This window comes from Cydia pomonella, chromosome 18 (genome assembly GCF_033807575.1).
Source record: "Cydia pomonella isolate Wapato2018A chromosome 18, ilCydPomo1, whole genome shotgun sequence".
NCBI classification, from domain to species: domain Eukaryota; kingdom Metazoa; phylum Arthropoda; class Insecta; order Lepidoptera; family Tortricidae; genus Cydia; species Cydia pomonella.
In genome coordinates, this window is record NC_084720.1 from 13,931,631 (window position 1) to 14,003,719 (window position 72,089).

At 36.0% G+C, this 72,089-nt stretch overlaps 1 protein-coding gene across 1 annotated transcript; it reads left to right on the forward strand.

Annotated features, from left to right (window-relative positions):
* Nucleotides 1-1,733: 1,733 nt before the first annotated feature.
* LOC133527902 (parathyroid hormone 2 receptor) lies at nt 1,734-57,684 on the forward strand. The gene is made up of 16 exons (XM_061865096.1): nt 1,734-1,918; nt 2,915-3,104; nt 3,579-4,028; nt 4,086-4,233; nt 16,337-16,585; nt 20,154-20,331; nt 23,003-23,096; nt 25,509-25,611; nt 27,758-27,838; nt 31,125-31,204; nt 33,714-33,839; nt 35,488-35,676; nt 39,654-39,712; nt 40,165-40,272; nt 45,938-46,040; nt 49,936-57,684. Exons 1-16 carry the CDS (start codon nt 1,734-1,736, stop codon nt 49,981-49,983), a joined length of 2,391 nt encoding a protein of 796 aa, XP_061721080.1. The 3' UTR covers nt 49,984-57,684.
* The last annotated feature ends 14,405 nt before the right edge of the window (nt 57,685-72,089 follow it).

Below are 72,089 nucleotides of genomic sequence, written 5' to 3' on the forward strand. Positions count from 1 at the left end.
CTCGCGCACCGAGGGTTCCGTACAAATTTTGAATCATCTCGTGTAACTATAAAGGCTTTTGATTAGAAGTACCTATATTAAGTATAATTGTGTATCTAATTTGCGCGATGTAATGCACGTATGTTGGTTTTTCGACGATAATTCTCTATCATGTGAACCGATTTCAAAAATTGTTCTTTTATTTGAAAAAAGGTGTCGTTAATGTAGTCTCATAGAAATTTCAAGTGTAATAAACACACGTAAAGTTAGTTAAAATGTAAACTAAATTCGGAAATGTTTTTTGTTTATTAAAAAAAGTTATCAAGCTAGAGGCCTGATTATATTTTTCCTGTATAATATATAGTAATGTTAATATTATGTAAAAAAAAACTCCGGTAAACTTCGGAGATAAGAACTGGGGGGTGGAGGGGGGAATGGTATTATTTTCACATTTTATTTTCCTTCGTAAATATTCGCACCATAAGGGTTCCTTTGGTGTCTTTTTGCTACGGAACCCTAAAAACATCCCGTACAAGCAAAACGCTTGGAAAACTACATATTTTTCTTAAATAAAACCTCCTGTTCTTTTAAAATTGGTTAAAATTAAAAATGCAGTCTTTATCAGCCGCATCATAAAAATAATCTATTGACACGTCATTTTTAAATATTTATCTTTCAAAATCGTCACTTAAAGGCCAACCAAAATGAGGAAACAACTCAAAATTTTCATCTAATTCCTTTGCCATTCTCGTGGATAAAAAACAACTGTCTCATCAGTTTTATAAGTATCAAGAGAGCCTTTTCCAGCTGGTGTGAAGAAAATATACATAAACTGCTTAAATTCCCGTACGTTACCGTACTGATAATAAAGCGCGAACAAGTAATTTCCATTTTTTCACCGAGACTGGAACGGTAATTTCCTTTGGCGAATGGCGGAAATGAGTCGATTTGATGGTGCACTCCGGCGACTGTGCCTCGCGAATTAATTTGTGTGTTGGGATTCTAATGGCGTCTTTTTCTTTTGTTTTGTTCGAGCAAAGTCAAACTGGAGGTTGTGATTTTAGTACTTTACCGTTAAATGGGGTGACTTTAGGAAATTTTGGGTTTACATTGATAGTTTTAAAATGGCATTTAAATTTGCATGTTTCTTTAAATATAATATGGCTTTAAAAAAAAAATTCTTTTCAAACTCACCCCAGGTACCCGTATATTATGTTATTTATGTTCGAGTCGTATGTTCTACCGCAGCGTTAAACGAGGATCCGCTGTGCACTTTTTGTGATGGGGAAAAATCTTAAACTCGCGTCAGGTCACGTAACCGTCAGATTGAGAATTTGTAAGACGGAGACGTGACTTCATGGTGACGTGCAAATTCAATGTCATCGAAGCCTGGTTACTTTTGAAAAATCGTATTTCATTCAAGTGTGACATTTTATTTTCTTCATATTGGTTGTTATCAAAATAAATAACATAGTAGCGACATCTATAATGATTTGTACCAGTGTTTCATTACTGTATCTATATACTGTACTGTATCTGTGGTTTAAAAATAAAATCAGTCCGTTCTAAATCGTTACAATGGTCGTTTCTTTTAACAGGTTATGGTCCAGCATATGGCCTTTAGACTACTAAATCGCGAAAATATAAGTAATTTAAGTGTGAAAGTAATTGCAGTTATATTTCGCAGTAGGATTAGTTAGTTAGTCGGGCAGTTTTGAACTCTGTTTATAAAACCGGACGGTGACTGTGCAAAAATGGCGGCGAACTATATAGTTAACGTGCCGAAACTTAAAGGAAGAGAGAACTACGACGAATGGGTATTTGCGGCAGAAAATTTCTTAGTTCTGGAAGGAATGATGAAGTGCATCAAGCCAGAAAGAGATACGAACGGTACAGAAGTAGCTGTTTCGGCCGCAGATGATGCTAAGACAAAGGCAAAGTTAATTCTTACCATTGATTCGTCATTGTATGTTCATATTAAGACCGTGACTACTACAAAAGCACTGTGGGAAAAGCTCAAATCGCTTTTTGATGATTCCGGCTTCACGCGGAGGATTAGTCTCCTAAGAAATTTAATTTCCATTCGATTGGATAATTGCAGTTCCATGACATCCTACGTTACTCAAATCATCGAGACGGGGCAAAAATTATGTGGAACAGGATTTGCAATAAATGACGAGTGGATTGGCTCGTTGCTCTTGGCTGGATTACCAGAGAAGTTCTCACCCATGATTATGGCTATAGAACATTCAGGCATTCAAGTGACAGCGGACGCCATTAAAAGCAAACTTCTCGATATGGAAACCGGAACTTGTGTCGATGGTAGTGAAGGAGATAGTGCATTTGCCGCGTCTAAAAACTGGCATCACAAAAATCGACAAATGGCTGCCGCGAAGAAAGATGGCGCGAAGGGCGCTAAGTCAACAAAAGCAAATGTCAAATGTTATCGGTGTCACGAAGTGGGTCATTATCGTACGCAGTGTACATATAACTCTAAATTGAATAAAAACGTGGATCGTAAACAGACTAACGCATTCTCAGCTGTGTTTTTAACTGGAAGTTTTAGTAGGAACGACTACTATGTTGATTCTGGAGCCAGTGTTCATTTGACACCAAACCGAGATTGGATTACACGTAATTTTCATGAAACTAGCGAAGAAATAGTTGTTGCTAACCAAGAAATCGTTTCGGTAACGTGTTCTGGCGATATTCAGATCGTAACCTCAGTGAAGGACTATGAATACGAGATAAACATCGAAGGTGTACTTTGTGTACCAAATTTGACAACTAACCTTCTCTCTGTTAGTAAATTGATTGAAAAGGGAAACAAAGTGGAGTTTACAAAGACAGGTTGTCTTATTTTCAACAGAACTGGTGACTTGGTAGCTACTGCAGCGTTGACAAATGGTGTTTATAAGTTAAATATTGTTTCTAGACGACTAGCCGCGGCGGTGACTACGTCGGGCGAGGTTTGGCATCGGAGAATGGGTCATGTTCACAGTGATTGCTTAATGAAGACGAAGAATGCAGTAGAAGGCATGGATTTAAACGAAAAAGTTGATATCACCAAATCATCTTGCAAGACATGCTGCGAGGGCAAACAGTGCCGGCTGCCCTTCAAGCATGTAGGCACTAGAAGCAGTGACTTGTTAGATCGAGTACATACTGACCTGTGTGGTCCCATGGAGGCAGTTTCACTAGGAGGCTCAGTATATTTTCAGTTATTTGTAGATGATTTTAGCCGGATGACATTTATATACTTCTTAAAGCATAAGAATGAAGCTTTGAAGTGCTTTAAAGAATTTAAAGCTATGGCAGAAAATCAAACAAATAGAAAGGTGAAGATTGTTCGTAGTGACAATGGAAAAGAATTTTGTAACTCAAGTTTTGAAGCTTACTTGAAGGAAATGGGTATAATCCATCAAAAAAGTAACCCATATACTCCTGAACAAAACTCGTTGTGCGAACGCCAGAATAGGTCTGTGGTTGAAAAAGCAAGATGTATGCTTTATGATGCTGAGCTTGACAAAAAGTTTTGGGCTGAAGCCTGCCATACCGCAGTCTATCTCCATAATCGCACTGTGTCTTCGGTGTTGGAGGGTAAGACACCATATGAACTGTGGACTGGGATGAAGCCAGATCTAAGCAACATAAGAATATTTGGTTCTCCAGTCATGGTTCATATAGAGAAACAAAAGAGGACCAAATGGGATAAGAAGTCACGTGAGTGTATATTACTTGGATATCCTGATAATATAAAGGGATATAGAATATATGATCCAAAAACAAAGAAAATCTCTACAAGCAGAGATATTATAGTGATGGAAAAGCCCTCAGAATCATATAGTATTATGGAGGTTGAAAATAAAGATAAAGAAGAAGCAAAGGACCAGGAGCTGCAAGATTCAGTGGGGGAAGAAAACACAGAATCGACACTGACAGAAGAGTCAGCATCGGATACATCTAGTGAGTATGTTCCCAGTGAGTATGAAGACACAATTGATACTACTAAAGTCATTGCGGATACTGCGAAGGTGATATCCAGACCAGTGAGACAGTGTCGTGCACCTGAAAGATATGGATTTGATGGTGTGTTTTTTACCCAGAATAATATTATGGACAGCACAATGGAACTGACATTGGAAGAAGCCTTGAAAGGGTCTGAGAGGGACCAATGGTTACAGGCAGTCAGGGAAGAACTTAAGTGCTTTGAAGAAAATTGTGCGTGGGAAGTAGTTGATGTTCCTAAAAGTGGTACCATAGTGCAGTGCAAGTGGGTATTAAAGAAAAAAATTGGACCAGACAATCAAGTGCGCTATCGTGCTAGATTAGTGGCAAAAGGGTTTACACAACGGCCCGGTGTGGACTATGTGGAAACTTTCTCGCCGGTCGTGAGACATAGTACCCTAAGGTTACTTTTTGCTTTGTCTGTAAAGCTTAAATTAGATATAACTCATCTGGATGTAACCACTGCATTCTTGAATGGTGAGCTTAATGAAAATATTTTCATGCAAAAACCTCAGGGTTTTCACTGTGAAGACAGTAGTAAGGTTCTTAAATTGAAAAAGGCAATATATGGCCTCAAACAAGCGTCAAGAATGTGGTATCAAAAGGTAGATGAGTGTCTTACTAAAAATGGATATGTAAAGTCAAAATATGAACCATGTTTGTATATAAAAAATAAAACTACAATAGTCGCACTCTATGTGGACGACTTCTTTGTGTTCTCAAGTGATGAAAAAGAAACTTGTAATTTAAAAGCAATTTTAGAATCTCAATTTAAAATTAAGGACTTAGGTCAAGTAAGACAGTGTCTTGGAATGTCAGTTTGCTATGATAAAGAGAAAAGTGTTCTTACTTTAAGTCAGAGTGAATATATTCAGCAATTGTTATTAAAATTCAATTTAAGTGATTGTCACACTGTAGATACTCCAATGGAGAGTGGATTAAAATTAACTAAATGTGAGAAAAGTAATAAAAACTTGCCTTATCAGCAATTAATAGGCTGCTTAATGTATTTAGCTATACTTACTCGCCCTGATATAGCATACTCAGTGGTATATCTTAGCCAGTTCAACAATTGTTATGATAAAGAGCATTGGAATCATTGTAAACGTATACTTAGGTATCTTAAGAAAACCAAAGATTATTGTCTAACATATAGAGGCACAGGCAATAAAGAAATTGTGGGATATGTTGATGCTGACTGGGGCAGTGATGCAACAGACAGAAAATCATATACGGGGTATTGCTTCACTTTGTCAGAGGGTGTAATTTCTTGGGGTAGTAAAAAACAAAAAAATGTAAGTCTTTCTTCTACGGAAGCTGAATATGTTGGAATATCGGAGAGTTGTAAAGAGGCAATTTACTTGAGAAATTTATATCAAGAGATCACAGGGGATGTGTATTGTATTGATATTTTTAATGATAACCAAAGTGCCCATAAACTCTTGCACAACCCAGTTTTCCATAATAGAACAAAACATATTGATATTAAATATCATTTTTGCCGGGAATGTGATAATAATAATATAGTTAAGGTTAAGTATATGTCAACAATAAATATGGTAGCTGATTTGTTAACAAAGGCATTAAACTCTAGTAAACATCATAATTTTTTGAAATTGATGGGTATGCAACCCCGGTGTATAGTTATGCAGTAGTATGTAGTTGGCATTGTGTGTAATGTACTTTATTTTGATATAGTGGGGGTATTGGTTGTTATCAAAATAAATAACATAGTAGCGACATCTATAATGATTTGTACCAGTGTTTCATTACTGTATCTATATACTGTACTGTATCTGTGGTTTAAAAATAAAATCAGTCCGTTCTAAATCGTTACAATGGTCGTTTCTTTTAACACTTCATAATCAAAGTGCTGTCATAACGGTTAAAGAGGCTTAATCTTTGTTAATTGTGTTGTATTGTATCTTTGTGTTGTTGGGTGTGCATGATTGTAGATACTCAAATGTTTCCTTACCAAAAAGTTAAATAACAGAAAAGAAGCGTGATTATTTTACATGATGGTGAACGATTCATTAACATTTACTGATTGTGTAGGCTGCAGTCCTATACTACTATCTCCCCGTGGACAACTGGACAGTATAATACTACAAAAAAGTTGACCTACTCAAATAATAAGAAAGTAGGTATTCATTGACCGAGCGTTAGCGAAAGTCTCTGTTTCAGCTGGGGTCTCAACTCAACCGACTCTGGTGAAATTTTGTGAGCAGGTTTGATGATTAATTTTTTTTGGTGAATAAATTTTTAGAAATTTTCCAAAATGGCTGAGCCATACATTTATTCAGTTTTAAGTTATGCTCGCGAGGTTTACAACTTACAGATGGCCTTAGGATTTATTCATGTCTTTCAATTAATTCTGATGAAGAAACAGTTGAAATACTTTGAGATGTGCTCCGGTCGTTAGGAGTATGTACTTACTCGTAATTGTTCGATGTTAACATTTTGAACTAATGCCCGGGACACACATACGAACTTTGGTCTTCCAAGTTCTGCCGGCCAAGTTAATATAGCACTAGTATGTTAGTTAACTTCAAGTTTAACCAGCTTCATTTAATTAACATGTTAGTAAATAATTCATTAAACATTCTAGCTTGAAAACCACTTTCTGATCTGAGGGTTCTTCGGTTGGCCGTTAAAAGGTTTAGGATCCTAGATAAATATAATAAATTGGCATAAAGCGCTGGTGGCCTTGCGGTAAGAGCCGGCGACTTGCAATCCGGAGGTCGCGGATTCAAACCCCGGTTCGTACTAATAAGTTTTTCTGAATTTATGTACAAAATATCTTTTCAGTAAAGGAAAACATTGTGAGGAAACTGGACAAATCCAAATAAGGCCTAGGCCCTCTGCGTTGGAAGGTCAGAATTGACAGTCGCTTTCGTAAAAACTAGTGCCTACGTCAATTCTTGGGATAATTTTCCAAGCAAACCCCATGCTCCCATGAGCCGTGGTGAAATGCCGGGCGAATGCGATAAAGATGATGATTAGCATAAAAAAGATAAGAAAAATACCTACTTTTTGCTGGTAATATTTTTCAAATCTCTGAAAATGCCCGACTCTTATAAATTAAAAAGTAAGGAAAGGGTTTAGTAGTAAATTATATTCACGAAGCGGCACAGGATTAAGCCGCTTTTACTGACCCATTCAAAAAATCCTCTTTGTATTGTATACTTTGGACAAAAATAGAAGGTATGGCAGGAAAATAACATCCTCCTCCGGAGTCGAGGGTTGTCGAGTTCGAATTGTGCCGCTCAAAAATAATAAACCATGCACGCATCATTGTTATTGCAAAGCCTGCACTAGCTACGATTTCTACTGGGTATGAAATATTCATAGCTCACCAACGATCTATTTGTCATGACAACGCTCGCGGCGAGCATTTCCATATTTATTCGGATACATAATTTTATTGACAAACATGGTAACGGGCCCGCATGTGGTAAATCGCTCTGGATAAAGACAACACGGTAATCAAGATAACTTGATAATTGTATTCTGAACGGTCTGTTTTCCAAATATTAATTGCTATTAATTACTTATACTTCGAGCGATATTGAACTTACTGTTTTAATACAAAATTAATTAATACCTAGGTACTAAGCAAAGTAAGGAAATTGAATATTCAAATAACCACTGAATATAAATAAACGTCCTAGTAAGTGATTAAAAAAAAGTCTTGTCTGGTGTATGCTTTCGAGCGGGTCTTACTCAAGCATATGCTAGAATAAGAATGTATACTGTAAAAGGGACCCAAAATTCCTCATGATTTTAAAAAACGATGTCAAACGTATTTAAAACATTTGCGTCGTTTTTACAGTACTGTTTTTTTATTTAACTTAAAACCAATTTTAAAAGTTGATTAGAAGAACTTTTAATAGTAACTTCGTGATACCGAGAAACCTTTATCTCGACTTTCCCCTATTACAAACTTGCACATTATGCGATTGTTCGCTCGGCCCGACTCCCCAACTTTGTCATTTGCTCACTTGTGTTAATATTTACCTGTGTTCATTAATGACACGACATGTCCTTACTCCGTGAGAGTAATTTATCTTTATTGCAATGCCTTAAGGTTCATATTGGTCATTTGCCATGTAGTGCGTAAATCTTAATGGTTCAGTGTGTTAAACTGTTCTTTTTTTATTATCATGTTGAAGAATTGATTAATTAAGCGCTTAAGTTAGCTAACTGTTGAGTCTCTGTCATTTAGGGTACAATTTATTAATTCATCACTAATTTCACTGCAATAATCTTAACATCCGCTAATATCACTAGGTACGAGTATCGTTACCCCACCTACCTTTTTATTGCGTTTGTTTATTTTAAGCGTATGTGTTTGTTTGTTATCTTTCTCTATTTTTAGCTCTTTGCAATAGCTACCTGTTGACTTTTATATGAGCTGAGCTCTACATTTGCCGCTAAACCAACGTTGTCTGGAAGAAATCGCTAGTTAGTGATAAGACCGCCTGGTTTTAACTATTTATATTTTATGTTTTAATTTATTCTCAGTGCCACATGTAATAGTACATTACGATACAAGTGCGAAAAATAGGAAATTCGAAACGAGTGGCGATAACTTAAAAGACGATCGAAGGGAGTGTTTTAAATCGACACGAGTTGCGAATTACCTATTCGCACATGTATCGTATAACGTTTTATAGTACATATGGCCCTTTAAATATTCGACATAGTAACGTAATATGCTAATTTTCGCACTAGTGCGGTAAAGTAGCACCATATGTACTGTAAAATATATTTTTATTGGAGCATAACTACTTACTAATGTGCATTGGGGTAACATCGAAAGCGCGGTAATGTAAAAAAAAAATACAATTTGTTTTCAAACAGATTACAACATAATCTACTTCCTATAGATTGTTAGCTAATAAGTATGACGTTTTATTCCTAATTGCATAATTATTATAATTACTCATTTAATATAATATATGCATATAATGTGTATCTAATTTTACTTATGGCAGTGCTTTTATAACATTAGATTAAGCTTATGGGGTTAAAAATTTCTAATATCTACTAAACAGACGCACTTTCTATTGTAGCAATACCATATACCGTAAACTAGATGCCATGATAAGCGTTGTAGTAACTTAGGTGTTGCTAAAGTATGGAGTCTTGCTGGTTTAGGAGATAATATTCAGACTTTAAAAATTACCCCACTTACGAAATTACCCCGATGCACCTTATCTTACCGATGCTAAAACTTAGCATATTGCTGAATCTTAACAAATTCTTCCTCTTGAGTAAACACTATATTAATAAATATAATCTAAACATTAAACAGCAATACTCAATACCCATCTTTGATAATATCGTGAAATCCAGCAGAAATCCAACATTATTAATTTCAACTTCACACGTGTTTATTGAACTAAATCCAAAATGATGAAACGCTTAGCTATATTTTCCACCCACCCAACCACCCAAATCGACCGAACCAACCAAATAAAAGCAACCAAGTCCTGAGCCGTCATTAAAATGATAGGATTTTGCTTCCAGCCGTTTTCCTTTTTCGAATAAAATACTCGTTAAAGGCACAGAGGTGAGACTAGACGCAAAGGCAGTATTCTAGAAAGTAATATGGCCCGGCCGACTACGCTTAGTAGTTAGGAACTGCAGGACAGCAAATTGAAATTCAACATTTGGTAGTTTATTCTTAGACGACCAGTCTGGCCTAGTGGTTAGTGACCCTGCCTACGAAGCCGATGGTCCCGGGTTCAAATCCTGGTAAGGGCATTTATTCGTGTGATAAGCATGGATATTTGTTCCTGAGTCATGGGTGTTTTTTATGTATTTAAGTATTTATAAATATTTATATATTATATATATCGTTGTCTAAGTACCCTCAACACAAGCCTTATGGAGCTTACTGTGGGACTTGGTCAATTTGTGTAGTAATGTCCTAGAATATTTATTTATTATTTTTATTATTCTAAATTAACTTTGTAGGGTAAGGCTAAGTTCACATGGCGTTAATTTATACGGGATGTTATCGAATACTGTGGTGACAGTGACAATAAAATTTGTATGGCATCTTTCAAAACCGTTCACACGGCATCTAGTATGGGGCAAAGCCGTCTAGGAATGGACGGACGGGAAAAATTAAATTAATTTCTAAAAAATTAAATTCTTTCTAAATGTTGAAATTTTTATTTTTTACTACCTAATTCTACCGTTAATAAAAATTCAGTTCAAATACTATGTTCAGGTATTTATTTGGATATACTTTGTGTAATTCTTGTTGATGACTGATTTGACATTTAGAGACAGTATACATCTCTAATAAAGTATTTATTATTTCATAGATTCGATATTTGTAATTGTTTTTTTTTTTTTTTAATTTATTGTTTGTAAAAATGGACATGTAAAAGTGCCCCTGTAGCCTATTTGCTGAATAAATGTTTGATATTTGATATTTGGTAACTAATGCAAATTTTATGGTCTTTTGCCAAAAGTAAATTAAACTCGATTATTCATTAAGTACATATTTTACGACCGGTATGTATTTTTAAGGTTTCGAGCATTTGTGTGTAGTATATTGCACATTTTCGTCGTTTTTAGGGTTCCGTTGCCAAATGGCAAAATAGTGGGGTTTTTAGGTGCACTCAATGTATGGGAACCAATATTTTTCTCATTAAAGCATGAGACTTGGCACACTTGTTACTAAGGTGGACCAGAGTCGAAAACGCTCGGGAGGCAGCGGGAGACACCCCTCTAGTGGGGAGGGGGAGGGGGTGAAGTTTTCCTACACCGCGGGCACTGTTGGTCGTCATAACTACTAAACTACAGCTACTAGGGCAAGTGTGGTATCATTTTCGGATAAATAAAAGATGGCCAATCATTTTCTAAAACAAAAAAAATACCTTTACATAGAAAAAAATTGAAATACGGCCCAAAATCTAAAATCTTTTGAGTAAAAAAAATCTTTCAAGGCAATAAATTTTTAATGATTACCGATATCGGATTAAAAAAATTATATTTAAAAAGCGCATTAATACAGATTCCAAAAATGTAAGTTACATTGAAAATATTTAAGAAAAAGTTCGTTTAAAAAAATAATAACACCTCGCGGCAGAGTCGTAAAAACTTGTGAGGAATGTTGTATTTACATAATTTGTTTATTGTAAAATGTGAAGCACTGCCTATGTAATGCAATCCTTTAATTCTATACACAATTGTTAAGATTGTTAGTTTTGCGTATGAATACATATATTTAGTACCTACTTAAACAATAAATACGTAGGTACTCAATTAAATAGGTAAGTACCTAAGTACCTAGTTAGGTACTAACTTTATTTTGAAATTACATGAAACTGCAACACTAAAAGAAACGTTGAGCTGTGCAAAATTACGTATAGATAATAGGTACCCATAATATTTTTATCATTCGATTTACTATATGAGCGCGCTGCGGGGAAGTGTCAGGGCCACAAAAAGCGAAAGTCCTCCCCCTGTTCCATGCCTTCACAGGTTGTGATACTGTGTCCTATTTTAACGGGAAAGGAAAAAAAAGTGCAATAGATGCATGGAACGCATTTCCCAATGCCACAGAAGGGTTTCTGGCAGCATATGAGGGGAGTACTAGCGAGGCGTTTACAGTAATCGAAAAGTTTGTCGTCATTTTATATGACAGGTAATAAGCACTTTTTAAAACTAGCAATACAATAAAATAGTCTAGTAACTAATTTTTTTGTTTTGTTTTAGAGCCAGTTTATTTACAACCGTAAACGAAGCCCGAAAGCACCTATTCTCGAAAAAAGACCGCCAATTGGAGAATATACCTCCGACGAAAGCTGCTCTATACCAGCATTTCCTGCGGGCAGTGTTCCAAGCAGTCCATGTATGGGGTCAGATGTCACCGAATCAAAATCTTCCCTGTCCATCTAACTGGGGATGGAGAAAAGTCAGTGAAAGCTGGCAACCTACATGGACAGACTTGCCCGTAGCTGCAGATGCATGCCTGGAAATGATCCGGTGCAGATGCAAAAAGAGGTGCGGCGGCTCGAGGTGCCGGTGCTTTCAGCGGCAACTTAAGTGCACGGAGCTTTGCGATTGTGGGGGACAATGTAAATAATAAACATTTTTAAGTAAAATTCTATACTGTTTGTTTAATTTCTTTATAGATTTTGGGTCACTTGAAATCGTGCCCAGCTGAGCCATAAGTTTAAATATGCTTATACACACGATAAAAAATGTCTTCTATCAAATAATTATTAAAATTGAGCTATATACTATATTTAGAGAGCGTCGGTGGCGTAATGCTTAAGACCGCTACCTCCTGTGCGGGAGGTCGTGGTTCGAATCCTGGCCGCATACCAATGTGTTTTCGAATCTCGATTTCATATGTACGTTTATTCGACGCTCTTACGGTGAAGGAAAACATCGTGAGGAAACCTGCACACGGCTGCGAGGAAACTCGAAGCTTGTGTGTGAAGTCGACCAACCCGCACTGGGCTCGCGTGATCGACTAAGGCCCGATCACCCTAATGCAGGGTAGGCTCGAGCCCCTCGGTGGGGACATATATGAGCTGATATGATGATATACTATATCTAATGAAAACTCCATCCTTATTAGTTACAGCTTACAGGACACTAGCAACCTATAAAACTCGTTTTTGGTGTTCATAATTGGCTAAGAATTTTTTACGACTCTGCCGCGCGGTGTTCTATACTTTTTTAAATAATTTTTTTCTTAAATATTTGCAATGTTACTTTTTTTTTTGAATCTGTATTAATGCGCCTTTTTAAATATATTTTTTTTAATCCGATATCGGTAATCATTAAAAATTTATTGACCTTGAAAGATTTTTTTTACTCAAAAGATTTTAGATTTTGGGCCGTATTTCAATTTTTTTCTATGTAAATGTGTTTTTTTTGTTTTAGAAAATGATTGACCATCTTTTATTTATCCGAAAATGATACCACACTTGCCCTAGTAGCTATAGTTTAGTAGTTATAACGACCAACAGTGCGCGCGGCGTAGGAAAACTTCACCCCCTCCCCCTCCCCCCTAGAGGGGTGTCTCCCGCTGCCTCCCGGGCGTTTTCGACTCTGGTCCACCTTAGTAACAAGTGTGCCAAGTCTCATGCTTTAATGAAAAAAATATTGGTATTGTCCTATAACGACCCCACTAAAAAACGGAACCCTTATAGATTCGTCATGTCCGTCTGTCTTTCCGATTATGTCACCGCCACTTTTTTCCGAAACTATCAGAGCTATACTGTTCAAACTTGGTAAGTAGATGTATTCTATGAACCGTATTAGGATTTTTACGCAAAAATAGAAAAAAAAACAATGAATTTTGGGGGTTCCCCATACTTAGAACTGAAACTCAAAAAATCTTTTTTCTACAAAACCATACGTGTGGGGTATCTATGTGGTATATCTAAAATGATATTGAGGTTTCTAATATCATTTTTTTCTAAGCTGAATAGTTTGCGCGAGAGACACTTCCAAATTGGTAAAATGTGTCCCCCCCCTGTAACTTCCAAAATAACAAAATGAAAAATCTAAAAAAAATATATGATATACATTGCCATGCAAACTTCCACCGAAAATTGGTTTGAACGAGATCTATTAAGTAGTTTTTTTTAATACGTCATAAATGGTACGGAACACTTCATGGGCGAGTCCGACTCGCACTTGGCCGCTTTTTTCGTCGTTTTTAAATTTTTTGCTATTTTACTTTGTTACATATTGCAATTTAATGGATGACTGTCATTGGCCTTCTTTTATGTAAGCATTTATATGTTTAGTTATATTTACGGCTGTTGTTATCCTGAATACCAATAAAATAAAAATAAAAATAAATAAATTAACGCTGTGTTAACCTAGCCTTATAGATGTAGTACTATGTATGTAGGTACTTACTACATAGGTCACTTAGGTCTTGTATTTTCTCAATAGTTTTTTCAGACATGAAACGGTATAAAGACACTCATTTCAAATGCTTTCATGTTTATTCCCGACATTATGGTCTACGTGGCTTGTCTTTACGGTGTCCCAAGACTATAGGACATCATGGGAATGTACCTTAAATATCGTAGATAGGATATTTTGCTGAAAGAAGACTTTATGTTATTTTTAAAAGTCAGTAATTCTGCATATAACGATTTTCTAAGAATTACTTGCTCCGTCTGGGAATCGAACCATCTTAATAATTTTCTTGAAATTTGACTCAAACATTTTCCGATACTATGCTACTTAAGAAGAATTATTATTTTTTGTCCATTCATTCGATTGGCATCATAAAAATAGGGGTGATTTTTTTCACATTAAAGTCGTTTTGATTCCCAGGTGAAGCGAGTAATTCTTAGAAAACCTTTAAAAGCAGAATTACTGACTTTTAAAAATAACATAAAGTCTTCTTTCAGCAAAATATCCTATCTACGATATTTAAGGTACTTTCCCTTGATGTCCCGTAGTCTCGGGACGTCCTGTATACTCGTAGCGCTGTAAGGCGCCATATAATGTTGTATATAGAGTGCCCTCCACACTAGCTTTCAAATTCGAAGCATGAATTCGATTTGGACTTATACAATCAATGAACCTTTGATAACCACTAAAATCAGGACGATTTTGCCTCCAGACGTGATTTCATAGCTCTCACTGTAAAGTTTATATTTACATGAGTTTTAAGTTCAAAGGCGTAAGCTCCGGCTTTCCGTTTCATCGGGCGCAGCGGGTTCTACAAGTTTCGTATAATTTATGCGATTCAGAGATATTCGATTGATGTCTGTTGGCTGGAGTCCTTTATTGGTGTCGAAGATGACAGAATTTGCCAAAAGAAAGAATTTTAGAATATAATAGGGCCGGCTAACACTAAATAAATCCAGTCCCACGATGAACTGAATAAGGCTTGCATTACGCTTATTCGGTAAATAATGGATAAAATAATAAAAGTTGTCGGACCGGGTACACATATACTATGGTATTTTTTCTACTCGTCGACTGTAATGGTTGAATTACGATTTCTTATACCAAACTATAATTGCGTTATTTTTCATGTATGGACTCTTAACACAACTATAAGATTCATTTCGATACACTGTAGTCAAGTATAAAAAAAAATTGACCAATCATGTGCCGCCGCGCTCTCAAAGAAGAGGCTAAACGGGCGCAGGGCGCGAGGTTGCGCGGAGTCTCGCGTTTATATATATTATACTACATTTTTGACACACTTACAAATTTTCATTAATTATTTAGGTTTTATAATAAAAACGAGTATTATTTTAGATGACTCGTAGAAAAAGTATTGTAGGTATATAAATGTAATCAAGCTTTTCAATCTCGTACCTTACTTAGGCAACTCAGCAAGCATCGTTCTCTATTATGTCACGACTGTATACTCTTTCTTATTTTAGTTTCAAGTACTATAAAATGTATCCCACCTGCAAGCGTGCAGCGTAAAAAATAGCTTTTGATTCTCTTAACTTTGCGATGTACACAAGAAATAAGCTTACTAGAAAAGAAAAACATATGACGGATAAATTCATTCATAACTCATCGAACTATAGGCACATAAAATATTTCACTATTTCAAAAACTGTGTAATCGTTTTTTGCGCAAGTGTTAGGCTTTATCATTTCATAAGTACTGTCACGAATTTTAATTGTTATGCCATTTAGGTTTCAAACTAATTTGAATACTCAATAGTTACTATAACATGCCCAATGTAAACAATAAATGAGTCATCATCATAAGTATTTATGTATGTAAACAATTTTTAATAACAACTGGAATATATGTACCTAATATAGTCGCTTGACCATGTCCAATCAAGATTGTAAATGAAAATAATGTTATTGAATCACACAAAAGCACATACATAGTTTTACATGCCCTTTCAACATAATGCTCAAACGTAAACGAGTGTCGACCCATTTTTCCAACTCAAACAAATATGAAGTACACTGCGTCACCTTCGCCGGCAGCGTTCCTCCTCTTATCTAAGTCTTAACGTATCTAAAGCAAATTAAACTGTAACCAACCCATCACAAGTTCCAGCGACCTTAATTTACAATCTTACTTTTCTTTTCAGGTCCAAGGAGAAAGTTTAAATTGAACGGAGGCAATTTATGAAAAAGGCAGAGTTCCTTGTACGAATCGCAAATACTCCCATAGACTGCCGATGTTTGCTCTCGCTGTCTTATCATTTGATAAGTTAAAACACAAGCCGCAGGCAAACAACCTTATCATGCCCGTCTCTCTGGGGACTCTGCGGCCCGTTTCAGCACACAACACTTGAAACCCAAGTTTAGATTAATTACGCTGCAACGCGATGGAAACGTGTGAGTGCAAGTGAAAAGACTGTGAATATTGTGTAAAGTAGTTTTAAAATTCGCCAAGCTGGAGGATCTAAGCACAATCGAGGTGCAGGAGACACTGGGGGAGGCTAATCTCAGTGCGAGGACGTTAGAGTGTTTGGTGAAGAACGATGGGTTAGGGGGGAACTACTGCCCGGCTTACTACGACGGGCTGCTGTGCTGGGACCCCACGCCGTGGAACACGAGGGCCATTCAGAAGTGCTTTAGCGAGCTAAATGGAGTCCAATATGACGATACGCGTGAGTAGTTTTTTATTTATTATTATAAGTCATACGCGATTTATATTAAGAATATTAATAGTAAGTACATTGTGTATCAAGGGGAGTAAGTCAAACTTTGCAAACTAAGTATTTAAATGCACGACAGCCGCAGACTGGAGTGCATTAAAGACTCGAGTTTGCTATGTTCTTACCCCCGGAGTTACGCACAATGTTTTTCATCACACTTATGAAGAAAAAAACTAAATTTTAAGGGAAATAATTTTTAAACACGGTGACATTTCAAACATTTGTCCGCCATATTGTCATTATTTGACAGGTTAGGCCTATCCTAGTTAGTTAGGATTATTTGACCTTTCCGGTATTTAGCCACGATTGAAAATTCTGTAAAAATATTTGAAACGGCTATTAAATTAATCATATTCAAAATATTTTTTAAGATAAACAAATAAAATACATTATAAACGTCCGTATTTGACACGTAAACCTCATTTATATCTACTTAGTACGTATGAATTAGTGACACAATTAAAAAATTTATAGCTCTTTTCCACAATCCATAACTCCCGGGAACAATTTACATGCTTTCTAATAGAGAAAAACCACTTGATTCAAATAAAATGACAACAGTCAAAGCATAAAAGCGTTGCTATAGTAAACAACCAGTAAAAACGTATACGTCTATGATACATGTAGTTTACATATGTTCCAACACTTTCGTCCTTCAGCAAGTGTGATAAAAAACATTGTGTGTAACTCCGGGAGTTAGAATTTTGCAAACTCGAGTCTTTAATTCCATTCCTCCATTCCTTCGGGTCAATAATTACCAAATCCAAAATTTCACTTACCCCCCTCGTTGCACAATGTACTATTACACTGGTCTTAGCAACATACTGCTTCATATTTCTATTTACGGTTGATACGCTTTTCCGCTTGAAGCGTTATTGGCGTGGCGCTGTCGGAATCTTCGTCATCTCTTTTTTTCATCAGCTTTCAGCAAAATCATACAGCTTTACCTAAATAATGATATTACGAAAAATCTCGTAATAAATTTCACTTTTATAAAAGAATTTCTAAGGCCGTTTAAGCTTCAGATTTGGCTGCGTTAAAGTTGAAAACAATGAATTATTTATGTCATTCGCCGCCGCCACCTGACAACAGACAATAACCTTTTGTCCTCACGTAATACTGTTTCTGTGAAACAAATTTTAAACCAGAAAATATATATTAAAATGAATAAGCACTTAAAAACTGGTATTAAGTATTTACTTACTCTTCGTAACTAATATTGATGACAAATTATAATTACATATTCGTTAATTAATTAAGTGGCCGCCCACACATCAAAACTTTCCAAGACAAAACCAATTTGATTTATCAAAATAAAGATTCAAAGAATGGAGTGAGATGCCTGATTATAGGTATAGGGCGGCTGAAACGTATATATTTACGCTATACTCAAGTACTTAGTACTGGAAGAAATGGGGTTGATTCCTCTTAGTAAAAATAATAAAATTGAGCGAAACAAAAGTAATGTAAGTCTTTCCAACTGAAAAACGTTTATTGAAGTATTAGTACCTAGCCTACATTTAGGAATGAGGGCAGAAGAAGGACCTTTGGCGCCTAACAATCTTTGATAAAGGTAAATTAGGGCTTTTCAATCAAATAGTCAACGTTAAAATTAGGTATACTTAACCTTCCGTAGCTATGCATAACTTAGGATCGTGCATACAATCGTTTAAATAAATATGTTTGTTTTGTTACTTACTTGTTTAGCAAAACGTATATCCACTACAATAGTAGTTTTGATAAGATACTACAATGAAACGAATTTTCATACCGTTTGACAACTTTAGCGACGTATTGTATAGGTAGTGTTTTTGTAACGTACATGTTCAGTTTTACGATTTTATCATGAGTCATGACGACGTCGCCACCGTAGTGTAATACCACAAAATAAAAAATAAACAGATCCGTTCTCGCCGTTCTTGAAAATACATACCAAAACTTGCCCGACTCACTAGGGTTGCTTCTGTATTAATTTCGAATTTTAAAAAGTAGATCATGTAAGTTTACAGACATACATACATCGATTCGTTTATACATACATCTTATCATGTTTACATTCCTTAGAGATTGCATTTTGACGTACATGGCAGTAGGTACCTACGTAGCGGCGGGGACGTCAAGTGAGCAACGCGCGCACAGCCCGACTGAACTCTGCCCGAGAGTGCCCGAGAACGCCTGTAAATGTATGCATGCCTTTGGCTTGAAAGTCGCACGTCTCACGCTAGGTCACGAACTTTTCTTCTTAAATCATATTTTATTTCATATTGACATATCAATTAATTTCTGAAGCAACTTTTATTCCTTGGCATCTAATTTTTTTAGAAATATTGCTTAATAAATAATAAGCGACTATACATACCTAATAAGAAGATAGTAACTCTTTTGATTACCTTTTCAAACTTATAATGTTTAAACAGGCAATTAACTAAATTAAAACTAAAAAAAGAGAAGAAAATTAAAGTAATAATCAATATACGTATTTGTCATTTTTATCATCAAAGAATTACCTATTAAAAAGATAAAAACTTTTAAAGTAGTTAATATATCACTTTTTCTTACATGCCGATTACGCGCAACAAAATTTTCACAATAAAAAAATTGTTAGAAATATATTATTGAGAGCTTTTGGGAATACGTGATCCCACCGAAAACATTTTCACGTAAAATGTTGCCATGACGAAACCATTATGGCTCACTTTATCAAAGTTATCAGATCTTATGAAGAGCCAAGCTTCTAACTCTACACGCCCTAACTTTACAAACTCTACACCTTAGTCAATACACGAGTATGTGGCTTGGCCGTTTCGTTAATACAACACCTATTGTATAATAGAAAAGTAATGAACAGTGAATAAATTTTTCACTTTACGCCCATGTGACGGTAGCGAAACGTCCAAGCCAGAACGAGTTATGTGTTTCTTACACAATAAATAAATGTTATCATTATCTGAGGATGCCTTTTAACAGAACAAATAAACTTTAAATGTAGCTTTTCTTATATCTCTAAAATAGGCCTCCTCTGGTCAAGGGTCCTGCACACGGAGTGCTAACTGCAGTTGCAGCTGCGTGGGTAACCAAATATAGCAAGAGAGACTTGTAGCCGTATTCATAAAAAGTTAGAGCCGTGATCATTGACCAAGTCCTGTCGTAGAGCGGATGCCAAAATACACGATTCGTAAACACTAATTAGCGCTAATCAGTTGATCAAGGCTTCAGGAAACGCTTGGGAAGTTAGAAAGCCCCGACCTTTCTTTATCCCGTTGTTGCTAACTCACAATATGGGCGCCACTATTTTGAACAGTTGATTTTGACAAGAGCAAAATCATGCGTCATCAGATTTCTGTCGAAACCATTCATTCATTTGTTTTGTTTTATAAATCTCTAATTAATAACAGAAGTTTGGTGTGTTTGGAGTGGTTTGTAGCAAACTACACATTAGGATGCAGAATAATGTCAATTTATGCTATTGCATGTTTAGTTTATGCTTCGCGACCTTATTGAATTATATTGTTTTCCACAGAAAACGCCTCGCGGCATTGCGCGGAAGGCTTCTGGCACAACTACTCGGACTACTCAAACTGCACAGAGCGTACCTCCGACACCTCTGCGACGGACGTCACGAGCCTCATCTACCTCGCCGGCTACTCGCTCAGCCTCGCTGTGCTGTCGCTGGCCGTCTTTGTCTTCCTATACTTCAAGTAAGTTGACACTAACTTAGCCTATAGTTTGTGTAGCGACCGGCCAGCAAGCAGCGGTGTGTTCGGCAGGGTGTGCAGCGTTGCGTCGATCGTCTAACCAAAGCGTGCGGGCTTAAACAGCATGCATTGAGGCCGCTCGCATACCGGAACAACCCGCTGGTCGCTGACGCTTGACGTTCACTCAGTTTGCACCAGAAAGATGCCACATTAGTGTCATTTGAGCGTCGGCGTCTAGTTAGCGCTATGGAAAATAGTGTCACTGAGCAGTACAGTTGCACCAGCGTTGAGTCGAGCAGCAGCCATTGAATTGAACTAGGCGCCGACTCTCAGGAGATGCTAGTGTGGGACCAACCAACCACCAACATTACATAATAATACATTACGATACAAGTTTAGTGCGAAAAATAGGAAATTCGCAACGAGTGGGAATACATTAAAACACGACCGAAGGTAATGTTTTAAGTCGACACGAGTTGCGATTGCCTATTCGCACATGTATCGTACATTCATGGACTTTAATTGTTGGGCCATTTAGGGTTAATAAAGTAAACCCGAAATAAGTCCGTGACTGTATAACATTTTACAGCACATATGGCCCTTTAAATTTTCGAGATAGTTACGTAATGTGCTATATCGTACTAGTGCGGGAAAGTAGCACCATAATAATTATGTACTGCAAACTTAACAATATTTTAGATCATAATCAACTATTTCTTTGAAGATTGATCGCATTGAACATCTAAAGCTTCCACTATCGGAAGATAATGATTATACAAAGACGAGGACATTGAAGTACCCTACATTTCCATACAAATTCAACAGTAAAGTACTCTTTATCTTAAACAATTTTACACCGCAACTTTTCGAGATTATTTTTATATGCAATTCGATCAAATATAACACCCACCTGCATCCTTCCTTCATCCTTAGCCAGCTGGTTGTCATATAATTTTGTTAGTGAGACATAGTCCTAAATGTGGCATATAACAGCCATAATATGTATAACAAACCAGTTGCCACTATCCATTTGCCCTGACAAAAAGTTTTTTAGTACAACGTATGTAACGCATTGCATCGAATCATATCAGAAACTCGATAGATAACATACAATATGAATAGTCACTTTTCTAACAATTTTGTCAAGTACTCTTCAAATATATTCATTATCGTTCTGAAGAGTTATTCAGAAATGCTTCACTGATCCGGAACTAGAGAATATTTAATTTTTCATAGTTTAGTACTTCATTTTTTTACCGAACAACCTACCTTTAGTACAGTGGCCAAGGCTTATTAGCCAAGTAAAGATACGGTAGCGCAAAACATCATATTAATAGCCAGAATTTTGAAAATATTACTAATAAAATATTTACAGATAATATATACAGGAATCCTACAAATCTACTGTCCGTAAAATATAGCAATCTAAGTAAGCAACCTACTCAGTCTTTATTAAAAAAACATCACACTTACTAAGATGTCACCGCATTAAACCATCCGATTTAGCTTGAGCACTGAGCAGGTGACGTTACGTTATTCGTTACCTATAGATCGTGTCATTCACGAAGACGCGTGCCTGGACTCGTATTGTCATGTTATTAAAGGTTAGATTTGACAAATCTGCGCGTCATCGTGGATGACACGAACTATAGCACCCAGTTAACTTCGGGTCACTTTCGGGTTTAAAAACTCTTTTAAAAAAAAAATTTACTTTCCTATAAATAAAATAGTTATATATACAACAAGTCAGCAATGTTTGATATTTCGCTGAGTGCTTATTTTGAGTCCCGTCTAAGCCAAAGATGTAGTATAATATGTAGATTCACGAGCGTAGCGATTGAACCTAATTTAGAATCTTATGCCTACGCATAAGATTCTAAATTAGGTTAGGTATAAGGGAATCAAAAGCGTACGAGATTTAGAGAGAACATATATTTGGAAGGTAAAAATACAACCTGTAAAATTGTAATCCTTCGTCATTACTATTTCACTCATGTTTTCATAAGGTATTCTAACAATCAAGTTTAATTACCGCAATAAAACTTAATGAAAGAAATTACAATAAAAGAATATAGAAATAACGAACACCAATTGACAGTTCAATCGAAAACTTTTTTTTGTAAAAAACCTTTGTCAGATACGGTCCGAATTGCGGATACTACTATTTGTCTACTAAAAGTAAAGATCGTTAAAAGTTGAATCATTTATTTTGTGTAATAATCTTTGTATTTTTTTTAAGTTCATTGTTTTGATTTTACAGTAAAATACTTAAAATATGGTGTTTTTATCAAAATATTAAACTTTTTTTTTTTCATTAACTAATTATTACGAACGGATACTCGTAGGGTGATTTGGAACGATGCGGTCTGACTTATTTAGGGGGGGGGTCTATTTATAATCCGTCAATATACCGTTCAATTACGTTAAAACTTTTTGTCTCTTTGACAGAGAGAATAGAATCCAAATATTTCGAACTTGTACGAGGCCCAGCACGTAGAAATAAGAGTCTAATTTAAAGGACACTTGAATGTCATTTTGTCTCCCTCAGTTAGAAAAAAACCATTTAATTAAAAAAAGCTAAATGCAATTAGGTTACTTATTTACATACTAGTTATTTTGTTATCGACAAAAAGCTGTCGCTGTAGCTAGAATTGATTTCGCTTTTCCATTTCAGAGATCTAAGATGTCTACGAAATACAATACACACAAATCTCATGTCGACTTACATTCTGTCAGCATGCAGTTGGATACTAAATTTATCTCTACAGGTAAGTTACGATGTATTTTATTAATCAGTTTATTTATGTAATTGACGTGCACATTGTTACTGTTAATTGTAAATCAACTCAAATATCATGAAATAGTTAATAATTAGCAGGTGCTTTGTAAATTATTTACACAAGTCTAACAATTATCCAGCTTTAATGTTCGAACTTGGCTGCGAAACTGTCTTAGTTTGATACTTTGAAGGTCTTCTATTAATAGCAAAGTTGCTAAATCTCTCAATCTTAAAGATTAAGTTTAAATAAGTTTTGAGAGGACCAAAGAGAGTCCTTCCGAAACGTTCTTACTATCGAAATATAGAATAATATTAGTCTGACCGTCCCATTCCTCCATTAAAACATGGCGCCCAATTTGAAATATGCGCATACATTCTAGCGAAAGGTTAAAATCATAAAAAAATGAATTTAGATTTTTTGCGATGTAAGTAATTTTTTCCTGTAGGGCTAAGATGGTCGGCTCTTTATCATTTGTCACCATGCCTGTCACATTCTAACAAGTATGAAAGCGCGAAAGTGACGGGCATAGCGACTAGTGATAAAAATAGAACCATGCTGCCACTGCTGGGCTGTATCTTTAAGATAAGGGCAATGAGACAAAGAGAGAATGTAAAATAGAAAACGGAACTTCGTCTCAATCAGCTGACCCACGATGTCTTGTTTTTTTAGCATTGCTATAGTTAATATGAACGTCTTTTGCCCTATAAACACATCATCCCATCTATGACAATATTAAATAACATTACATATTTATATAAATGTACACAGGTGTACCTAGACATACTTTGGTCACCCTGATTAGCACGAACAATCCCTCTGGGATACCTTCTCTTTCTGACACAGTTTCCGCCGAAAAGGCAATTTCCTCGTTACTTAATAATTCCATGACAAAAGGATAAGAGAGCACGTTTCTAAAAGTCAAATATAACTAGCTCTAAACTAAAATTGTAAAATATACTCAGAAGAGACTAACTGAAAGACAGTAATTCTTTGAACTAAAACGTTGACCTAAATGTCAATGGGCATATTGCGTTTGTGGGACGAATAAACAAGCGGACAAGACTGTGTTTTACGAAACATATAAAAGTCCTTGCTTGAACAAGACCAGTATAAATGTTTTCACGGTATATATACATTTGCTAGCGATACAGGTCAAGTTATATTGGGAATGGACTCACAGTCGAAGACTAATGTTTTGTGAATTAGGCAGCAAGACACAGCCCTTAGCGTAATGGACAAGGGAAGATTTACGATCGTCTGTCTGACCTGTCCGGCTACAAAAGAATGTGTTAAGGTTTTTAAACAACTTTAAATTACCTAAAAAAGTTAAGTGCAATGAAAATAAGGAAGGTAGCAGCTACATTTTGGAACAACTCACGAAATACTCGGTAATATTGTAAGTGATAAGGAAGATTAATTTATTGAACATATATAAGAAGTGACAAGCGAACCTCCGAGGCTTCCATGAGCCTTGGCAAAAATGCCAGGACAACGCGAGGAAGATGATGTAAGTGACAAATCCGTACTTTGAATTTGACATTTGATGTAGATGGCCCCGTATGGCCATTATTGTTATCGAAAGTTGACGTTGGACAATCGAGTAACCACAAGACATGGTGCAGTACAACGGTATCTATTTCAGCTGTTAAAGTAGGGACACAGTTTTTTCTTACATCACTTTTATATTTTAATAACCTTTAGTAATTAGATGACAAGTTTTTAAACTTAATGGAAACAAAAACTCAAAATAACTGTCTGTCTCAATTTCTTTAGTGCTAGGTACCTATAACTTTTACTCTAAAATCCCTTCACAACTGGATTCGTAATAAAACAATTATGTCTCATAAAAATAATGGCAATATATAAGTTAGAATATCTAGGTAATGGCCTGATTCGAACGTTAAAGCTGGATAAGTACCGAACTTGGCACTGAACGGAAGTTTGCGCATGCTTTGATAATCATAGAGAATACTTAGGTTAGGATAGGTATGTTAGTTTTATATAGTCGTACGTAATTTCATACAGATTTAAAAACGGGTTCAACCCGCTTTTAATAAAATTAGAAATCAAAATAAATGAGTACGTTGTACGTAGAACTTTCAGACAAACAAAAAAGTCATTCAAGGATGGATTCTTTTGCTAAGCTATATAATTCCTGAGAAAATGCTATTTTTACTGTTTAAGAGACTAATAAAAAATGAGACTCTAAAATCCTTCACTACGACGATGCCCACAGGAATTGCGCGAACCTAAATCTCCGTATGATCTGCCTACATCATCCAATTTAATTCCATGATCCATTAGTTCAAGTCATTAAAACACCCCACATCAAAGATCCCCACATTCGTGTAAATCTCACATCGGATCGTAATGGTTTTTTATCGTCTGTCTTTTGTTTAGAATTGGTCGGACGAGGCGTCGCAAGATCAAACGTCGTGTATGATTCTCGTTATTTGTATGCACTATTTTTATCTCACCAACTTCTTTTGGATGCTCGTTGAAGGTAAGAATTTTGATTTAAACGTACTTATCTACAGATACTTATTGTGTACCGTAAAATGTGCCTGTGTACTTTTCTCCCGACTGGGTAATGTGCTCCAACAGATTTTATATATGAAAACTATATCACAAACACATTTCAGTGTTACAACATGATAGTACTGACGGTCTACTTTAAATTGAAATTGATATATATATATATATAGGCATCAATATACGTAGCACAATATAAAAATAAAAAATCGAATTTTAGAGCAAAGAAGACACATTTTACGGTATAGGCATTTTACGGCAACCTCCCGCGGGCCGGACCGTGGGCTGTCGCGTTGGATTTCCGCGGGCCGGTTTTGAACGCATCACGGGCCAGAGTTGGCCCGCGGGCCGGGGTTTGGAGACCTAGACTGAATCTAGACTGGCCAGACTACAGTTTTACGACTCATTTTAGATAACAAAAGTAACAAAACAAGCCTAGACTAGACACCGAAGCTGAAAAACATTTTAAGAATGTAGACATAGTCTGTTCAACTGTATCGTAAACCATAAAATTTTATTATTATATTTCGAGATTATTTCTGTGTGGGTTTGATGGTTGGCAATTGGCAACTGCAAAAACGCGTATTTATATTAGAAACAATATTCATGGATAATCATAAATCGAAAATATAAAATATAGAATCTCTGATGTTCTTTTGTTTTACTAGAGCAATAAGAATCACTTTAAAAATTCCAACGTAGGCGGGTCCGTATTCAGAGCTATAAATACCGATTAATGTAATCAAAATTTTCAGAATTGACAGATGACAGGCGATGGACGTATCGGTGATTTTTATTACTCATTGAATCCTTTTAATAGAATGTTTTCAACAGAAACGTCGGTTGCTTTCCACTCATAGTAGATATGAAATATGATTGTTTGCATTTTCTGTGAACTGTAAATTTTATTGAGAAAATCTCTTGAACCATTAGAATTTTTAGGGTTTTGAAGATTGGCAAACGAAACCCCATTCCTAACCTGTGTTCTGCGCCGGTCTGTATGTTATAAATGGCATAAATCTTAACAGTTCATATTTACAAAGAAAGTATATGTACTACATATGTACAGTAGCCGTAAAAAAATCTATGATACTGCTATTTATTACAGGCATTCATTAGAAAATTCCTGAAATTAGACTTTAAATCATGTAAACAAAATATATATATATACTGACGTGACGTCCCACTGCACGTGGCAACATGAGCAGCCATTTTAGCATAATGCGGATTGGAGATTTCTCACACCCTTTCGCCCTCGTTAGCACTTTACAATTTAATACCGACCGGGCTACCGCGATAACTAATGCAAATTAATTATTTTTAAAATAAACCCTAGTTTGATCGAACTGTCATTTTCATACGGCCCTTTATTTTAAATTTCATCGAAATCTCCAGAGCCGTTTTAAAAAAATTATGAAAATAAGAATGCAATGTATTTGAAAAAATATAATATTATTTGCCGCAATTGTATATCTATTGCTACTATAACATAAAACATTAAATTTAAAGTATTTTTGCGTGGTCTGACACGCACTTGGTTTATTTTTATTTCTTTCTAATAAACCTTGAACACAAAATATAAGAACAAAATATTTTAATGTGTAGCTAAAAAAATGATTGACAGATTGAAATATAATTCTTTAACAATAATTGGAGTAAAAGAAGTAAACACATTAGCTTTAACCTTCAATATTATGTTTCAGACGTCGTTTCTTTGTGGGTTACTTTTCTTGGAAGTTGTTAATTATATGATTTCTCGAGGGACTGCCTAATGTTTTATTAAGAAAACATGTCTGGCTTCGTTTTTGATATTTTCTTGTTAGTGTTAAGTGGTTTTTAAAAAAACGACTTAGAAAGATATATTTTATTTATATTTTTAATCTTTATTTTTTAAGCCTAAAAGTCATGTACCATCAGCCGTAAAAGTGCATGGCGACTTTATCAATGAATTCATTCATAATTTTTCCATGCAATTTCGCAGCTCACTGGGAGGTTTTGAGACTATCGAAAACTCTATGCCATAATAATATATGACTAAAGTAGGGGCCAACATTCTTTGGATGATTATTTATTAATGTGATATGTTATATAATATATGTTACTTTTTTGTGTTGCAGGTTTATATCTATATATGCTAGTCGTGGAAACATTTACTGCAGAAAATATAAAGTTAAAAGTCTACACCACTATTGGATGGGGTAAGTTAAAATTTAATGTGAATTAGGGTAAATCATCAATTACTGGCCACTGTTTAATAACTGGCCACCTTATACTAAAAAATAATTATTAAGGTGACAATAACTAGTAGATATAAGATACAATCGTATCGTAGATATACTAAAATGAAATCTGTTTACCGTTAAATAGAATTCATTCTTATCCAGCCAGCCAGTTATTAAACAGTGACCAATAATTAACGATTTACCCTAATAGGTGGCTAGTTTATTAAAGGATGGCCAGTTATTTACACCTTATACGAAACATTAATTCTATTTATGGCTGAATAGAATTCATTTTTAGTATAAGGTGGCTAGTTATTAAACAGTGGCCAGTAATTGACGATTGACCCTAGTCATTATATTTTACATACATCTTTATACAAGGTGTCGCGTTCTGTACGGATCAAACGACACGAAATTTGGCTTCACATCTGAATACAGATTGATTTTTTTATTACGAAATAGTTATGGATGTGATCTGTCGGCTGTCAATGGTGTTATTTCTTCAACCAGAAATGTCGCTCTTCATTGTTGACATATCATATCCATAACTGTTTAATAATAAAAAATCGAACTAAAGAGGCCTCCTGACCATTATTTTAATTCGTTGGGTTTTCGATTTATTTTTAAGAATAAGGATTACTTTATTGTTTACCGAGTCAAACAAGATGTTAAAATGATACATAGTCACAACAGCTACCTTTTTCGGGTATACAATATTATATACAGATCATTTCTTATAATAATTCAACTCCTTTAATTTTACCTTTTTGAGATAATTAAGTTTCAAATCTTAGGCTAGCACGGTTCACTAATAACACCAAATCGACGATTTACTGAGGTGTCGTTTGATTCATACCTTAGAGTCCATAGTATTGAAAGCGACAACTTATATAATATTTTATTAATACACAAATTATATTAACTGTTACTTATAAATACGCATAGGTACCTACATAATATATAATTTCTAAACTGGTAAGAACATTTAGGTTAGGCTAGGTTGACACGGCGCTAATTCATCCCGTATACCGTATACGTAAGTTTGCTATACGTCCCGTATATACGGGATTGTAACCATATTTTTTCCCGTCCCGTTTTTGTCCCGTATATTAAATACCGCTACAGAATACGCCAAATACCTATATAAATGGTCAAAACAATTATATCTGTTAAACCACCTTGTTTCCTTACCTATATGAGTTAAAGCTATGTGAATACGTATTTGTTAACTCTATCTGCCTATTCCCAACTTCTGCAGGTGATCAGTTAATTGATTTCGCCAATTATATTGGGCATCCTCAACCAACTCCTCTAGCTCTTTATTCTTCCTACGACTTCAAGTTACATCTTTACCTCTGACTGGCCCCAGAATCTTCCGCCAGATTTTCCTCTCTGCGACTAAGAGCTTGCTATCTTCTTTCTGAGTCAGAGTCCAAGCTTCACACCCATACATCAAAATTGGCCTAATTACAGTCTTGTAGACACGATCTTGATAAAATCTCGTATACGGTATACGAGTAAAAAATAACGCCATGTGAACCTAGCCTTACAGTAGCAGTTATACTGAAATAATTTCCACGAATCCAGTTTCAATCGTAGGAGTAATTAATCAAAATCATTCAACTAACCGAAATAAACACACGCGCCAAAATGTTTTACAAATTTTCATAAATTTAATTTGCAGATGCTAGCACAAAATATTTTAAACGCAAGTACAATTTCATATATCCATAACATAAGTGAGTTTCGCACCAATCCCTAGGTGCGAGTGGGACGAGCTGACTTTGATATGATATATGATATTTTTAAAATACGTACTAAACGAAACAGTCGATTCCGAAAATCCAAAAAAACAGTTTATGAAAATTTTGGATATACTTGTTTTTGGCTTAGGGCAGCCGCACTACAATATGTGCATTCCCGTTGCCAGGGAGGTTTTGGGCTTATACTGAGCAACTTTTACTATGGGACCAACCCCGAAATCGCGAAAAAATTTTCTGGCTTTTTCATACATTTTAGCTGGTCCATTTTCTATGGGAGGGTAAAAAATTTTTTCGCGATCTTGGGGTGGATCCCATAGTAAAAGTTGCTCAGTATAATCCCAAAACCTCCCTTGCAACGGGAATGCACATATTTTTTGGCCACCTTGTATTTATAGTATCCAAGTCAAAGCTGTACTGCTGAACTTTATATACACATACAAATTTAGATAGCATTAGTTAAGGGATCAGCAAATTCCGGGTCTTACGCAACCCGGGAACAGATATAATAAGCCGAACCAACATAATCCTATGTTACCTGGTCTGCGTACTGGTGAAATTGACTATGTGTGTAAACAAGAAAGAGGAAAACCACTCTCCAAGCGAAGGGCCCCACCTCGTATCCCTGTCATTTAAATGTATACATAGCTTTAGCGTGAGCCAGTTCATGCCTGAACTGAGCCCCATTTACTTTACATTAGATCTTTTTGATACCTAAGACATATATGTAAAATAATACTGCTTGCGCTTGGCAGGCCATAACTCTGTAACTTTGATTATAAAAAATAAAGTTTTATTCTATTCTATTCTATTCTATTTTAGGTAGCAATTTCTTTGTACGAACCTGTCAACATTTAAATAGACATTTTGCGTCAGCTTTTATTTATCAATCTGTACACGTGAATCGTTCTTTCAGTAATACACAAAGCCGCCCATATATTTGGAAACGTCGATAACATGATATAAACATTCATATACTGAGACAAATATTTTGATTTACGTTTAACGCGTTTCCCTTTACGATCACATTTATAATGCAATATAAATACAAGTCATTTCATTACGAGCTTTATGTTTCGTTTTTAAGGTTGAAAACTGTATGTTTGTAGTAAAAGCTTGAAAGCGGATTCTGTTTTAACAATTTGATATGGGTTTCTTATGATTTCGATACGACCATCAGTCGCGTTATTGGGCATCTCACGCGCACCCACAGACCTCCGCGGACAATCAGGACTGTGATTACATTTTGTCAGCATCAATCAGTGTCAGCCGTTAATTGGTGCTGTCAAAGTATCAAAACAAAATGAAAATCAAATTGATAAGGCAGTACGTAGGTTTAGCACCGGAGCGGGGCGACACGTATCTTACCCAACTTTTTGGAACCATATTAATTAGAGAGGGTATCTCACAGACGAAATACTGTCGCGCCTCACCTGTGCTAAGACTGCAGAATCGGCTTCAAAGAAGTGATTTAAAATTAATTTGTCCGTTTATGTTCGCAGGCGCGCCGGCGGTGTTCCTAACGATATGGGTGATATCGCGGTGTCTCGTCACCGTGGTGCCCTCCACCGGCTCAGACGGGGTAATTTATCAATTTACCGCCTATTTCACTCTAACGGCCCGCCATCTTGCCCAGGATAGTTAAATGTCGAGTTGACATTTTGATTTTGATTTTCGCATGACAGCGTTCTGAGTTAATTATAGTATGTAGAGAGAAACTGCAATGCCGAGGAGAGATCTAATTTATCTGTGCCCAGTATATTCGCTTAACAGTAACGATAGATTGATCAGTGTTTTTATTTCAAAGTTCCAAATTTTAAATCGATAGCGTAACTAGATCTCGAGATTATTATCGATATGCCAGACGGACGCACTATGGGCTGAAAATGGGCTCTCTTTGACATATAAAAAAAAAATTGTCTGTTTATTTCATACTAAAAAAAACATGCATTTTTTCTAGCTTAACTACTAATCTTAAATTAAAAAGATAACATATAGTAACTGAGTTATAGTAACTTTTGAATTTGTCATTAAGAGTGTCGAATTATGTTTTTTTTTTCGAAAAAAATGATGAGCCAGACCCTTTTCAATAAAAAAAACTTTAAAATTCAATTGGTGCACTTTTTTATACTACGTCGGTGGCAAACAAGCATACGGCCCGCCTGATGGTAAGCAGTCTCCGTAGCCTATGTACGCTTGCAACTCCAGATAAGTTACATGCGCGTTGCCGACCCTAAACTTTTCCATAAAAACAATTAACGATTTTAAAAAAACGCACCCGTGACGGAAATATGCCAAAAATTTCAAATAATTCGTAGTATATATAACCAACCATCTGCGAGGATATTACGGTTTGTTTTGCGGTTTAGGAAAAAACGAAATTGATTTTTGGTTCCTGCTCCATATTTTTTCCAAATAAATCATAACTGGACACTCTTAACGCCAAATTGTCCCAAATTCAAATGCTGCTGCATTGCTTGCTGCCAAATAACAATGTTGGGCAAATCCTATTTCAATAAAAAAAAAATGTAAATAACAACTTTGGTTTCTATATCAATGAGAGTGGGACAGACAGAGTCCCACTCGCACCATAGGGGTGAAGCCAGACGAGCGTAATTTTTTAAGTTGTGAATCAGTTGCTCAATTTCTCCAGCATTCAGTTTTCTTACAAAATGCCTGCTTGCTTCACACGGCGACGCAAAATGAGTTGTTTCCCGACATACATTAAAATTTCTGCCGCTGAAATAACGCAGCTCACACGACATCCTATTGCAGAACTCTAAAAATGGTTTATGTCAAATTCTAAGTCTAATCTAGATACATAAGTGAGGTAAATATTTCTATGATTGTAAGTACTAAGCATAGCATATAAGGTTGGAGAGGATCCTATCGAAGTAAGAAAGCTAAGTAAGTGTAAATATCACTTTAGAACCACAACGGTCTGAGTGTGATATAAAAAGCTTCCGCAAAGCTGAAATAAAGTAAATATTGAACAATATGTAGTATTTTCTCAGCAAAAAATAACACTAGAAACGTCAAAAGAAAATGTTATTGATATATATCACGTTAACACATTGACGCATTTTTTGTACGAGTATTCCTCAATCTCTCGATGTCATGTTAGACATTTTTTATTACAAAGAAGAAGGGCAATAAAACATAGCCCAGAACAATGAAAACATACGAGTACGTATACTTCACAATATGTGTACTTACATATATACGTCTCCGTTTTTAGTTCTTACTTGATACTAATAGTTTTATATAGGTAATATTGTGATATTTTTTTTTGTCATTTTACTCTGTATTCTGACCCTGCACCAATTATGATCTTTCGGTTTGGCTCATGGTTGACTGGTAGAGAATGCCTTCTGGCATTAAGTCCGCCATTTGTACTCTTCATGTATTGTGCAATAAAGTTTAAATAAATAAATAAATAAATAAATAATAGAAAAAGGCGGACATTATTTTTTGCATCTGGGTCTGCCTCTAGCATTCGAGTATGTACTGTCAGCTGCAGAGAAAAGTAACGCCATGCATAGAAGTTTGTATACAAAGGTACTAAGCAAATCGTATTGCTGACTGTACGTGTACAAATTAAATATTTCGTCAGGTGAGAATACGTTTGTGACATACGCCACTTACATTGGTTTGCAGGAGAGCGAAAAGCTGCAAAAAAAAATTTTTTTACGCAAAGATTTATACTTAGGAAATATTGAATTTATTTATCATTTAGCCACATAAGCTTGCTATTTATAGTATCTACCAAGCAAATATTTGGAATATAGTAGTAATCATGAAATAAAACATTTTAATTAGTGATAATACTGATAATTAGATTGAAATTTTAGATATGTCACAATTTTTGTGATTTCTGTTAACAAAGTGTAATTATCCTATAGCAAAATGCAGATATGGCACAACATGTTTGAAATATAGATTTTTTATGCCGATCAGTGACAATTATGTTATATTTTTTGTTATTTCAGAAATCAACAAAAAAACGTTTTTTCTCAAATATGGACACGGCACAAACGTATTCTCAGCCGACGATTTGTATGTACAAATTCAATATTTGAAATGTGTTTCAGCTGGCGCTGGCGGGTGAGGCAAAGGTCTGCCTCTGGATGCACGAGCACCAGGTGGACTGGATCCACAAGGCGCCATCGCTCATAGGGCTCGCGCTCAACCTCTTCTTTCTAGTCAGGATCATGTGGGTACGTACGTGTGGGTGTTATTCTGTGGATGTATGAGTTGCGTTAGCTGACACTCGCTGGGGAGGCGAAGGTCTGCCTCTGGGTGCACGAGCACCAGGTGGACTGGATCCACAAGGCGCCCTCGCTCGTAGCGCTTGCGCTCAACCTCTTCTTTGTAGTCAGGATCATGAGCGTAGTACGTATTAGTCTGTAGATGTATGAATTGTGTTACATGACACTCGCAGGGGAGAAGGTCTGCTTCTGGATGCATGAGTACCAGGTGGACTGGATCCACCAGGCGCCCTCGCTCGTAGCGCTTGCGCTCAACCTCTACTTTCTAGTCAGGATCATGAGCGTGCGTATTAGTATGTGGATATATGAGTTGTGTTAGCTGACACTCGCAGGGGAGGCGAAGGTCTGCCTCTGGATGCAAGAGCACCAGATGGACTGGATCCACACGGAGCCGTCGCTCATAGAGCTGGCGCTCAACCTCTTCTTTCAAGTCAGAAACATGTGGGTACGTTGTAAACAGAATCAAACTCGAATAAATATGTGTGCAGGATTTTCAAGAATAACACTATAGAAGCCACTTTAGCGGACCGGAAATAAATAGGTAGGTAAAATGTTTTTATCAAATATTAAATACAACGTTATAAATTATAGTAACACTTACAAATAGGCGCAAAGGTCTGTACAGAAAAACCACACTTCACGTTGGTCAGCAAATATTTAAAATATAAGTGAAATTTCATTTACTTCGTTTTATGAGTGATTCCCATGTGTGATTCCCACCCCGACCCGTGATACCTTTAAACGTGATTTGAAAATCATGGAATATCTGATACAACCGTATTTGAACGTTTCCGGGACTCAGCCTTACACTGAAATGTTGACTAGAAACGGTATGTTTTATTTATTATTTACAAGTAAATTCACCGTGACCAGATACTGTTTAGTTTTTAAGGAAAATTGAATGGGACAGGGGCCGTAGCTCTATAAATAATTACTGAGGTAGTAAGGAAGTAGAACCCAAATTCACCTTTAGAGTTAAGTGTTTACCTTCGGAAAAGTGACAGGTACTATCAGTTGGGGTTTGTTGTGATAGTTGAGAATACTGGGGGGAAAAGTAAGGGTCCAATCGTAATTGCATTACCTTTTCTGTCTGTCTCTGTATATAATTTAAATAAATAATTAATTGTAACATATTACTCAAATTTCGTTGACTATCGATAGAGTCTTCCTTAAATGACATTAAACAATAATGTGACTCTGCAATACGAAAAGCATCAAGAGGATTAAACTGCGTTTATGCAATTAATTTATGGAGTACATAATGTTACACCTTTATTTCGCTAGTTTTTTACATGCGATAATTGCCAATGTTATTACAATTGGATTATATGTGCAATTCTGAAAAAGATAGTTTTAAAATCATGTCAAATCCACAGCCTGAAACAATCACGCGGCAAATACGGCCTCTCATACATTAGGTCAAGTCGAGCGCAATGTATGAATGGCCTTAATTTGCCTCTCGCCGCGCCGCATGCATCTTGCGTCCAGTCCGCGGCCTCACACAGAGAAAACCTTATGTATAGAATTTGATCTGACTTTTTAGACATTGCAACCATAATAGCGTCTTTTATACAACACCAACATATTTTTTCCTTAGGTTCTCATAACGAAACTGCGGTCAGCCAACACTCTAGAAACAGAGCAGTACAGGAAAGCAACAAAGGCTTTGCTGGTGCTGATACCCCTGTTGGGTATCACCAACTTGCTGGTGCTGTGCGGCCCCAGCGACGACTCGTGGTTCGCGGCGGCCTTCGAATACACGAGGGCACTGATGCTATCCACACAGGTAACATGAAAATCTTCCAGCAGAGCTTGCTCCGCGGCGGACAGCATAGTGACAAGCGTTGCATTTGTTTGCAATAAATCGTGTCATTCACGACGACTAATCTTCGCGTCATCGTGGATGACGTACTGTATGAACGCTATTCGCCCCGCTCTTGAGTCGATCGTAGTAGAAACTTGTTTCTACTCAGTTTGGATTGGACACATACTCTTCACTTATAAATTATGTTCGCCCATTACCAAAATTGTCTTAAGATCTTCAAGCATCTCTCCAGTTCCACCTCATTTTGAAATTGTGAAACGCAGCCCGATGGCTGAAGAAGTTAGATCTTACTTAATAATATGGGAACACGGCTGTGCCCTCGCTAACAAAAGCAGGATTCGTTTTGTTTTGATTCCGTAAATTTAGAGAGTATATAATAAAAATTTCGTACAAGCAATTTTTGGTACAAGCTTTTGACGCTGACTGTACTTTTCTTACCGCTCGCAACTGATACTCAATCTAAAAACCCCAAACACAACTAGGTTGCGTCGTTTCATCACAGAGTTCCTATGGCCACCTCCTGTCTGCATCATCAGATCAGCTCGATGGTACCATACCTAATATTGCTTTGTCATCCAACTTACAAAGATTTGACTTCAAAATAACATACATACTAACAGGGCAAGTTAAAAAAAAACTTGTAAAAATAGAATCATTTCTCAGTGGACCTATTTCATATTGGTAGTCTACAAAATAGCCAAATTAAATTTACTTGGATTTATTCAATCTGAATCTCATCATGTTTATTCAGTTCTGAAACTACATACAAAATAGAACCACAAACAGCCCGAACAAAAAACTAACTTAGCTCAAACTTTGTGCTAACATAAACCCGCCTGCGCGCCCGTAATATCATGTTACTAAGCTAGCTGTAAATAAAAACTCACCTAACGTTGCTTTCTCAACAGGCTTTCAACCGAAACTAACCCTTGTTGCATTTGATTAAAAACTGTTTTTTAATGAATGCATAGGACATCTAAGTCAGACTTAGTTTCACCACATTTTTTTTTTCATTTTCGATTCTGGATTCAAAGCATCCCAATCCTTTGTGTGGCAAAAACAATTTACTAGCTACAAGATTATACTCGTATTATTCAGCAAAGACATAGCATTCGGTGTCATAACCTTTTGAACGCTAAAACCCTAAAGGCGCAATATCATTATTTTACGAGCCGGGAACGCTTATCTTATAAAGTATATATTATAGACATTCAGAGACCTAAAAACGACCTTCCATTCAATCATACTTTGAATCTTTTTTCAGACAAATCAAATTACATTTGACCTAACCTACCAAGGATATAATTAATTTCTAACTTATATCCAATAAAGGTGATCTAATTCGGTCGGTCAGTTTGATCGGATTAACTCACGTACATATTTTAGTTACTCGAGCGACATGTTTCGGAGAGCCTTGAGTATCGGTCACAATAGCCGCGCGCCCCGTACTGAAACAAGTTGCGAGAGTGACAAAAAGTACGTAATTTACGTATTCGTATTTTACGTAACTCACGAGAGTTAAACCGTAAAATTAGCTTAATTGAAAGCGAAGGCCTCCTTTTTAACTCGAGCAGTTTGCTTTCGTATGTCCTGACGGTCTCCTCTACAGGTCGCAATTCTTTACCAATTCTCGTGAAAGTTTGTGATCAAATAGATTATTTGGTAGTAATTAAATACACGGTTAGGTAAACGTGCACTGATTTTGTCGGTCTTATTTGTAAATTTCGTAAAGTTTGGACTGCTAAATATGGTAATTTGTATTACACATATCCTTTACTCCACTTTTAATAGACTATATTTGTGTTATTATGACTTTTAAGTAGTGTAAATGAAAGTTAGACGAAATTAATTTTCTCCAGAAATTACTTCAAATCAAGTGATGATTTCTCTGATAATCGACTTAATTTCAACGTAATTTGGATAATTAAATAATTTACAACATTTTCTGTAACAACATTTCTTACAATTTACCACCACAATTTTTTAATGATTTTTTTTAAACTGCCCCTTTTTGTCATATATTACCAGTGACGCACGCTCGCGATCTCTCTATTAAAAGGCAAGATGAGAAGACGTGCTAATAGAAACCAATACTTGTTATTTAGATACGAGTATTACGTAACAAAAAGTGTACAATTTCAACGACTAAATCTATCAATTTTACATTTTTGCTCTAAAATTGTCTCTTAAGACGAAAGTGGAGGACCCACGCGAAATCATCATTTCATACAAACGTAGTCCTCATTTCTCTCTGGATTTTAACAGTATTGAAAATATTTTGACACAATTTGTTGTATAGTAACTACAGCGTTTGATTTTTTTTTTCGATTTTTTTATAGGAGTTAGACGCATTTAAATTTTTGTATGAAAGGTTTTTCAATCCTAATTTTTATAATAATACAAAAATCAATAAAACTCAAACATAGGGACATAGCTATGGCTAATATACATCAAATTATGTGAAAATATTTTCCAAAATATCAATATCCAGAAAGGAAAATAGGGACTACATTTGTATGAAGAATCGGCCGTCCTCTTTCCTCTAACGCGAGGTCTACAGCTCAGAGAGCCAGTAGTGTTAGTTTAAATCACGGCAGTTTAAATACGAATAAAGTTGATATTGCCCGAGCAGTCGTGAAAAACAAGTAACGGTTCAAGTTAAAAATAACCTATTTAAGTGTTTCATTTGTTCTGCAACATTATAGCTACAACAACAATTCACAGAAAACGAAAAACTAATAGTCGGTAGTGAAGATTTCTCCTTTGCAGCGTCTAGCCATATTAACCGAACAAAGCTTTTAAAGCCTCAACCGTCTTCTAAGCGCTTTCAATTTTCTAAAGCTTTGTCAATTATAGTTTAGTTTATGTTCGTAATAGCTTTAATAAATAGAACACAGTAATAGTTTTGAGGCAACTCGATTGATTTATGAAAATTCTTTTCATTTTATTTATGGACTGCTGATTGAAATTTGAAGTAACTTTCAAATCTAGAGCTTTTAAACTTGTTTCAATCCACTTCGATTAATTTACTTTTTATTCCAATTCACAGTAAATGTCAAAAACGTTTTTTTTTTACTAACTGATTTTATGAAAGGTTTACAAATGAAAGTTATAAACATAAAAATCCCAGGAATATCACCATTTCGTTACTCAGAAAAACGTAAATAGGAAACTTATCGGTGACAATTGTACGAGTACCATATAAAGAGACTACAATACAACAAAGAGTTGGTTCAGACGTGCGCTAAGCCCTTCTCAGACGGGGCGTGAACTATTGCACGAGCGTTCTGGAAGAAAATTGTAGAGAGAAAAATAAAGGATAAAATACCCATACGAGTTATTTATAATATGATTAAGAAACAAATCAAATTATTATTTTGTTTTGTGCCTTTAGGCTTCTGTTACTTTTTAGGGTTCCGTACCTCAAGAAGAAAAAAACGATCTCGATGAGTTCGGCCAATCTTTTTTCAGTGTTATTATTTTAATGCGTGTTTTATTTTCGTGCCGGACGCGGCATAATTTACACGGCAGGCGAGTGCAACTATTTACTATGATACATACATACATAAACATGACATAATAAAATAAACGGGAATTTCCTCCCGCGGACACTCCGGCTGTGGAATGAACCCTGCAGAGGTGTTCTCGAGGGACTACAGTATGGGATTCTTCAAAAAAGGAGTGTACAGGTTTTAAAGGCTCGACAACGCGCATGTAACACCTCTGGAATTGCAGGCTCCCATAGAATACGGTGACTGCTTACCATCAAGCGGGCCGTATGCTTGTTTTCCACTGACGTGGTAAAAAAACTATCGACGTAGGTGTAAATTCGAAAACTAAATAGCCACTTACCATCTGCATACCATCGGACGGCCCATTCTGTACCTGTAAATAAAATAGCTAAAATTTAATAATTAATTGTAAATTGTTTGTTTCAGGGTTTCACCGTAGCATTGTTTTATTGCTTCATGAACACAGAAGTACGACACGCTATTAGGTACGTATAAAAACAGTTAACGAAAACAGGGGCCAGGGGCTTTAAAGCCATTACAAAACACGTCAAAATACTGTCATCGCGATGCATACATGTCCATAATGTACAGCGACATCTACCGCTAAACCGAGCCAGTTACTACTTCAGGCGCAAACACAAGTGTTATAACTTAGTTTACTGTAAAATAGTTACCAAACTAAAAGTAGCTAGTATGCTCCAAATGTACCTAGGGCCACTTGCACCGTCTCACTAACCCGGGGTTAACCGATTAAACCTGGACTTGCCAGTACAATTTGACGCCGAGTTAACGGGTTAACCGGTTAACACCGGGTGCAAGTGGCGCTTAGACATGTTAAAATAGTGTCTGTTTTAAATTACAGTTTTTTTGGATAGTGTAAAAGATTCCCGCACTAAAAACCCAGGGATAAGTTTATCAATATTAATTCTCTGACCAGGTATCACGTAGAACGGTGGAAGACCGGACGGGCGATAGCGGGAGGCCGGCGGAGAGGCGCCTCGTACTCCAAGGACTGGTCTCCGAGATCCAGGACCGAGAGCATACGGTGAGCGAGCGTTCTGGCTTCAGCATGAGATAGTTGTGCTTTAGTTTCCATATAGTTAGGATTAATTTATATCAATCGAAAAATTTCGTTCTAACCCAGGCGCGTGGACCATATAGATAAAATATGTATATCTTAGAACGCACTCCGATTAATTTCTTGCGATTTCAATCTTGCAAGTGCGTGCGCTTATGAACTATGCCGTACGTTATACTTTTGCGGTTCTGAAACTGCGAGAAATTGATCGTAGTACTTTCTATGCCTTAAGGGGCATGGCACACTGCGTCCGTTTCGCACGTCGCTCCGATGTGCGAGCGGGATGTCGCTTTTTTACACGCATAACGTTGTCTCTCGCTCATACTTCGGAGTGCCACGTCCCTAAAAGGTTCTTCATGATAAAGGGTTCAGCTTCGGGTCATGTAAGAATCTGGGGGTCATAACAGCTTTACTCAAGGAGCCAAACTTATTATTTCTTAGAATAAAAAGTAACACCATTACAAAACAATGAGAAGTTAATTTAGCAGTAAAAGAAACATTTTGTTTGATATTAAAATAATCGGATAATATCTTATTATATTTACACAAAAGTAAACAAGCTTACCTAATCAATGCAAACAGTAATTTTACGGTATTTATACCTAGAACTGTAAATACTAACGGATTTCTACGACAGCCTATTAGTTAATATTAATAAAGATACCAATTTCAAAAGAAATATCTATTAGCTTGGCTGCTATTGATACAAATTAGAAATAGTTTTCTTTTTAAATGAAAAAGCTTTTTTGCTGCTTTTGTTAATTCTCTGTCTTTATACATCTCTAAATAATCGGCCAAGAGCATGTCGGGCCACGCTCAGTGTAGGGTTCCGTAGTTACTCTTCCGTCACAATAAGCTAAACTGGAGCTTAAAGTATAGTAAATTGTTAACCAAGGGATGAATCGGTACCTTTCACCCGAGTTAAACAAATAGGCAAATTTGCATTGAAGGGAAAGCTTTTTACGATAACTCAAAAACAACTAAACTGATCATGTCCGCTATAGTTTTCATTTAATGTCTTTCTTAAGCTCTACTTCCACGATTTTTTTCATATTTTTTGGACCTATGGTTCAAAAATTAGAGGGGGGGGGACACATTTTTTTTTTCTTTCGGAACGATTATCTCCGAATATATTCACTTTATCAAAAAATGTTTCTTGAAAACCCCTATTAGTTTTGAAAGACCTTTCCAACGATACCCCACACTCCAGGGTTGAAGCGAAAAAAAAAATTTACCCCCACTTTACGTGTAGGGGAGGTACCCTAAAAAAAATTAAATTTTTAGATTTTATTGTACGACTTTGTCGGCTTTATTGATTTATATATCCATGCCAAATTTCAGCTTTCTAGCACTAACGACCACGGAGCAAAGCCTCGGACAGACAGACAGACAGACAGACAGACAGACAGACAGACAGACAGACAGACAGACAGACAGACGGACATGGCGAAACTATAAGGGTTCCGTTTTATGCCATTTGGCTACGGAACCCTAAAAAGGACACAATCTTATTTGTTACAGAGTGAAGCTTCCAATTAACTAGTACAATTTGCCTTATCCGTTTTGTGTGACAATGTTTGGAGATCGAAACTCTGAGTCGGAGACCGAATGTACTAATTATCGCTCTCATTCATTCATTCGTTTGAGTGTTAGCACAGGCGCTAATTAAGATTTTCTATTTTTATATTTGTTAATAATAAACAAGTATAGTAAAGTGTCTACAAACTGTGAAATGATTTATGTGGATATCTAACTCTCGATTAGCGTATCAAACACATGCACATATGACAGTTTTAAAATAAAGCTAACCGACTCAATACGTCTAAGGCAAATTTGTGAAATTTTCGATTCGACCAAACCTGAAGTAATTGTTCAACCATTTATTTTTTGCACTAGTTAGTTCGAAACTTCAACGAATTAATTCATGATTATATAGTTCGAAAGACGAACGACAAATCGAATTCGAAATACCTACCGTAAATCGTCATTGGCATTAAACAAAATATAGTACGTTTTTTTACCATTAAAAGTAAGGTAAGTTATTTTGACGTGTATTTTTATTGAAAAATAATTCACGGCAAATATGTAACAATTTTAAATCTTATTCGATCATTTACATTATTTTGCTTTCATAAGTAATTGTTACTGATTTAAAAAAAGCGTTTTTCAATAAAAAGACGTATCAAGATTGTTTACCTTTTTTCTAATGCTAAAAAAAACAGAACTTAGCAATGAATGAAACGTTAAAATTCGAATTATCGTCTGTGTACGCATGTATCATACCCGCTTCAAACCTCGCTTGTTTTTTTCTTTCCAAATCCATATTTGACGTACAATTTCTGTTCCCACTAGGCTCACGGTATGAAGAAGCCTGGCGATTCGGTTCTGGATACTATCCAACATACCGGCAAGGACTTATTGCATTTACGAAGACTTCAGAGGAATAATAATGTGGATTTGGACGAACATATTCTCTTTTTCGTTACTTTGTTTATAATAAATGTAACCTACTTTGTGTTACTGGTTTTTTATTCACTCTTTCGCATCGCTTGACACTTTAACCCGAAGAAAAATGCATGCCAGATGAGTCATTCTACTTTTATTCTTGCGAAAAAAAGTATAACACGTATGACGAAACCTTAAAATTGCTTTTAATACACAATTAGTATTGACACCTTTTTGATAAAAATACTTGATTAAAAACTTAAGCTCGTAACGCAGTAAAAATTTATTAATACAAAGATGAACACATCAAAGCATTGGTCACTTAATTACTTAATGGATATTAGCAGTAAGTAGTTATTTTATAAACCTGTTAAAGAATTACGCCAAAGTCTCTTATAAATCGGAATTAGATAATTCCGAAAGAAGAATTATAACAAAGGATGTTCTTTTAAAATCTTCTGTAGGCTTAGCACAGCAGCGCCGCGACAGTATCTCGTCCGCGAGATAAGACTACTCATTCTTATCTAATTAATACAGTTAGAAAAAGGCGTGTTAGTTTATCTCGAAGGCAAGATACTATCGCGGCACTCCGGTGCTAAGCCGAGGTCTGACAAAAAGTAGAATGGCCCATAGTTTACTTATTGGAGCATGACTCCGCAATGTAGAATACTCTTGAGTGTTGAAAATAATCTAATTCAACTAATATGTCATAATTACTAAAACTAAACTTGCATGCAAACTTTGGCCAATTCAGCATTGAGCTGCAAACCATCGACTTAAAAGAAAATAAGCCAATAAAAGGGTAAGTAAGGATTTATACATTTAATCACTTAGTACAAACAACAACACTTAACTTTCCATCGGTGGACCTTATGTCTTTTGTAATAAGGTCCACAGATGAACAGTTAACAGTGTGGGCGATGGTACGACTAATATTAACAATGCACACAATGAACAAAATCATAATGATGTTGTCAGTATGAAAGAAAATGTAATTGAAAACGCAGTTGAAAAAAAACATGTAATTTTGTTGTTGTCAGGCTGTACGCTGTAAGTGACGTGCGGATGACGAAAGTCGCAGCATTACTGTTGCAACCTTTTCGACGCCGTGTCATTCGCAAAAGCTGTCACTCAAACGACGCGTCACCTAAGTGTCAAAACTGAAAATGAACTCTATGCGTATGCACGTAGGTGTATTTTGCTCTGTGGTCTGTGGTGGATTGATCCATCTTAGGCGTGGGACCTGCAGTTCGAATACATCCGTTGTTGGCATCGAAAGGGTAAAGAGTCAATTCAATGAACCTGGCCGCCGCTATACAATCGAAGTTACGCTTTCGTTTTAAAAGTTTCACTGCTGCAGTTGTCATCCAAACGTTACAATCAAGCAAAAAACGGCAAATTTAACTACTACGTCACTCAATTTTCAATTCAACGCCATAATTTATATAGTTCAACTGTGTACGTCAATTATATTAATTTGTATAATTAATTACAGGGCCCAGTTCCCCTGAGCTACTCCGCAATCAATCTTGCTTGTATCAATTTCAATTGCACCTAAAGGCTTCCCTATTGAAGTTGAATACGATTTAATTTATATTTCTAAGTAAAACCTTTACGAGTATATTCAATTTTGTTATTCTATTTTGTAGTTTCGCTTAGAGTTGAATTTTATATTGGAAAGTAAATTATAATTTGCAATGCTTTGGCATGAAAGAGGCTTATTTCAATTGCTTGTGTTAATAATTGATCATGTAGAATCAATTAGAAATATTAAAATCCCAAATCTAATTTGAATGTGTGTTAACACAAATTAATATGCGAGATTACTATAAGAATACTAAAATATAAAATTGTCTTCATTTAAAAAATAAACAAATAATTTTAGTTTCAATATAGGTAGACGTAATTAATAGAATTACGTACCTAACCTAAAACAAGTCATTATCAAGTATTATTTTACTTACTGCGACGATGACGCGCAGATTTGTTAAATCTAACCTTTAATTACATGACAATACGAGTTAAGGCACGCGTCTTCGTGAATGACATGATCTATAAGCTGCTATTGTCAGTTTGACAAATTCACTGAGCTGTCGCATCAACGGATGGAGTTCGGAGGAGTGGAATGCTAGGACAAACCAGGGGACCCAGCCCAAATGACAATCGTACCATCAGTCGTAAAAATTCATTCATATTTTCTCCATGCAATGTACAGTGCCTCTAGTGTAAATTTTGTCGATAGCGAAACGTGACATACGCGTTTGCGTTAAGTCTCATTTTGTATGGGTTTTTGAACAGCGCGCCAAGCGGGACGTATTGGAAAGTCAAAAATCTCATACAAAATGACACTTAACGCAAACGCGTACGTAACGTTTCGCGGTCGAAAATATTTACACTAGGGGTACAGATCGACAACCGCCAAACGACAGGTAAAACGAAAAGTCACGTGACTATTTCCATACATTATTTAAGTTTCGATTTGCGTTTTCTATCAAATATTATCATCTTGGCTAGGCGCCTAGTTTAGGAGCGTTTCGTCATGATCGCTTTCGTCAAAAGGAGACTCATTTATTAATCATTACTCTTCTTATAGATCGTGTCATTCACAAATTCGATAAGAATACGCGACTTGATGAAATGCTTGTAATTAATTGAAGCTCTCCAGAGTATTTATGTTATATATTAGGACCTTTCAAACGCGGTAAGGCTCTGTTGTGGGTTTTCAATTTATATTATTTATTAAAATATTTGGGCGTGATTGAGTAAATAATTTGAAATAGATTTATATTCATTAATATATCCTTGCATATTTAATGTTCCATTATATTGTGAAGAAAACGAATTATTGAATAAGTAGCAGCTTATCGTTTTGTTACAGAGCTTCTGTGTTAAGATTTCGCAGTTTCGTAATAATAATAACGGCATTTCTCATCGTAGTCTCATGACAGTAGTAATAGTGAAAAAGGAGAAGCGTAGCGTAGTAGAAGTTACTGTAATATATGTAGAAAATTGCGTAATTTTGCAGTTGTTTATGGCTTATGACTAAAATAACGAAAATCACTATTTTTTTAGTCAATTTAGAAGGGAATGTATGTAAATATGTGGTTAGTACAGATGACCACCAGAACGAAAACAGTTAAGAATAGTTAAGGTAGTTTTAACGAATTAATGAAAGAGCTTGGCCCAGGTTGTACAGCCACCCGTCGAAGCGAGAGTCGGCCGCGTCCGAAACCACGACCACTACACTACTGGTGCCGCGGCACTCGCTGGCTCCCCACCATTTACACGTCGTAAGTACCTAAAACAATTATGAATGGTTTTAAACTGAAATACATGTCATATGTTGTGTAGCGTATCGCTACATCAATCATCGTTCTATAGAACTACTTCCGAGTCTAGTTTGCCAGTTCGAGTTTGTGCTTAAACAGTTCGCTTAGTTGTTTGGTCTGTTGTTGATTCACGCGAGTACCGTTAGATGGCGCTTATATCAAAACTCGTCTTCTGCCTTACCGGGATATGTAACCTTTAACTTTTTGAATATTTTTTATGGCTGGTAGCAATTGAATAAAGAGAGTATTTGCGCTAATTTTGAATTTAAATTTTAGAGGATTCGAGATTGTCAAGATGGAGAATTTTGTTTTGGAAAGAAAAGGCAGATCGATTGTGATTCTTGGATTGAGAAGTCCATTTTGTTCCCTGGGTGTTAGACCGGATTGATTTTTATTTCTTGTTTAAGTATAGTTATATTATAGTACAAAGTTTCCTATTTATTTATTTTTTTACCGAACTTGGAAGTGCGCGGCAGATCCGATCGGGCCGTGGAATTGGTGATCGTGATTGCCAGTGCAAAAGCAAGCTTTTGAACCCTTTGTCGAGAGGACTCCAGAAGGTGTTCCTGAATACCGATCCTTTTTTTAAGACAATCAGCAAACCATAGTCGGTTGGAGGAGTCGAGCTCAAAATTCAAAATTCAAAATTCAAAAATTTATTCTGCAAGTAGGCCTCAAGGGCTCTTTTACAAGTCAATACAACATTAATAGTAACATCATATAGTGACATGAAAAATACATAATAACATTTTATAAATACAAAAGCCAATACCTGGGTAAACATTACATTATAATAATCTTAAAATAAATAATTACTACAATACAATAGAGATGTATAGTCTCTAAGGTTAAAAACACATTAAATCTGGAGATGTAAAAGGTCCCCAATGTCAGAGTACTAATACTAATAAAATTTGGAGGTGTAAAGTCTCTCCAAGTGTCAAAATAAAATTTATACTAAATAAATAAACCGCGTCTGGACTGTTAAACTAGCAGTCTCATAAACTAATGCTACATTCTGTACATAACTAGTATGTACCAAGTCAAGTATATTATACAATATGACAGAGACGTACAGTCACCACGGTTAATATATTAAGTTTGGAGATGTATAAGGTCCCCACGGTCTGAGAAAAATAATAATACACAATAAGATTTGGAGGTGTAAAGGTTCTCCAAATGTCAAAGAATAAAAAAAATAAAAAAAATTTATGAAATACATATTTCACGTCAAGAGACTGTTAAGCTAACAATCTTAAAACTAGTTCTACAGAATACATAACTACTATGTATTTAATATGTCAATGTCATCATCAAAATAACTAAAACATAACAAACATTAATACATAAGGTTGAACAGCTAGAAACAACAGCGCCATATGCCTCTCCGGGACACTGCACGCAAAACTATTACAGCTTTTGAGACTGGATACTTGGCCATGATTCCGTGTCTCCCAAGTAGTCATCTATTTTATAGTATCCCTTTTTGAGAAGTGCATTTTTGACGTATTGCTTGAATGAAGTATAGGGCAGGTTCCATGCCTCTAAGGGTACTTTGTTATAAAATGTTACACAGTTTCCCATGAACGATTTTTTAACTTTCTGTAGACGAAACTTGGAGACTACTAACTTATGTTTATTTCGCGTATTATAACTATGGATATCAGACAGTTTCTTAAAGGACTTTATATTCTTATGCGTATACATTATCACATCTAGTATGTATTGTGAAGCTACTGTGAGAATATCTATTTCCTTGAATCGTTCTCTCAGTGAGTCACGAGAAGCCATGTTATAAATGGATCTCATTGCCCTCTTCTGAAGAACGAAGATGGTTTCTATGTCAGCTGCTTTGCCCCACGCCAGTATGCCATAAGACATAATACTGTGAAAGTAACTGAAGTAAACTAGGCGAGCTGTCTCCACGTCAGTAAACTGCCTGATTCTTCTTACTGCATACGCGGCAGAGCTCAACCTTTTCGCTCGTATTCCACGTGGCTCTGCAAGTAAACTAGTGTTCTGCAAGCAAACGACCAGTCACTTTACGCGTATATTCATCTGTACCTTTTCAGTTTCCTGAACTTCAAGATTTTATTTTATTTAAATTTTCAATGATAGCTTCCGATTCCCGTTTGTAACCAGTTAATTATTTATTGTTTGTTTTGTGCCATATTTTTTACTTTTGCCATTTATCCCTTGTTAAATATTTGTGATCCGCATTTTAAATCTCATAATTCAAACAGCCTCATCCTTCGGATTTTATAAATCTTCGGTTTTAAATTTAGATCTCTTTCCTCCAAGTGAATTAGCCATCATCGTTCATTCCACTCGCATCTCATCACTTCATCTTTGTCACAACTAAATTTTCAACCGAGTTTTTTTTGTACTTACCTATTCCTTCATCTGGAAGACATACATACACATTTCCATCGAGTTTAAGATAGCCACTTAAAAATAAGAAGCGTTAAAATTGTGTTTTTATAAAAATTCGGTTTATACATCGTGTAAAAATACATATGTAAACTTGTGATATTTTTTTTAATGGTTCAAATTATACATGTTCTACAGGAAGTAATTGTTTCACTGCAGTTATTGTTGTCCTAAAGCACCCCAGAGGTGCAAAGGGCCTTCACAAGCTTGCGCCACGCCTTCCTATCTTCAGCTCGCCTTCTGGCCTCGCTCCAGCTCAACCCGACCGCTCGTAGCTCTCTTAGGACGGACCGTTGCCAAGAGTGTACAGGACGCCCGGAGCCACGGCTTCCGTCCGGCGGTTTCCACGCGAAAGCTATGGTAGCATTATTCGTTTCCCCGCTTCGAATAGTATGTCCTATCCATCTCCATTTCCGTGTCACAATTTCTTCGTCAATGTGTTTGCCGGCATATACTCCATAGGTCTTCATTTCGAATGGTTTTTGGCCAGAAAACGCGAAGGGTGACCTGAGGGACTTGTTGACGAAAACTATTAGTACCTGAAGCAACACAGATTTCACAATGGATTCGAAGAGGGAAGGTTTAACCCGTCGCGTGAGCACATTCGACTCCCAAACAGCCTTTAACTGAGCGAACGCAGCCTTCGCCTTCTTTATCCTGTTGTCAATGTCTTCATCCGCTCCACCTTTGCAGGATAGTATGCTCCCCTGGTAAACAAATTTTGACATGAGTCTAGGCTCTCACCCCCCAGCGTTAGCGGATCCGTTGTACTTGACTTAACTCACATGCTAACTGTCTTACGTCTGTTGATTCGCAGGCCCATTCTATCAGCCTCTTCTTTAAGACTTTCAAGTTTGGCTTCTAGATGAGCAAGAGTAGGCGAAATCAACACGATGTCGTCCGCGTAGTCCAAGTCCTCTAAAACGTTCGTGTCCCATACTAATGAGAAAGTGAGGTCGAGGCGGGAATCGAACCCGTGTCTTCCGCTTACGCGGCTAACTTCCTGACCACTAGACCACCCGTCCCAAATTCTGTAATATATGCATTTTTTGCAATTAGGAATGGGTGACTTATTGCAAGTAATTATGGAAAAATAAGAGAGACCCTTTCGTCTTTCCTATTTCTGAATTTTTGAGCAACAGAGGCAAATACCAAAATTTCGGAATATGATGTTCGTGGAAGGCCCTTCTGGCTAGACAAGTTAGTTACTTTGTTTGAAATATTATAACAACGATCCTTCAGTATGATTATTGTATGAATGAGCACAGTATGCAGTCAGATGTTGGGTTTTAATGTATCAAAATACAATCTGTCTCTCTTAAACTCTTAAACACTACAAATAATCGGAAAGCCGAAAAAAGGTCAAGTATAGGTAGATAAGGATTGAACTTAAGATTGTCTTTTTAATTTCTATGTTTCTGCGCAGGAGTATACCGGCAGCGGTAGCGCCAGCGGCGACCAGTCGCCCGTGTGAGGTGAGAGGCGAGGGGGGCCCCCGCGACTACGCACTTTGCCCGAGGAAGACGCACCTGCCTCGCCCGCCTCTCTCGCTCTCTTCAACTGTCCTTTCGACGTGCCTATTATCTCTGTTCAGTGATTGACTCATGCGCGGTCCCCAGTGTGAGAAAAGAAGCAAGGGGGCTCCAGCGACTACGCACTTTGCCCGAGGAAGTCGCAGCTGTCTCGCCCGCCTCTCTCGCTCTCTTCAACTGTCCTTTCGACGTGCCTACTATCTCTGTTCAGTGAATATTCGCTCCGTGCAAGACTGTGGCGCCACCTTAGTGGGTGTCAGACATTGTTTATATGACAGTGAGCAGCTGCCAAATAGTATGAAGATGTCGTGGCATCGCTTGTACTCCCACCACCAACTTCGCACATAGCCAATATATCTCAATGCTTGGTGTGGAACAGACTAGAAGAACGCGTCACATTTCTCTCTTGGTCTCAGCTTCATCTGTACCTTCCACGCGCCTACGATCTCTATTTAGTTTAGGTAGAGCCATTTCCAGCCCGCAAAGCCAACATGCCAATCGTTAACACTCCATAGCGTAGCGTAGTCGTGTATCTATCACTCTTCCATATTAGTGCGAAAGTGACAGTTGCGTTTCGTTTACTACGGAGCGTTAACGATTGTCACGTTGGCTACGCGGGCAGGTGTGAAATGAATGGAAAAAGCCGCGTCGCCCGTCTCTCTCGCCTTCAAATCTCAACCTTTCGATGTGCCGTGCCTATGTTCAGTGACTTTGTGTGGATGTTTCTAAAATGCTTGCGAGTACGGTCACAGACTGTTGATCCATCTAAGGTTCAAGCTAATTATGCTATCAATACTTACGGTATAAAATGTACATTATTATTATTATTGAAGTTTGTGGGCCTTTGAGTGCCACGTCGACCAGGCAGTGATCTATTGTGAAAGCCCTTTAAAGTTCATTACTAATGCCCGTTGAATCCAGGAAATTCCAGATTCTTTGGGTAATTCTTTTTGACATTAGTGGTCCACAGGAACAGATAATGTGCATTGCAGTCTCCTCTGACTCCTTGCAGAACCTGCATATCGCATCTTGTTTCAACAAGAAGAAATGTCCATTGTCCAATGTAAAGTAAACCCTAAATGGCTCAACAATTAAAGTCCGTGACCATTCATACCGTGACCGTGTACCATTCATAGGTACAATTATTGATGTGCAAGTTGCGGAAAATTTCCAAAAAGTTGGAAAAGTTCCCGGAAATATTAAGAAAATTTCACAGGGAGTAAAGGAAACTTTAATTTTGGATATGGAAATTTCGATACCTATACAAAAATATGAGGAGTTTCCGAAATTATTCTAAGTGGCAATTTAGCAATTTTGGAAACTTACCGACGACACAGTAGGTACAATTTAGGTACAAAGTAGGCGAAATTGCATGGAGAAATTATGAATGAGTTGATTGATAAAGTCGCCATGCACTTTTGCAGCTGATGGTGCCATGTAAGTATGTTTGCTTATAAAAATGTCCTACAAAGTAGATTGTATCGATAGATCCTTAACCGAATTTTATAACAATAAAGTTTTGACGTTGGTGTCGACTCGAGTAGTCCGGCTAGTTAAACAAATTTGTAAATTTGGATAATAAACGCCTTCCGACCTGGTTTTCAACAATTTTGTAATGATTCCTTAACCCATTCAACGCTAACGACACGTCATTTTGCGTCTACGAAGCATTTTCGCTACATACCGGGAAATCCATGTTATCGGCTACGATGTAGCGCTACCACCGTAGCTCATCGGTCAATCGGCCCGATTCGAGGAATGAGATACGATAACGATAAGTTCTGGTTGTGATAAGTTCTCATTTAGATATCGTTTAAATGTCTTATAATTGACAGAAGAAGCTCGATTCGGGCAACCAATGTCACTTTGACGTTAGAAATATCGTTGATAGACTTATTGGGATCACAGGTTATAATCGATCTTTTAAAGATCTTAAACGTATTTTAATCATTCTTCGAATCAGGCTGTCTATCATTCTTCGAATCGAGCCGAGACAGGGAAACCCATGTTATCGGCTACGACGAAGCGCTACGATCGTAGCTCAGCAGCGGTCAATGTGTTGTACTGTATCAGCGCGTCCTACGCGCTACGACCGTAGCCGATAATGTGGGAAAATGCGTATGTAGCGAAAAGCTACTACGGACTGAGCGCCCGCCTGGCGGGACGCTGCCAATGAATGCTTCAAGAGTCACGCGAACGTAGCCGCCGCCATACAATCCAATACCATGAAATTTGACATGAACATTCAAGTGACATATATCTATGCTGGTACCAGTTTTCCAGTATACGTTCTATTTACAAAACTTCTACTAACTCCATTTTATTTGTAATATTTAACCATTTTTAGCACCGAAAACAGAAATGAACGGCCCGATTCGAACTATGAGATACGTCAAAAATTTCCTAAACATATGATATGGATTGGATATGTCAGTGTCAAAAGTGGTGTTTCTCAAACAAAAACGCCACTTTTCAATTTCAATGTATTTATTTCAGACTCTGGGTCCATAAAATTGTTAGTATTACAAGTACTTAAATTTAGGAGTTAGTGCCTACATGCTATTCAAACAATAAATAATAATCAAAACTAAGTAACATAAATAATAATAATAATAATAAGCCGATAAGGACAAGTCCAGTAAGTACCTAGACTTGGCTCACGAGATAACCGCCATGTGGGATGTTGATTCGACGATCATTGTCCCGCAATTCGTTTCAGCGAAAGGTCTGATAGCGAAGAGTCTCAACCAACACCTTGAGAGACTCTCGCTAGGTGGTTGGATCGAGAGTCAGATGCAGAAGGCGGTAATCTTGGACACGATAGTACGTCGGTTCCTCTCTCTGCGGCCCTGACCACCGGCAGCTTAGGCCCTGCCCCGCTGCTGGCAGCACCATAGGTTAGGTTTTTTATAATGTGTTTATATGTATTTTGTATCGTTTTGTAAGTATTTTTATATTTTACATTTATAAATAATCATATTATAAATAATCTAACCTAAGATTTTAAACGAATAAGGGAGTTAAAAATAAATAAATAAATATTATAGGGACGTTCTTACACAAATTAACTCCCACGGTAAGCCAAGAAGGCTTGTGTTGTAGCCTGTGGGTAATAAAATTACATTGAATCACATTCATATCCTATACATTCATTCCTACTTAACATTTTAAATTAGAGGTCTGCGCTTGTATGGACATAATTCCAGTGCGTCCTAACAGGGCAATCATATTTTTCAAGAACAGCACTCAGGAGGCTATTGGTACTCCCTCGTACGTTACTCTGCGCATCAGGGAGGCAAGACGTTTCCGCAGTATTATTTTAAAGCCATCCGTGACTTGACATTAACATATCCAAATCCATATCGTATCTTTAGTAAATGCCTGACGTATCTTAAAGTTCGAATCGGGCCGTTAGACATAGATATTACGTAAATGTTCATGCCGAGTTTCATGTAAGGTCAGCCAGGGCAATTGCAACTGTGGGATAATTGCAACTATGGGGCAAATGCACTATTAATTATGATGAATACAACAGGCTAGCTCATTACTTCTTGTATTTTTTAGAGTTAATAGTTGCATTGGTCCCATGGTTGCAATAGCCCTGGGTGACCTTAAGAGATTAGATTAAAAGATTAAGATATTTATTAATAAAATTATAAATAATTTTACATGTCACACATTAGTATATACATAAGTATCACAAAATATTATTATTACTAGCTGTTATCATTGTTAGGTACAGTTTAGCAGATTTGGTAAGTTATAATGGTACTTTTTCATATCTTAGTTTAGTAGTATAATTAGGTACATAGTTTAAGATTACATCATTTAGTTGGAGGTATCAGTGGTCCTTAACATAAATTCACTTATTGTGTAGCACGCTAACCCAATTAAAATTTTCTTAAGTTTACTTTCAAATATTGCCTCACTAGTTGAGTTAATGACCTCTTTCGGTAAAGTGTTATAAATCTTTGCACCCATGACAACGAGTGACTTCCGAGTCTTTGCCAGTCGGCAGCGCGGGACCAGCAGGAGATGCTCGCCACGCGTGTTGCGGCCGTGGTTCTGCCCGCTGGTTGTATATAGCCCGAGATTTGCCTTCACATATTTACAGGCCTTTAATATATAAACACATGGTAGCGTGAGGATCCTGTGTTCCTTAAATAATGACTGCGCTGAATAATCATTAGGCTTGCCCGAAATTATCCTAAGGGCACGCTTCTGTAGTGTAAACAGTCTATTGCATTCGGCTGCAGTGGCCCACAGCTCTACACCTTGAATCAGTACCTTAACTTAAGCATGTGGGTTTGCGAATGAGAGCGTAACTTTTATTTTATGGGAGCGTCTTTCTGGAGGCGGTTTAGTGTGACTTAACACTTTCACCGCTGAGCTACTGTCGTAGCGCCGTATCGTAGCCTATAACATGGATGTCCCTGTATGTAGCAGAAATGCTTTGTAACGGCAAAACGACAACATGTCGTGATTAGCGCTGAATGGGTTAAGCGACGTGTTTCAAATAGACAATAATAAATGTACAACAATCAAATAGGGATTTAATTGTAAGTCACACATATGATAATGATAAGCATTCGAATCCCAAACTGCATTACCAAAACAAATGACTCAATTAGTTTTTAATATTTATAATAAAATTGGTAACTTACCAGGAGGGCAATTCGAACTCGCAATACTACAGTAGGTACAGATAAGTAGTAAGAGCGAAATACACACGCGAATTATACCAAATGACATCAATTTCATATCAAAATGTTCTTTTGAATTGGTCTTCAGTTTTGACATTGCGTTAGACGTCGTACCTCGAACAGTTCATCAAGATGATAAGGTACTTCATGAAGGCATGATGTTTATTTAGTCACCTGCAATAATTTACGAGGTACATATATAGGTCATAATAAGCAACTTTTATTATGGAACCAACCCCGAAAACACGAAAATTTTTTTACTATACCATAGAAAAAGTCAAGTTGCTTAGTATGACCTATATATTCACCACGTTAATTATTGCAGGTGACTAAATAAACAGCCTATATAATCCATATTATATCGATAATAGCCGCTCGTCACACACACTTACATATAATACTGATGTTAAGATGTTATAAACAAACTTGTGCATTTATTACTTTATACCAGCAAAATGAAATAACTTTAAATAGCGGTGTACATTGCTTTGAGTGTTCCAATGTTCCCAATTGAAAAATTAGGTAGTTTGTTATTGTACATAATAATATCATCTGAAATACAGTAATTTTATTAAATAAGTAATGGTAACTTATTTCTGGATGTAAATTGTAAATACTATTCTGCTAAGTGTGCCAATGCGTGTAGTCAAGTTCATTATTAATATAATGTGCTTTGGGGTAACTTCGAAATCGGTGTAATTTTTTAAATCGCTAATATTGGGTAGTAACCCTGCCTTTGAAGTCGATGGTCCTGGGTTCGAATCCCGGTAAGGGCATGTATTTGTTGTATTTGTTCCTGAGTCCTAGATGTTTTCTATGTATTTAAGTATTTGTAAATTATATATATCGTTGTTTGAGTATCCACAACACAAGCCTTCTTGAGCTTACCGTGGGACTTAGTCAATTTGTGTAAGAATGTCCCTAAAGTATCTATTTATTTTTATTTGTAAGTGTTTCAGTTGCGGAAGTGCAGTGCTTCTAGTTAGTTTAGAAGATTTTATAGATATTTCAATATTACCCCGTTGTTGAACTTATCCCAATGCATCTTATAACTTTCTGAATCATATCAATCTTCTATCCATGAATCCGTTTCATAATTTTATTTACTAATACGAGTAATAAATTGTTTTTAAGTAATTACGTAAATCTGTAACAACTAAATAGACTTTAATGAAAAGTGTTTTTAGGATTTTGTAGAATGTTAAATGGTCGTAAAATATCTCAAATTGAATACCTAGTTGTTTCAGTGGAAGATGTTTATTCAAATAACATTGACGATTAAAATGTACATTATAATAGTAACATAAACATAATAAGGTAAGATATCCTGATGTATAAAGTTGCCAAAAAATCTAGTTAATATAATATAATTATTGCATAGAGATAAGATGTAATGTAATTATATTGGGAAACAAGACGCTATTTTGTATTATAAAAATCCGTAGTTTATAGGAAACTATTGTAATTTATATGTAAAAAAACTATTTTGATGGACCTCATTAATTTTCAAGTGTCTTTAAATGTAAATCCAAAAGCATGGTTGTATTTATGATGTGTATGGATAGACCATTTTGACGACTAGGTCAATAGTTTACGAGTAGCCATTTTCCGTGTAAGTATTTCTATGTTCTGTACGGCCAAGATGGTCGGCTCTTTATCATTTGTCACCATGCCTGTCACGTTCTAACAAGTATGTAAGTGTGAAAGTGACCCATGGCATGACAGGTGATAAAAATTCGACCATGATACCGCTGCAGATCAGTGACAATGGCCTTTGAATATATTATATTAAAATCCAATCTCGCTCTAGCTCTTAAACTAGTACCTACACAATAGAATCATTCATAGCATTAAGTGTAAAAATGTGACAACTTTGTAGATAATAAAGGTAAATTTTATCAAGTTAAAAGTTAATTCCTGTAACATTTGATTTCCATTTTGCCGTCTTTGTTATTCGTAAATGATTCCATGTTTTAAATTTTATCCTCAGTGTCAATAGTTGCTAGAGCTATATACATTAACTGTAATAAAAACGTTAAATGTACATTATGTACAGTAATAATTAACGGGCTGCTGATGTTTAAAGGTCTATCACTTAACTAAGATGACACTTTTTACGCGGTAGTTTAATTATATTTACAGTATTAATTTCTTTTTTCTACTGCGGTGGGCAGCGTGTTTGCATTTCTATCACCTGTCACTATGCCTGTCACTTTCGCACTTACATACTTGTTAGAACGTGACGGGCATGGTGACAGGTGATAAAAATCCGACCATGCTTAGCCCACAGTATTCTTATTTGCCGATTAAATGACTGCCAGTGAGATCGAAATCAACTTCATAAGAAGCGCGGCGCGCGGAGCCCCGGCGCCCCTGTCTAATAGGGTCCTAACAGCAGTGTTCATAGATATATTCATAAAATATTATGAAACTATTGTTTTTTTTTTATTCTGAGTCCTAGGCAATGATCTACAAACCATTCTAGATTTGATTTTATTTATAATTTTTCGGTGTTTACTGCTGTCTTAGAAAAAATATTGTATGCAACAGTACATTATCAGGGTCTTAAAATTCTCGGGCTTGTCTTTGCAAAACTCATCTATTTGTAGTTTCGGCCCTTGAATTTTAAGAACCCTTATTATGTACCTGTTGCACAAAATACTATTAAGTACTTATTTCATTTTTACTGACACATACGCAGCCCATGTAAAACGTTACGTAATGTTAACTATAATAAATATTTTTTACCAGCCGCTTAAGTTAAGTGGTAGACCAACACTTATCCTGACATTCAATAACTTTGCATCTCCAATGGATTCATCATTTATACCTATATAAAATGTAAAGGTTTTTTAAATGTTGCTCTTACGTGCGTTTATTGTGTATAACGATATTGTGACTGTGAAACAGATTTTATATAAATAAATTCTATGACTTAAAGACGATTAATTTATTTTACCCTTTTTCATTTTTGTCTCGAGGTTTAATATAATTCTTAATACATACAAAACGTTTTGTAATAGCTTCTAACATATAGTAAATTACGAATGTATCAACTTTATATGCCTCACGATACTTCGCGTAAGAGATGTCAAAGACAAAGACAAACCACAGAAAAAAGACAAACTTGGATATTTTCTGTTACATAGTATCCTCTTATAATTAAAATATATTCTTGTACTATGTTATTAACAATGATAATAGAAATTCGTGTACAGTCAGCATGATCAAACAAGGTTTCAAAAGTATCTACCATTCTGTAACAGCTTTTGTAAAGTTGATGGTTCTATAAGTAGAACAATTTAGACTGTAAAAGATATACTTTTTGAAAGTAAATTTTAGAGAACTATCTTCATTTGGAAAAGTTATCCGGAATATCAGATACTTTTGGTGCGTTGTTTCATCCGCTTCTATTAGTTATTCTGTGCTATTGATGCTGACTGTACATTGACATACCTCACATTTATAAAATAATCAGCAATATGAAATAAATAAATCCGAATTTCATATATTTCTCACTTTAGTGTATAAAAGCTGTTCGTAATGAAACATGTCATAAAGGAGGGCATCTTGAATCCAAACGTAGATATAAATGCCTGGAAACCAGTCCCTCTTGTCCGGCGTGGCAAGTAATAAAGTCGGCTTGAAGAAAATACCTTTTTACATTCCCTCGGATAAAAGAGCGACTCAATTTACTACAGTATTCTAATAAATTCACAAAGAAATCACATGAATCAAGCACGTCTAAGAATCACATTTTTACTTGATTTTTTGTAGATTGGATTTCTTTGTCTTACAATGACCCTTCTGATTAAAAACAATATTATAGGACAATTTTACACAGATCGACATAGTCCCACAGTAAGCCCAATAAGGTTTGTGTTCTGGGTACAAGAAGACGAGAAATATAATACATATTTAGTTAAGTATATACACCGTGTTTTTATTGAATTCCGTTAACTTCGGGGTATTGGTACGTTTAAGAAAACTAAATGGCATAGTTAATTAAAAAAAAAAAACTTTTTTTTGTATAAAGTAATTAAATGTTGCATATAGCGTTGTTGTAACACGGGCATTACGTTGAACTTAACCAAACAATTGAAAACTGTGACATATCAATGTCATTTCGAACATCATTTGTCCGAGATATACTTACATTTTGTAGCAAAAGTATTAACTCATACTAAACACTAATCAATATGTAAAGAGGCCCTAAGCCAAGTGTACACACTCGTAAGGGCCTTATAAGAAAAAAAAAATATATTATCTCCGAAATTGAATTAATTAGAATACCGGTGTCTTTGATAAAGTTACTTAATTTAAGCTCAGGGATGCACCCTTGAAATTAACGGAAAAAAAACACGGTGTATATATACTTACTTACATAGAAAACATTCATAACTCAGGAACAAATATTTGTAATAAGCACACAAATAAATGCCATTAACAGCATTAGCACCCGGGACCTCCTGCGTCGTAGGCAGCGTCAATACAGACTAGGCGAGGAGGCCGTTAAGCTGTATTGATTGTCTTCGTAAAAGGAACTGGATATCATTATGAATTAGAATCAACAACTTGGATAAGTTACCTTCGTAGACAGACTTCAGTACCTCTAGAGTAAATTTATTCGATAGCGTGACGTGACGTACGCTTTTGCGTTAAGTCTCTGTGTTAATTTTAGCTTTGGGAGCGTCTGGGATTTTGAGTTTCCAAAACCCCGCTTGGCGCGCTGTTTCTAAATCCCATACAAAATGAGACTTAACGCAGACGCGTACGTCACGTCACGCTATCGAATAAATTTACTCCTAGGGGTTCTTGTAATGCCTACCGTAAAACTAAAGGTGTAAAGACAGCTGCATTACTGTGGCGGCATTACTGCTGCGGCCTTGAATAGGCGTTGGCACTAGGCCCGATTCGCACTTTAATATACGTCAAACATGTGCTAAAGATACGATATGGATATGGATTATTTTTTCAAACAAAATCGTCACTTTTAAGAGTGACATATCTAATCCATATCGTACATTTAGGACATTTTTGACGTATCTTAAAGTTCGAATCAGGCCGACTGTCAATAACATGAGTGAACGATTCAACGTTCGAATCGTATGATATCAATATATATGCCTACCTACATGTCTATAGCTACAATCAATCATGAATATAATTCTAAAAATCGGAAAATCCGATTACGATAATCTTATCAAGAAATAACCCACTTAAACGGCCGAAATATAAATCAAAAACAAATAAATGTCCAGAAACCTAGCCTTAGAAGCCATGGAGATCGCTACAGAGACAATTCGATTACTTTTATCTCAAAATAAATAATTTAAGAAACAATGTTATCGAAAATCGGGTACGTATTAAATCTAACATTATCTAATGTAACATAATATAAGAATACCCTTTTAAATCTAACTACAGCGTTGCCAAAAGGAAGAGTTATGATATGACTCAGGCTCAGGTAATACATAGGAGATACGCGGAACACTTGATATTAAGAGGATTGGTGCCCTAAATTATAAAGTTATAATAAATTTATAATCGATCTAACTCAAAATTAGAACATACTTAGAATTAGAACGTTGTCATAATTAGAACATTTTAGCGATTGGGTACTTTTTAGGACAGTTATTTCTCAATTATTGTTTTATAATTAAGGTGACCAAGTCTCCCCTAGTCAGTCACGCCTAGGGTAGTGGTAGCTATCCTGAAACAGAAGATATTATTTTATAATTATTTCGGTGTATTTTATAAGTACCTGGCAAATTACAGCTTTCTAATAATAATGGACCTACCTGAGCTTTTTCAAAAAAAAATATTGAAGGCCTGATTCTCACAGATCTTGGTGTTTTTGGGTTCTTTCAACTCAGAATCAAAATATTTAACCCGCATACATAATTTAACGCACATACAAGTGTTATTTTTATTTCACACTAAAATATTAAATAATGGAACAGACATTTTGGAACATCTTGTTTTAATGGTAGGATGAAGAATGCTGTCGATTCAGAATAGAATGAGCCCAAGAATGTTCAATTTCAAAAATCAGGTTTTCAATATTTATATGAGAAGTCGCCCACCTATGAAGCTACAAAAAGACGAACAGACAAACGAAACTATAAGAATTGTATATTGACAACAGACCACTAAATATCAAGATATTTTATTGGATGATTTACTAAAATTCCATATAAAACCGACGAGTTTAACGTAGGTAAAAATTCACGGCTTGTAAAATATTAAAATCATGTTTGCAGCTACAAGTTAAACAGATGTTATCCATACATTCCACATAAGCTAGGCATAAATAGTCACACAAATCTAAACCTTACGCCACTCACAAACGTTCCAAAATGAAGTGATAATTAAAAAGTGCCGGTACACGTCTCCCCTTTTACGACAGAACAGCATATACGCAATACGATACGATGCTTTGCCGAAACAGGTTAGTTGTGGAATGATTAATATTTAAGCCCTGCTCATAAATGCGCTAAAAATGAAAATTAATTCTATTTCGCATTGCCCACTGACAACGCCACCAGGTTGCGGAGCAAATGTCGAACGGTAATTATTCACTTGGATTATACACATTTTATTGTACTTGTAGGTAGGTACCAACAGCTTGCTTAACTCGATCGCGTCTTTCGTGTAGACATCGGACAGTTAAAAGATAGTTCAACATAAATATTTTATGTAATTTTTCTCATTAAGTGAAATGTAAATTTCTTTTAGACATAAAATTCTTTAAAGCTAATTAAAAGCTGATTTTTACTCTCAACCGGATACATTTTTTTCGGGTCTTGAGACTCAAATAAGGGGGTGTTCATTAATTACGATTACGGGGGTGGGGGAGAGAGGGTCAAGCCGAATATCACGTAGGGAGAGAGGGGTCGTCTTCTCGGCAATTACTTATCACGTTTTTGTTTTCTGGAAAAAATGGTGTACAAAATGCAAGAAAATACAGCAAAATCTGACTCAACTCTCCAAATACTCTCAATAGCTAAAAGTAACAGTCCAATAGTGTTTTTTTATTAAATCCAATGCACATATATACTCAACATTCAAATTTTGTTAGATATCTTTTTTTTTTTTTTTTTTTTTTCTTTTTTTTTTTTTTTTATATATATTTAACAAATTGAATACATCTGCTTGGTCCCGTTGTTTCGGCATTTCCGTAAATCCATCCAAATGCCAGGCTATTGTGCTAAGAACTCCCCACTTACTCTCCGGCCGACCTTACTCACTTGCCTCCTGTTGTGTACGAGGATACTCCTGTACCACAGGCATCGCAGGTGAGGAACCTGGGGTTGATTCTTGACAGCGGCCTGACGTGAGAACCGCTGGTGTCGGACGTATGTCGCCGGGTCACTAACACACTTAGAGCCCTATACCGGCTTAAGCACTTCCTTTCGATTTGCACTAACGTTCTCCTTGTTCAGGCTCTTGTATTACCTTATGTAGATTATGCTGATATATGTTACACGAATATCACACAAGTTTCTCTGAACAAACTAGATCGGCTTCTTAATAATAGCATCAGATTTATTTTCGGACTCCCTAAATATGACCACATATCTGCATATCGCCGTCGACTTAACTGACCCCTTGGTCATGAACGTAGATCGTTGCGAATTCTGTGCACACTATACTCTGTTTTATGCGATACGACTGTACCCGACTATCTCAGATCCAAATTTCGTTTTAAAACTGCCCGAACAGGTTGCACCCTTCGCGAGTCCCGTAGTTTCAAGCTTATAATACTGTTCCTTCATACCGGTCCGGTCCATCGTACTGGTTTTTTCTCTAACTCCTTCACCGTTCGGGCGATCCGGCTTTGGAATGATCTCCCACTCAACATCAGGCAGGCTCAAACCAAGCTCACGTTTAAGCGCATGTTACGCATGCACTTTTTCAACAAGCTCACTGGTTAATTTTCCGTCGTAGTCATAGTATTTTTTGCACTGGGTACATAAATAAATATATATGTATGTATATTTAATTATAGTATATTTATGTACCGTAAAGTCGGGTTACATGACCCTTTTTTCTTGTATTTTTTTATATACTTCTAGATCATTACGTTTCTATCCTTGATCCGAATTTTTAGTTACGGTTAGGTGCATCTTAAGGATACGTCGGATAAGTAAACGTAAAAAAAAAGTAAAAAAAACCTTCTGCGTATTTTTTTTATTTTTTTCATTTTTGGGCCAAAGTTGATCTTAGATGCGGGTAAGTTTGAACTTTATACTTATTTTCATACAGAAAGTCCCACTATTAATCTAAACAACAAAGAAACCCAAGAAACCTCTTTAAGGTAGGCTAGTAAATGAAACGAATTAATTTTTGATACAATATTTGACATTTATTTGAGCAAAAATCAAACAAAAATAACTTTTTCAGTTCTGAGATAGAATAAAAGTTGTTCAAATTTTAACAAAACCTTAATTAACAGCCTGTTAATGATGATTCATCATTAGAATTAGTCAACATATACGATAATAATCACCTTTATTAGTAACAAGAATATGGTAATATTTTACCTCTAAGTAAAATAAAGGTACAAAATCTCAGTCAAGTAAAACTTAATACTGAAAACGTAACAAATTCTTAAATCACAGCATTTTAACGAGAATAATTGTTGGAAATAGTAGGCTAACAATTCGTTTTTGTAACTTAAGACTCACTTACACTTATTTTAAACCTATTGAGAGCAAAAACTCACAACAATCATGAAAAACTTAAAATTTAGATACCAGCACTTAATGAATTCAGTCTTTCAACGAAAACTATCATTGGATTAACGAAAACTATCAACTGATCTTCGTCTAAAATGACATAATCGTATGATTATGTCATTTTAATACGATGGGTACAATCAATGGGTATTACTTGTAGGCTAGCTACCCGCGGGCTAAAGTTCCCCGAAATGGGGGACAATGTTTACTATGATTATACTAACGAACTTTATGTTTCTAAGAAAAGACTAAATAAGTTTTTATTGTAATTGCAGCATTCTCAAAGACATGCTTTGTATCAAGATATAGGTATTAGTAAGCTAACTTACCTTATTTCGCTGTTTTAACCAAAAGTTTGTAGACACCATTTATGTACGTACGTCTCACCTCACGCTTGATCGATACTGACAAGTTGAAACCTGCGCAAGCAACTTGGAAACGGTACCACGTCGCGGGTAGGTAGTGCCATTTATGATTTTAGAGGGTAACTGCTACGATCGGACGTCTATTGGCTTTGTGGCGGGATGTTAAATCTTTTTAATTTTTTGGGACAATCTTTACCCTTAGGGCTAAAGAAACCCGGTTTTACGGTAACTTTATTACCGTTAGTATATATTATTTATCGCTAATATTGCTTGTTTTAAGTTACTTATTCTGTTTTTATTTTGTTTAATGCCTGCACGTGCTACTGTTTCTGTTTAGCCTGATGGTTGACTGGTAGAGAATGCCTTTAGGCATTAAGTTCGCCATTTGTACTTTATTTGTTATATTGTGCAATAAAGTTTAAATGAATAAACACACATCAGTGAAAGAACAAGGATCAAAGTCAAATCGCGTTCTAAATGTGTCGAAATATGGCAGTAAATTTACGTCGCTACAAAGATATCTTTGACAATACACCTCTATTTCAAATTCTCATTGCCGCACTATTATGCCCCATTAATTAAAACCTGAATATAAAGTCCATATGTTTGCTAATGAGTACGGCAACTTAAACTAACTGCGATCGGCTTTTAGCCAAATTGAATCCGAATTAAAGAGAACGTAAAGAACGGCGCAAAATTTTAATTTACAGTACATATGGGGCTACTTTATAGCACTAGTGCGAGAAGTAGCATATTACGTTACTGTGTCGAACATTTAAAGGGCCATATGTACTGTAAAACGTTGTACGATACATGTGCGAATAGGTAATTCGCAACTCGTGTCGATTTAAAACACTCCCTTCGGTCGTGTTTTAATTTATCGCCACTCGTTTCGAATTTCCTATTTTTCGCACTTGTATCGTAATGTACTATTTTATATTGAATTGTTTTAATCAAGGGTTAATGCGATGAATAAATTCTCACTGGAACTAGATTATATTTCCTATCATAACTGAACTAACTAAATAAACTTCAGTCGCGACCTTACAAGAGTAAAGTTGACAAAATATTTAAAAAAATACAGCAACATGTCTAATTTTCAATTAAAATTGAGTTTTGTAGGTTAGTATACTACGATATTTTTCTTGTTCGCTTAACAATAGGGTAACCGACCCTGTATACAACAGCAGTATAATTGTAGCATAAAATAGCTAATTTTATAAAAATTTAAAAGAAGAATTTTGTTCAATATATGTAAATTAAAACGTAGGTACGTACGTTATATTCCCCGCGACTTCCCTTCTCCCCTAGCAAGTCTCGCATGGCGCGCCATATCTTCTAAATACCAGATTCTTTCCAGACTTTACACCTTCTAAATACCACATTCTTTCTTTACTGTACACCCCCTCTTACCTAAATTCGAATTGCGCCAAACTCAAGTTGAAGCTGATAAAGAATTTACGGCACACAATTTCAGGAAATGTAATTTCGTGCAATGTACTTGATTAAACCTTTGGTGCACAGCGAAACTTTCAAATAGATTAAAACGTAGTCAACTAGAAAAATTGGTTTGATGTCATGTTGCTTGAAACTAACGGTCCGGTTCGAAGGATGATTAAGACACGTTTAAGATCTTGGAAAGATTTTTAAAAGATTGTTAACTAACCGACATGTCAAAATTGAAGTTTATTTCGATTCCGATGTGATCCTAATAAGATCTATCTATGACATTTCTAACGTCAAAAGTGACTGGTAGAGAATGCCTCGTGGCATTAAGTCCGCCTTTTGAATAAGATTGTTTTTCTTTTGTGCAATAAAGATTAAATAAATAAATAAAGTGACATTGGTTGTCCGAATCGACCTGCTTCTGACAATTATACGACATACAAACGACATCTAAATGAGAACTTATCTAAACCAGAACTTATCGTTATCGTATCTCATTCTTAGAATCGGGCCGTAATTCTAATTTATTAAATCTTATTTTAATCAGGGGCTGTAACACGGTCGCATTTTTATCACTTGTCACTGCCTGTCACGTTCTAACAAGTATGTAAGTGCGAAAGTGACAGGCATAATGACAAGTGATAAAAATGCGATCGTGCTTTTTACAGAACTGCAACATATAATCATTCTCACTCTACGAGACTCTAACATATATCCACAACGCAGGCTATCAAGTAACTACAAAACAAAATCATTATTAATATCATGATCATCATCATCCTCCTAGCGTTTGTCCCGTACTGTGACGGGGTCCGCTTTCCTACTGTTCTCCTTCCACTTCGCTAAAATCATTACTAATACAAGGGAGAGAAAAGTCGTTTAGGACATTGTTTTGTTAGTCTAAAAAAATTAAATCATTTTCGAATGTGCAACTCAACTGACTTTCACATGATACCCCACTTGACCACTAGGTCAACTAACACAGGTTGTAACAAGACTTAGATTTTTTTGAAACTTGACCTTTGACTCCTACAAACTGACCTTTTGTACATTTTATGTGGCATGTGACTTACGAGCGTTGTCGCACGTCGTCTACCGATCGTAAACACAGTTCATGAGTTAATCCAGAACGGCACACTGTCGCTCGTCGAGCACAAATAAATTGGTAGAAACATACCGCGTTATGAGTCTAATTTAGAAGATCTTGCGCGATTATATACTTATTCATAAAACTTTACAAGGCTCAATTAATTCAATTATGTTTTATCGCTTTCTTACATAAGTCAAAATTAAGACAAACGATTAATAGCTATGATTTTACACCTTGCGACTTTTTTTCTGTGGGTATATCTAAAGAGTAGAGTTACCTAGTTACCTTAATAAACCGACGACAATAACCAAAATCAAAATAAAACCATGTTTTCCAAAGTTTACAAAGTTTGACGACCGGTCTGGCCTAGTGACCCTGCCTATGAAGCCGATGGTCCTAGTTTCGAATCCCGGTAAGGGAATTTATTTGTGTGATGAGCACAGATTTTTCCTGAGTCGTGCTTGTTTTTTATGTGTTTAAGTATTTGAATAATACATATATCGAGTCTGTCGTTGTCTGAGTACCCACAACACAAGCCTTCTTGAGCCTACCGTGGGACTTAGTCAATCTGTGCAAGAATGTCCTATAATAGTATTATAGCACATTACGAGTTGCGAATTACCTATTCGCACATGTATCGTACAACGTTTTACAGTACATATGGCCCTTTAAATGTTCGACACAGTAACGTAATATGCTAATTTTCGCACTAGTGCGGTAAAGTAGCACCATATGTACTGTAATATTTATTTACATACCTAGGCGATTGCAGAAGTGCGAACGACGAGACGGGGGAAAATTGCAAATTGAAGGTGTAAATTGTTGTCAAGTTGAATAAATGAAAGAGATAATTTTATTTCTGCCAATATTTCAAATGTGCAATTTTTTTTGGCCCACACTATATTATTTTAGAGTATTTTTGAAACGTGACTCAAAAAGACTTAATTATACCTAAAAACCCGGCCGAGAGCATGTCGAGCCATGCTTAGTGTAGGGTTCCGTAGTGACCCGTCCATCACAGTAGGCTGCCTTGAACGAGGGCTATTAGTAAGTAATTAAATAGGTATCATATACATAACAAGCAAAATAGAGTACCATCGCAACTCATCTTATTTGTACTTAAGTCTTTTCACTAAGAAGAAAAGACTTTTTGCGATATTTTAACTGTTCATGTTCGGTATAGTTTTCATTAAATGTCTCTATGTTCACGATTTTTCTCATATTTTTTGGACGCATGGTTAAAGTCAATAGATGGGAGACTCTTTTTTTAAAAAAAAATATTGTGGAGGACCCCTTATTACCTTTCCAACGATACCCCTTTTATCTAGTAGTCCACAATAAAGAATTTTATTATTATTATTAGTATACCCCATACCTTAGGACTGAAGCGTAAAAAAAAATCATTCCCACTTTACGAATAGGGAAAAATCATTCCCATTTTACCACTTTGTCGCATATATTGATTTATATACCCATGCCAAGTCTCACCATGCTAGCACTAAAGATCTCGGAGCAAAGCCTCAGACACACGGACAAAGGACATGGCGAAACTATAAGGGTTCCGAGAGATAGTCTACTTACTAGTAGTAGGGTCTTTTACTAGTAGTAGGGTTCCGACTAAGGAACCCTAAAAAAGCTCATTGCGATTCCAAAACAGATAGAGTTGAAAATTCTTTACCTAATGGAATGGAACGCTTATGGGGATGAAAATAGAAATGCCACGAAAAGACTTCCCAGTACGGATAGCACCGACATCGGTCCGCCCCGTTCGCTCCGTGACTAATGTTCCAACTTCAGTCGGCTCTCACTACCGCTCCTCAATAATAGTTTACGGTCAGTTTAATCGTAATTCCCCAATCTATTCTTATCTTTGTAAGGTGTTGATTTCTGGCCTCTATTTCTAAGTTTGCATTTTAGGCGGAGACCTAGACCGATGGACAACCGCCCGAGGCCTGGGTCCAGTACCAAGGATAGGATAGCAAACTAACTATCAAGTTTCGTTGCTCTCATACTATTTTCCGGGGCCAGTTTTTAATCTATTTTTAAGAGTAATTTAAACTATAGTAAACTTACATAATAATGATTTTTATAATTTATTAAGTAGTTATGATGTACATACAATGTAAAAACTTATGTATTCAATAAAAATACTAACGACCCGATTCGAACTTTAAGATACGTAAAATATTAGGTCTAGATACGATATAGATCGGATATATCTGTGTCAAAAGTGACATTTCTTCAAACACATACATGACTTTTGACACTGACATATCGAATCTAGTCTAGACCTAACATTTGACGTACCTTAAAGTTCAAGTCGGACCGTAACACACCTTACGATGCCTAAGCACAAAACAGTACGTCTAGTGTAAATTTATTCGATAGCGAAACGTGACATACGCGTTTGCGTTAAGTCTCATTTTGTATGGGATTTTGAACAGCGCGCCAAGCGGGACGTTTTGGAAACTCAAAAATCTCATACAAAATGACACTTAACGCAAACGCGTACGTCACGTTTCGCTATTGAAAAAAAATACACTAGGGGTACAGATAGGTACAGAAGTCAATCACATGTATGTACTTTGCTTTTCATACCTACGCTCGGCGGTCGCTCTAGGGTTGTCGACTATGGCTTATGCACGAAAAACTACTGTGGTAGTGGCACTCATATCTAGTTGTTGGATTTATTGTTGAGAATAAAACGGGAAGAAAGGAAATATAAATTAATAATAACTAGAATTTCCATATAGTCTTGGTGTTAGTAGATACAAAAATTATTAAAATTATTATTATTTGTCTATCTATTCCTTTGGTCTATGCGTTTTAGACCTAAACCTATCAAATAGCACTAAAAACAGCACAATATCTACATAAACAAAAAACATGTTTTCAAACTTACGTAAGGTAGCATGAATTTACCTTACAAGAATTTAGTTACTTCGTTTATACTGATTAAAAATAGGAAACTATTATATAAAACGATCTTAGATATATTCTTCGGAGGCGGGGCGGGGCGCTTACCTACCTACCTAACTGTTCTATGTAACGTTAGAATGAGCCATCGAAATACAAGCATACCTACTTACCTCTCTGAAACCACCGGTAGCTTAAAAACGACAATTCACCGTTTAATGTTGATATTAAACAACCGTCGACTGAACAGTTATAATAAATGGCACTCGCGCTCGCACCAGTCCCAACCAGTCCGAGATATAGTGTCAGTGAGCAGTGTCTATGTGTGCGTTACTCGAGCGTACTTTTGTATGTAGATTGATTTCTGTATCTATCTATTTTGTGGCCTAAGCGTAATTTTTTCATGCACTACGAAAAATCGTAAATTTATCAGCGTAGCAAAACGTAGCACGTCTACGCCGTTGTGGCAAATATAGCCACTTTACATGAGGCATATTATTGAGGCATTTACGTGGCCATATTATTACGTAGTGTTTCAAAATTCCGATTTTAAAATATGAAACAGATTTTTTTTCGTCGTCTTTCCCTCTATTAAATAATATACGCTCAAACATAAGCTACCTTGATTTCCATTTAAAATTAAAAATAGCTGTGTAGTCATAAAGGGAATATCACATAGAGGTCGCGTGAAAAAGAGGTCATTTAAATATTATTATGATGTCTAAATGTATGTTTGGCTTTAGAACAACTTACAGATAGAATTCGTACTTTAAGATACTCAAAAATATCCTAAAGATACGATATGGATTGGATATGTCAGTGTCAAAAGTGACCTTTTTTGATTGAAGAAACGTAATGTTTGACGTATTTTAAAATTCTAATCGGACCGTTATCGGGCTTTAGAACAAAACTGAAGTGTAAAAAATAATTAAAATGAATCATGTCATTTAACTTTGTTTAACAAGCCGCAAAAAGCGTCAGTTTACTTTTAACAAAACTAATAAAGTATTTTATAAATTGAACAAAAACATATTTTTGTGACGCTTGAAATTAGGAATGTAAATCTCTGGCTTTGTTTTATTTGACTTCGCTTTTTGAGATTTCGTCTTAACAGTGTTTCCAAAGCGAATACGAGTATAACAGTTGATGCCAAAATTCTTTTATTAGCAATATGTGAATTGTGTTAAGTTTTGCGTTTGTAAATTTATCAATAACCCCGATTCCCATTTCATTTTTTTAAATAAATAACATATGTCATTGTTATTTATTTATTTAATTACTTGATTTATTTGGAAACAAACAGTCTCGTTTCGTCTTATTAGACACAATAGTAATAACAACCTAAACATTATTACATAACCTAAACATTAAAATATGAATGTATACGAATTATCGATATGAATTGTTAATAACAATAAACGGTGTGTTAATAAACAGTGCCAAAAAAACTTGCAGGTATGTTATAACAATATTATAGCTGTTGAATACATTTAAAACATAAACATTTGAAGTTAAATAGTGTTTCATGGAAAATATCTATATGTGTTGCTGTTGGCCTCAAAGTAAATCCTTCAAAAAACCTATATCACAATCTCATATAGTTAAGTGTTACAGCGTGCTAATAGTAGGGCGGCGGGACAGATTTTAGGTTACTTTTCGATCATGTCATCTCGGATATGGGTAAATATGGTATTAATGCATTTGTTATGCAATTGAATTTTGGTACACTGACATAAATGTACTACGTAAGTTAAGTACGTAGTAGACTCGCTATCGAGAACAACTTGTGTGCGCCATTTTCAGCGTTTGACGTCTGTCACTAAGCTTAAGAATAATAGCTAGCCAGAGGCGAAACTGTTATGACAACTGTTCATTTTCTGCCTAAATACGTTCTGTAAAGAATCTAACTAAAATGTATTTATTTCCGTTTAAGTGTATTTTTTTTTATGTGACACTGGCGATATTTTTTTTAATAGTCATAAAAACAAAGGGTTTTATGGTCTGTACAACAAATTCGTAGAAGTTCGTATTCGTAGTAGAAGGTAACTTCTGCGAGGATATTACCGTATTTGTTGCAGTTCTTGAGATATTTTGATTTTTTGTTCCGCCTCCATACACTTTTTTTGAAATAAATCATAATTCTACTATTTTCAACTCAAATCGTATGAAACTTATAACTTAGCATAAACACACTGAGAAAAAAGTTTTTTGAGTTTCAGTTCTAAGTATGGGGAACCCCCAAAATTTATTGTTTTTTTTTTCTAGTTTTGTGTGAAAATCTTAATGCGGTGCGGACAGACGGACATGACGAATCTATAAGGGTTCCGTTTTTTGCTATTTGGCTACGGAACCCTAAAAACCAATTTCTAGCAAAAAAATTTAAATTGTTGTCTTTGATTTTTGTGCTTTTTCATAGAGACAATTAATGATTTTAAAGAAAACCGCATGCATGATGGATAGGTATATGTAGTATGCCAAAAAATCACAAATAATTCGTAGTATAACCACCTGCGAGGATATTACGGTTTGTTTAGCGTTTCTTGATTAATAATGATTTCTTGTTCCTGCTCCATACATTTTTTTGAAAAAATTCGTAACTCGACATTTTTCATTCCAAATCGTCTAAAATTCATAGGTTACCATAACAATGCTGGGCAAAATCAATTTCAATCAAAAAAACATAAAAATAACAACTTCGGTTTCTATGTCAATGAGAGCCGAATTTCAGCCCACAGTGAGACGTACTGAACGCAATGAAGTGCCGGCACTTCAATGAGGTGCGGAATA

What these genes read in the sequence shown, in the direction of transcription:
- LOC133527902 (XM_061865096.1), top strand. Translation starts at nt 1,734, where the DNA reads ATGGCGGCGAACTATATAGTTAACGTGCCGAAACTTAAAGGAAGAGAG. An exon ending in TTTGTCTTCCTATACTTCAA is followed by an intron (nt 20,332 to 23,002) that starts GTAAGTTGACAC and finishes TTTCCATTTCAG; the next exon opens with AGATCTAAGATGTCTACGAA. An exon ending in CTACACCACTATTGGATGGG is followed by an intron (nt 27,839 to 31,124) that starts GTAAGTTAAAAT and finishes TTATGTTCGCAG; the next exon opens with GCGCGCCGGCGGTGTTCCTA.